This window comes from Cibotium barometz, chromosome 60 (genome assembly GCF_041138505.1).
Source record: "Cibotium barometz isolate CiBa-2024 chromosome 60, ASM4113850v1, whole genome shotgun sequence".
Lineage (NCBI taxonomy): Eukaryota > Viridiplantae > Streptophyta > Polypodiopsida > Cyatheales > Cibotiaceae > Cibotium > Cibotium barometz.
In genome coordinates, this window is record NC_141105.1 from 22,129,345 (window position 1) to 22,201,433 (window position 72,089).

General features: G+C 44.3%; 1 protein-coding gene across 5 annotated transcripts; it reads right to left on the minus strand.

Annotated features, from left to right (window-relative positions):
• Positions 1–8,626: 8,626 nt before the first annotated feature.
• On the minus strand, positions 8,627–53,494 carry LOC147605130 (D-isomer specific 2-hydroxyacid dehydrogenase family protein). Of its 5 annotated transcripts, XM_086793862.1 has the most exons (11): positions 53,455–53,481; positions 53,361–53,421; positions 53,103–53,253; positions 30,613–30,757; positions 30,276–30,403; positions 29,947–30,018; positions 29,696–29,810; positions 29,519–29,613; positions 10,040–10,081; positions 9,308–9,520; positions 8,627–9,166 (listed from the first exon to the last, which is right to left on the minus strand). In XM_086793862.1, the coding sequence occupies exons 2-11, from the start codon at positions 53,414–53,416 to the stop codon at positions 9,089–9,091; spliced, it is 1,095 nt and encodes a 364-aa protein (XP_086649988.1). In that variant the 5' UTR covers positions 53,417–53,421; positions 53,455–53,481; the 3' UTR covers positions 8,627–9,088. The 5 variants fall into 5 exon arrangements, with proteins under 5 accessions (XP_086649988.1, XP_086649987.1, XP_086649986.1 ...); XM_086793861.1 differs by having other exon boundaries at positions 53,361–53,494; XM_086793860.1 differs by having other exon boundaries at positions 53,103–53,271; positions 53,361–53,457.
• Between the last annotated feature and the right edge of the window lie 18,595 nt (positions 53,495–72,089).

A 72,089-nucleotide genomic window follows, 5' to 3' on the forward strand; every position in this document is an offset into this window, starting at 1 on the left:
TGGCTATGCAATATGGCTATTCCCTAACAGTGGTGCCATTTATGGGAAGCCCTTTTACCATAGAAAGACTGTGGGTACTAATCAAGGTCGTGCCCAACCTCACTCGGGAGCATAAAACAGCTTAAACCGAGAAGCTAATCTTCCATAACCTAGCTCACAATTGTATGGGTAAGGTGTGTTACTCACCTCGTGAACACTTATGCTCGGATTCTCGTAGGAGACGATGTTGCCGCGCGCAGCCACACTCCAAAGCTCCACTCCAACGCCGCTGCCGCACTCCAATGGAAGCTCAATACTCCTCTCACTCAATCTCCCTCTCTCACATGCATTCACACATACACAATGAGCATATAGTATCTCTAATTGGATTAGGCAAGCAAGGAAGACACACAAGAGAGCAAGAGAGTAGAGAAGAAGAGCACTCTATTAGTTGCATAAGAGAATAGAAGATGACCCTTACCTTGGCCCCTAGCCTTCACACTTTGGGTGTTCATACTTAAAATATAGGTCCATGGCTATCCAAGGCTGCCTAGGCTTGTGCAAACACTTAATCTAAGAATGCAATCTCCATAATTAATCCCGTGGCATGCCTTTCATAGACAAGCGATGATCACACATGTAAAATATACAATGTTAGCATTTTTAATGTCAACGGCCAAATGAAGTGACGGTTGCCAATGGATGGCGTCGAACGTTGGAGAGGTTTCTAATGAGGGTTAAACAATGGGTGTGAGCAACACTATGTCAAATAAGAGGTCTCTTGATACACCTACCACTACCATGATGATGATGGGGGAGAGGAATGGGCAGACCAATGATGCATCTACCCCACTACGACTACCATGAGAGGTTTGTGATGCACCTACCACTACCATAATGATAGTGGAGGGAAGAGGAATGTACAGAGCACTATGGAGTTTTGTGAGATGGTGTGGAGGATTTTTAGATAAAAATGGCAAGTGTCTAGCTAGCTAGAGGGTTGTGTGGAGGAGGGATCCTAGCTTATATAGGTTTTTCTTGGGAACATATGTATACGGGGTTGATATGTATGTTTGCAAACCATTCTTAGGAATGTGTATACGTAGAGCGACATACCTACATTCGTAACATGGAACATATGTGTGGAGCATGGACCATACGTACTTAGAGGAGTGAATGTGTGGAGCATGGACCATACGTACTTAGAGGAGTGAATGTGCTCAAAGTGGACATGCGTGCAGAGCAAGGAATGTACATGCACAACTTTGGATAAGTGTGAGAATGTCACATGTGTATAGATTGGAATGTGCATGCGCAGATGAGAACATGTGTGTGCATCCTATATAACCAAATTTCTTAGAGGTTTTGTATGCAAAAAGGCCCTTAGTGAATATGCAGGTGCGATGGTGGGCCATGCATGTTGGAGTGCCTTAATTAGTGGTGTTTTGATCATTAGCGATCCGAGCGATGGGCCATACCATGGACTATAGTTTTTTGCCCCACACCGTGCTCCCCCACCATCCTAAGATGTACCTAGAGAGCTAATGATTAGAGAACACTTATATGATTGGTGAGGACTCTCCTTCATAAGTCTCCATTACTCATGCTTTCTTCTATCTTTACTTTTCTCCTTGCTTCATCTTGAGATATACCTAGAGAGCTAATGATAAGAGAACCACTTACATGATTAGTATTGGCTTCCCTGGGGACTCTCCCTTTACATGATTAGTATTGGCTTCCCTGGGGACTCTCCTTCACAAGTATCCATCACTCCTACTTTCTAAGATATACCACCCTGAGATATACCTAGAGAGCTAATGATTATTATTGGCATCCCTAGGGACTTTCCCTCACAAGTCTCCATCACTCCTATTTTCTAATATATATATAGAGAGCTTATGATTAGTATTGGCTTCCCTAGGGACTCTTTTCACAAGTCTCCATCACTCCTACTTTCTTCTATCTCTACTTTCCTCTTTGCGTAGCATGGATGTTAGTTGGGTTAGTTCTTGGAGAGGCCAGTTGTGTTGGGGGGTAACTTGATGCAAGGGTTGATCTGGCATGGGTGAGGATTTTGATGGAAGTTGGTTACTTACCCCTACGGCCAAGTAAAAGATCGACCTCTTTTGATGGAAGTTGGTTACTTACCCCTATGACCAAGTAAAGGATTGGCCTCTTTTGGAGGAGAAGTATGTCAAAAACTGTTTCTTATGTGTTGATAGAAGGTACATGTATTTTTTTGCTTATTTGCAAGAGAGTGGGTGCTAAAATTACATGCCATTACTTTCCACTATGGGAGTGAGTAGATTCAAACTAAGGGAGGTGAGGGTGCTACTGCTAGTGGGCTACATCCCTAAATGAGGTGCATATATTATTTTTTAATACATATAGAAAAAATTATTATTGTATTTGTAATGTGCTTAATTAAAAAATTATGCAAGATGTTATCAAATCAAAATTTAAAAAATTGACACTTTTTTGCAAAAAAGTGATTGAATGATGACAATGAGAGAAACTATGTTGCATACATTTTTTTGGTGACTATTAAAAACAAAAACTACTATCTCGTGTTGAGAGTAGGAAATGTCTTGAGATGTTATCATTACTAAGAAATGATTTTTTTATAAAGTTTTTAAAAGCCATAAAAATGGTTAATTTTTAATTAACCATCTTGTGTTGAGAGTAGGAAATGTTTTGGGATGTTATAGTCACTATCTTGTGTTGAGAGTAGGAAATGTTTTAGGATGTTATAGTTATTAAGAAATTGTTTTTTTAAATAAAAGTTTTCAAATGGGCTCAATTTCTAGCAAAATTTCATGTCACAGTACTAAACGGACCTTTTTAAGATGGTGTGGGGAGGGAGGGTTGGGGTGGGGGTCTCATGGGACTTCTTTCTTGACAACCATAAGAGAAGTGAAAAAGAAAATGTTTGATCAAAATGGTGCAACAAAGGCGATGAGCAGCTATGGATGACATCGTGGGGTTAAAGAAGTGGGGATGAATAAGTTATGGGAAGCTACAATATGGTCAAGAAGGTAAAAGGAGTAGTTGATCAATGTTTACAAGGGTTTATTCAACCCCTATGAAGCAACCTTATAGGGCATCCTTTGGTGGATGTGAGGGTATAGGGATGGTGAAAATGGAAACAAAGGATGGGCTATGAATAGGGAAATATGTGGTTATCAAGATATGAGTCCAAGAAAGAAATGGCACAATTTCTTCCTTGGAAAACCCCCACGTTTTTTTTTGCATAGTACAATCAAGGGTAGTTTGGTGGCTCTCCCACATTGGTTTGAAGCACATGGGCCACTCTTTTTGGATTCTTTAAGATCAATCATTGAAAATCATACGATATTATGATTTAACCTTACAATTCTTATGCTTAAATCTCATTAGTTCATTCACAATGGAAGAAAATGAGGTGAATCGGGGTGGGGGTTGGCTAAGTAAATTCATGCTTAATTATTAAATGGCAAGAGAAGGCGTGGCTTTCAAGGTAGGATTAGGGGCATTATAATAGCTACCAAATTCCCTTGGTTTCATGCATCTCAAAATATAGGAAGAATGGAAAGAGGGGTGGGGGGTGTGGGGGGAAGGTTTTTGGATTTCTATAGATTTATTTATCACAACTACTTCTTCACAACTCAATGCTTACCTTGCCATAAACATTGCTCTTCTAACTACTTCCATTTACGATCATTCATCTTGAGATACTTCAAGAAGATGCTTGAAATGTATAGCATAGGCTTACTTTCTTTATGGTGAGGCCACTATTATGCAGACACTATTATGAAGAGCCATTGGGAGCCTTTAAGCTTGAAGAATTTAAAGATGGGCTAGCCTTATGTGCTTACACATATAGGTAAACATTAGTATCAACCTTTTTAGAACACAACATCTTGATATGGATGGGCCAGCCATATGTGCTTACACACATAGGTAAACATTAGGATCAACCTTTTTAGAACACAAACATCCTAATATGGATGTTTATGATTTAGGGGTTGCAATTTTGGTCATCATTGTTTCCCAACATGTTTCAATTTTCCATAATACCAAATTGTGCCTTGTGCCTATTCTTTGTGTGAATGAATTATCTTGACAAGCCATTACACTAGCTTCAAAAAATTTGTTGCTTTGAGGATGACATAAATGTGGTGTTCTCTCTAGACAAAATCATTCTTTCTTTTGTGGCTCTTTCTTTTGTTGAGGATGACTTAAATGTGCTTTGTTGAGGATGACTTAAATTTGGTGGTCTCTCGAGAAAAAGTCATTCTTTCATTTGTGGCTCTTATAGACCCATCCATTTGAGAAGCTAAGATATCAAAGTTTTCCAACCCTTAATTAGAATATTGTAAAGGGTGTGCCCTTACCCTTTACTAGGGCATGCAAAAACACCTTGCTAAAATAATCCACATCTATCCCTTCACATTCATTTGTAGCATTCGTAGTTTACATGACTATTCATGGCTAGCCCATGTCTATCTTCACATGCCACTCTCTACTTAGAAGTGTATGCATACCAAATAGATCTATTTTGAGTGTTGTGTCCCCCATGTATGAGAAGTTTTCGTAAATGAGCTATCAAAGCACACAAGAAGACCCAGTTTAGACACAAAATGGTGGATCCTCGAGTTTAAAAGGTTAATGAGAGCATAGATAGGTCTTGTGTGCTACCAAATAGGCTAATATATAATTAAGAATTAATGTTTCCATGTTAGGCTGCACCAAAAGGTAAAGGAGCATAGATAGGTCTTGTGTGATACCAAATAGGAAATATATAATTAAGAATCAATATTTCCATGTTAGGATGCACCAAAAGGTAAAAGAGATCTTCTCAAGATAACTATTACTCAAGTTACAAGGCCGAAAAAAGAATCAAAATGGGACTAGGAAGTTATTCTGGAGACATAGGTTAAAATGGCTATAAGCCATCTAGAGGAAGTCAAAATGGTTTAAGGCCCAAAAAGGCATCTAGAGGAATCAAAATGGGAATAGGAAGTTGTTTTGGAGGTGTAGTTAGAATGGCTACAAGGCATCTTGAGGAAGTCAAAATGGTTCAAGACCCAAAAAAGGCAACTAGACGAGTTAAAATGGGACTTGGAAGTTGTTCTAGAGGTGTAGGAACTATAAGAAATTGTGGGCCCTAGTGACACCCTCCTAGCTAAAAAAGATGCAATTTTTTGAATGGATAATGAATGTTATCTAGAATCATTAAATGTGACGCTTTTTACAGCAAAATGATTCATAACAATAACACTATGTAAATGTAGCAAAGCGACACACATAATGCCACACTTTACTTGCAATACTATCCATGCCAAACTCTCATTTCAAATCAGTGTTTGTCTTGTCCCATATCTTTCTCCCCCTTCACTAAGATCCATCATTTTGGTTGCACTTTTGCTTGCTCCTTGAAATTCTCAAACTAATGGTGCATGAGTATAGCTTTTTATCGTGTGGGACATTCTTGAACATCAAGTTTTGAATATGCATGTATTTAACTTTTTGATCTCCTTGTGGTGTAGATTGTTACATTTGATTGTGTTTTAGGAGGAGGAGGAGGAGGAGGAGAAGATGACCATGCTTATGATAATAAATAAGAGTAGAAACTCGAATTGTAGAAAAAGAAATTTAAATAAAATAAAAACTTTGTATTAACATTCACAAGAGTGTGTGTGTGAGAGAAAGAGAGAGAACATGTGTGTGTGTGTGTGTGGAGAGAGAGAGAGAGAGAGAGAGAGAGAGAGAGAGAGAGATTTAATAATTGGGGAGGTCAATATTGCCTATTATGGGGAAGCAATAGTGGGTAGTTTTAGGACAAAGACTCCAGACTACATGTGCACTCTTAGGCAATAAGTTACAAAGTTGTTCTCTCTCTCTCTCTCTCTCTCTCTCTCTCTCTCTCTCTCTCTCTTGCATAGGCCCCTATGATTTAAGAATCCTTATTTATCTATAAGCCCTTATGCATGAGGTCTTTACAAATAAATTGTCTAGGTTGATGCAATGTCATACGACTCCATCATGACCACACACAGTATAACTAACCATCTCACCACCACCATTTGGAATGGGTGGGTCTTCACTAAGAGACTCGTCTTGTCTTTGAGAGAGGTGTCAACAGGATATTCACTTGTAGAAACAAGGCAAACACATCCCTATAACAATCTAGGGAAACATCAACTTTGAAAAGCGGATTTCAAAGTCAAACTATTTTGGAAGCCATCACCACACTCGAGGCTTGTTTAGAAGATACTGCAATGTGTGGTGGTTGTAATGACAATGAAGTGGGTCCCTAAGAGGTAGGGATACTGTGAAAAGAACTAATTGTTGCCAAGCCTTCTCACTTTGTGGTATTGCACAACAATAAGACTAGCATTTGTAGGACATGGACATAATTGTCCAATTTGGGATGATGAGGATAGGAGCTTCCAAAGACATTATATTGTAGATAAGCTTACATTAAAACTCTATGTATATCCATCTTCAATATAATCATCAAAGAAGGCGGCAAAATTTCTATATTGTAGATAAGCTCACATCAAACTTCTATGCATATCCATGTTTGACTTCTCATCAAAGAAGAAGGCAGAGGATAAGTTCACATCAAACTTCTATGCATAACCATGTGTGACCCTAAATTAGAAATGGTGCGACTCCTCAATGCTGTGCATCTTGTTGCCAGCTTCGTAAGGCATTGTGAAGCTTGTAAAATAGAGCCCTCTCTCTCTCTCTCTCTCTCTCTCTCTCTCTCTCTCTCACACACACACACACACACACACAATAAAAACATCGTTTGATACTCTGCAGCAGTCAAAAAAGTTGGGAAAAAAGATGTATGGGACCCTAGGTAACAGAGATTAATCTTACGTTGTCTTTAATTGATCTCTCTCTCTCTCTCTCTCAACCTGCACGCCAAGGAAGCCGAGGACAACTTGTAGGAGACGAAAAAAAACCTTGAGGAGCAGATCAAAACATGTCATGTCTGAACTGGAAGCGAAAGAATTCCTCGTGAAAGGGGGCCAGGGTTGCTAGATAGAGAGGGAATGCAAGCTACGAGGAACTGAGGACCCTAGGCACACCTACAATTTAATCAAAGCTCGAAGTCATATGGAGCATCATAGGCAAAAACCACACAAAGATCACCTTCATGATGAAAGGGAATCGTCTTTATATCCTCAAAGAGTCAAAAGCCCTAATGGGCATGCATCTATGTGTAGCCATGCTCACATCAGTTAGCAAAAGCCAACAGAGGTAGGATAGGAGCTTCACCAAGACACTTTTTAAGTGAATGCGGTTGACTCATGGAGAACCACTAGAATGGGGTTGCACCTGCTAGACTCACTAGGTGGGTGAGGGGCAAGGCAATGTCTGCATACATCCTACTAAAGGGACGATGATAAACCAGTGTGATCAACAAATATTTAAGTGCCTTCGGACTAATGGGAGGGGGAAGCCTAAGTATAGCTACAATTTGTCCCAAGTCAAGGGTGAGGCTTTATCTAGAGATGATATCATCAAGAAAAGTAACATTTCGCAAAGAACAAGGATAACTGGACAAGATGCTCAGCAAAGCTTCCAAGCAGGTGGAGAGGTGGGTACCTGTTAAGTTTGAGAAATCATCTATGAAAGCACGAAGAAAGCTAAAGAGGAATTCTAAAAAATATATCGGTGACTATCCATCATGGGAAAATAAATCCCAGCCAGCAAAATATGTTGGTGACTACCCTTCGGAATGTTGGTGACTATTCTTTAAAAATTCTTCTGGAATGTGACTATCCTCTGGAATGTTACGGGGGCATTACACAATCGTAATGACATTCGTTTTATAGAGGTAAGTGTTCCATTAGGTAACAAATGTGTATTGAAAGCAATCATCCAGACAGATGGCCACCTACTGTCATGCCCCAATCATGCAACGTTGTAGCCATGGTCTACCAATCAGCCCCTTTCGCCTCTGGTAGTGTGATCACAATAAAATCTGGCAAAAAAATGATGCCTTGCTATGCAGCCGGCAATATATTTGCCTTTGACTTGATGCTGCCCATCACTATGAGCCTTTGACTTGGGGTGCCCTTCAAGCTGCTCCCAGGCAATGGGAGTTAAGTTCAATAATTGATAGATAGACACACTCTTAATATGCACTCCTTGAGCAAGTTACTCCTGGCAGTGTGATTGAAGCAGGGGCGAATGTGTTGGAATTCTTTGAGGTCTTGCAAGAATGCATGGTCCACTAGTGTATGGGGAATAGGTTGATGCCTCACCTTGCTCTTCATCTGATTTTGTAACTCTGATAGCCTTCTTTTGGGCATGGGAGACCACCACAATAGTTGTCGAAAGCTCCCTTGTGAGTGAGGGTTCTAGCATGGTGGGGGACATGAAGGAAGCCGTGCGGGAGAGCCTGGAGGGGCTAGTGGCTAGCTGGGCAGGTTGGGATTTGAAGTTAATAAGAAAGAGAGAAGGAAGATGCATGCTTCCCTCAACTTCCTCTTCTTGAATTTGAAGCATAAGGAGAGGAAAAAAGGAAGACGACAATCTGCTGTGCTTCCTCTTCCCCTTGTTCTTGCTCTTCCTTCTTCACGTGCATTTGCAAACCGAGAGCAACAGAAAACATGCCTCTTTTTTCTTCACTCTTCTTCCTTCTCACATGCATTTGTAGAAGAAGAATAAGAAGAATCGCATCAAATTGACTTGGTTGATTTTAGGAAGAGAGATTAGAGTTGACAGCTATCACACCGGGAATTTGACCTAAAATATAAGGAATTACTCTCTCAGAAAAAGAGAGATCATAGCCAAGGAATTTGAGAGCTCTCATAGGTGAAATCCAGCCATTTTTAAGGAGCTGATTGGATTCAAGCCAATCCCTTTAAAAGCTGGACCAGCAGTTGAGGGAGACAACCAGTACCTTTATTTTCAACACGTATAAAGGTACATATCATAGTAGGCAAAATAATCAGGATAGCCTTGATGTTGGTTAGGCATTTGAATGTCATGTGGTGCAGATGTGTAAGCTGCCTCCAAACAATTGGTGAAGAAGCCAATAATGCAAGGTAATGGAGTCTGGACATACTTTTGAATTGATGAAAGTTCAAGGGAGGGTCTTTTTTCCTCAATTTACAAACTCAATCCCTTCGATCGAGGTAACCTCTGCACCTGCTTGTATCTGGAGAGTGGCATTGGCTATCACCTGCAGCAAAAGGCATCCACTCAGCTTTTCCAAGCTTGCCAAAGACATGATGCAAGAGTGCACACAAAACATGCGCAGAAACCCCTGACAAGCTCCTATGGAAAAAAATTCTCTTGTGCTGGTCTGTGGCAGAGGAATCACCTTGGCCATGTTTCTGTATGACATCTCTGTTACACCAGCAATATGAGGTGTTATTATGACATTGGAGTGCTGCAGTATTGGATCGGTTGGATCAAAGGGCTCGAACCAGGCAACATCAATGCCCAAACCTCCCAAGTGATTTGACTCCAGCGAAGTCTTGACAGCCTTGTAGTCTAGTAGACCTCCCCGAGCAACGTTCACTAGAAATGCACCCTGCAAAAGAGCAAAACCGAGTGTTATAAAACTCAAAGAGCTTTCGCCAGGTAGAGGTGAGAAGAAATCTGTGTCAAGGATGCCAATTTGGAGAAAAGCTACAAGAAACCACATCTTGAGATCACCTTTCCATATAATTATTGATAAAACGCCTCACATAGAGCGCACAAGTTTTTAAGGCCCGATGACCCCCTACCTTAAAGGTACATCTCAACTTAAATACCAGCCAAGCTATGGTTTGTTATGTGTCAAGTCAAGTCAGAAGGTAAGAACCACACAAACATGAACATACTACACCTTAGGTGATTCACTTTGTTTAATTATAAGATGCCATGACCCATTGAAAAAATCCATTTCCACACCCTCTTATACACTGAGACCCTCAAATTACTACCCATGCTAACCACCATATGCACAGGTTTTACATGTACAAAATCCTTAGTGTATAGGCCATATGCACCCACTTGCTACACCCTTCGTTTGTAAGCCATACATCTGACACAAAGAGTATGTTCTCACCTTCTTGAGAGCAGCCAAAAATTCACTGTTTATCATGCCCGCCTGACAAGAATGAAACACAGAAAGATAAGATACTTTTTTTTTTAAATATGGATTTTCATAATGTAAACAAACCTCTCATTTCTGATATGCTTTAAAGAAAATTCATGCACAGAAAAAGCAGCAGGTCTTCTTGTTTCTTTTTTGGCCTGCCTTTGTGAAAGTAGGTCTAAACACTGTAATATATATGCTTGGAGAATGCGTTTTCTTGCTGCCTGCACCCTTCCCCCCCCCTTCACCCCTCTTCTTCTCTACCCTGTCCCCTCGCCGCCTGCCTGCAGCCCTGTTTTCCTTCTGTGCATCCCCCCTCCATCCCCCGCATTGCCCCCCTCTCCCCCCCCGCGGCTCCTGCTGCGCCCCCCCCCCCCCCCCCAAAAGCGCCCCTCCCCCCCCGCCACCTCCCCTTTTTTGCCTGCGCCGCCCTTCCCCCTTCCTCTTTCCACCAGCGACCCCCCCCCCCCCCCCTTTCTCTCTCTCTTTTCCCCCTCCTCCCGCCCCCTTCCCTCCTCCGTAGCCTCTCCTCCGTTTCTGTCTTCTTCCGGCAGCTTTCTCAGTTCTCGGGCATTCTCCATTCGGCAAGTCTCGGCCTTTTCTGGTCTTCGCCCTCAGGAGGACTCCATGGCAGCCGCTCCGTCAACCCTGACTGAGGCCGCCGTTGCTTGCTTATCTTTCTCTGAAGCGGACCTTCAGCTCCTTGTTGCTGCAACTGTTGCATCATTAGAGGCCTCCACTCTGGTATGCAAGATTGTCGGTAGCCGCCCTACGCAAGGACAACTAAGAGATCTTTTGCAGGCTAGCCTCCACGGCGGGCCCGTCTTTGCACGGTAGCAGCACGGCTTCGACCCCATGTCCGACCCACTGGCCGGCGTGTCGGGCTTCCCAGTGACAGTCTGCTTCCCACGTCTCAAGAAGGAATACCTTCCTCTTCTCCCAGTGATTGGTGCAGCCATTGGGAGTGATGGAATCCTCCCCCACTGCCGCCTCGTCTCTCACACGGGCGGCCGGGATTCCATCCCTTCGCATTTGTATTGCCTTGCCGGAGACAGTGCCTCATGTCATATCTAACCCATGCCTTCGGGACGACCCCATCATTCAGCGAGTGGAGTACTCAGGCCTTTCGGGCCAATGTTTCATTTGCAGGCAAATGGACCACCTCGTCAAAGCTTGCCCTTGGTGCCAGTCCAGGAGACAACCTCCGGTGCCCCCCCCCCCCCTCCCCCCCGCCCCCCGCGGGTCCCCGTTCAAATCCTCACCAAGGGGTAGAGAGAGAGGTAGGCTCTCAAGCAGCTAAGCACCAAGACCCGACCACGGACAACCCTGTTCCCGGAGAGTGACGGACCGTTCGCCCTCGCTAAGGCCGTCAGCCGTCTACCGCCGCCGCACGCACCAGGCTGGCAGAGTACAGGAGGATTCAATTCTGTCAGAGAACCGTTTCGAGCATTTATCACAGCACCCCCCATCAATGATGGGCCCCCTCCAGTCACTATGAGGATCCCTCCAGCACCTCCGGTTTGGAGGCTGCATCCCTGCTAAGATCCCTCCTCCGGTTCTCATTTTCCAGTGAGGCCAGATGGCCCCATTGAACCCCCGATGAGCCCCTCCCAGCAGCCTCCCTCTCCAATGGATCACTCCCAGCCTCTCACTTCCCCTTCCCCTTCCCCTTCCTCTCCGCCTCCCCACCCCCCTCTGCCTCCTCCACCCCCCCCCCCTCCTCCTCCGTCCTTGCCTACGACTCTTCCCGCAACAGTCCCCTCTGCCCCGTCCTCTTCCCTTGAGCCGCACTTCCCCCTCCCTCCGCCTCTCCAGAGCACTCCAGTCGCCCTCCAGTAGCGGAGGCAACCGGCGAGCTTCATCCGCCACTCGATTCTCAAAGCCAGTAGAGATGACCGCTTCTGTCATGTGCACAGTGTGTATCTACCGTGTGCTACACGCACGCAAGACTAGTTTCGAGGCTTGGGGAAGCTTGGAGCTAGGCAGGCTGATTGACGAGCTGAGTTAGGGATATACTAACGGGCGGGCACCCAAGTATGGACGGGCGGGCGCCCAAGTTTGGACGCCCGATGACCGGCCAAGAGCCTATAAAAGGGTGGCCAAGGTTAGTTATTGTATTATAGAGAGTCTCGCGAGTTTGTGAGAGCTCTATGGTTTTGGAGCCTGGATCTAGTGCAGACGTGCACCTGCTTTGCGCAGCCGAGGCCGGCAGCAGTCTCGAGGCCCGCGAGGGCAGCTTCGTGGCGGTATGGGACGTCGCGAGGAGGAGATTGGTCGGTACGTCATCCTAGTTAGCTCAGCTCGTGGCTCGGTGGGGACAGCCAAGACTGTGGGCTTGCCCACGGCTATCATGGTTGGGAGGTGAGTCAGGCCTGCACCCCCCTTGTTGTTTGTTTGTTCGTTGTTTGCAGGATTCGAGTTTCGAACCAAGATCGATCACGAGGAGATCCGTGGGGATATGACAGTGGTATCAGAGCATACCTCGTGAACGAGCAAGTCGGTAGGTAGAGAAAAAGAGGTCGAAGAAAGGTATGTGTTAAAAAGCTTGCTGTTTTTTCTATGCATACTGCAGATTTCAGATTCAGTATGTGTTTTTTTTCTTCATCAAAGAGACCCATGTTGATGGGGATGGTAGTCTAAGTAGGGTCATTTGCTTTGCAAAGAAGAGAGATTCGTGTGTGCAGTCCCATGAACTTAAAGAGAGAAAACAGAAAAAGCATCTTCGTTGTTTTTTGTTCGAACGAGAGAGAGAGCAAGAGAAAGCGAGCCAGGCGCACGCTGCAGAGCTGATCGTGTGGAGTTGCTGGTCGTAAACTGCTTAACGTGTAGGCAAAGGCGGCAGCTACAGGCGGCCAGGCGCCTAAGGGCTATGTAGCCAGGCGGGCTTAGGCCTGCGTAGCCAGGCGGCTAGGGCCTGCCAAGCCAGGCGGCCAGGCCTGCGTAGCCAGCCAGGCAGCGCCCAGGCCAGGCCAAGCGGGCGCCCAGGCCCAGCGAGGCAGGCGCCTAGGCCTTCGTCGCCTTGTGGCCACGCCTACGCGGGCTTGCGCAGGCGCAAGCCGGTGCGAAGGAACCGGCAGACACACAGGTGGCGACAGCAACCGTCCGGCGAGGTGGCAATGGCGCTATTCCCGACGGGACTGAAAAAAAAAAAAGCAAAAGCAAACGCCCAATTCGACACGGCATTTTGTTTTTCTTGGTTTTTATTAAACTTTTTTACAAAAGTTGAGGGTCCCTAAGGTTTAATGTGTTTTTTTTCTTTTTTTTTTAAGAAAACAGAACTTATATATATATATATATATTGCAAAAAAAAAACACACAAAGGCAAAAGCCAAGCATAGCTTTTGGGGGCTTTTAGTTTTTTTGGACAACCTTTATAAACCCCCTCAAGTGGGCTTCTTGCCACACATCTCTCAAGTTTTCAAGCTCTCAAGTTCACTCGCACTTTTGTTGTGCAAAGATCGAATTTTCTCTCCACGTACCCTCTTCACGATGTCGACCCAAGAATCAGAGTTGGAGCCCCTTGTGGAACGCGAAGGCTTGCTGGCTACGGAAGGTACCGATGCCAATCTTTTTGACGATTTTGTGTCAAGATCAGATTTCCAAGAGTTCAAAGTAGCTCTCGAAGCTTCTTCGACGGAACGTCAGGCACAAATCGCAGCCCAGATGCAAGCTTTGCAAAACTCCATTGCTCTATTGACCACTACCCTCTCTACTTTCTCGGGTATGGATACCTTGGCTTCAGCTTTAGGCCCCAACATTACTCTGGAACCGTTCGGGGGCGAGCAAAAGCAGCAAACCAAGGTTTCATCCATATGATGACGGAAAGAAGATCCAGTTAGCAGCAGGTTTCCTGTCCGGCAAAGCTTTGCTTTGGTGGAAGGAATTCAACCCTAAGCCAACGACTTGGACACAATTCGAAGACGTTTTCAAGAAAGAATTCCTCAAGAAAAGAACCGCCTTTCGGACTAGGTATGGCCATTACGAGTTTCTCGTATTACCTTTTGGGTTAACCAATGCTCCAGCCACTTTCCAGCAAATGATGAACGATCTTTTTCGTGAACATTTGGGAAAATTTATGGTGGTGTTCCTGGATGATATTTTGATATATAGTCGTACTCTTGAGGATCATGTCAGACACCTCACGATTGTCTTATATATTTTAAGACAAAATCGACTATATGCTAAGTTAAATAAATGTGAGTTCTTTATGACCGACATCATTTACTAGGGACACAAGATCACTAGAGATGGATTGAGCATTGACTATGACCGAGTTCAGAAGGTTTTGGACTGGCCTATATCGCGAACAGTGAAACAACTTCGTTCTTTTCTCGGTTTTGTTGTTTTTCTTCGGAAATCTGTACGGGAGTACTCTCAGCTCACACTATCGATGACCGACTTATTGAAAGGTCGAGGACGTAGGTCAAATCAGCCTATCACTTGGAATAACGATTTGGATATGGCCTTCAGACTTTTGAAAGATAAAGTCAAGGAAGCACCTATCTTAGCATTGCCTGATCCTAGTCGGCCTTATGTTCTTGAAACTAATGCCAGTGACTATGCTATCGGGACTGCTTTATTTCAAGATGGTAGACCAGTTGCTTTTGAAAGTAAAAAGCTAGACGACACTCAATCTCGTTGGCCAACCCTTGAGAAGAAGCTTAATGCTATGATTCATGCTCTCAAGGTTTGGAGACATTATTTATATGGCTCCAAGTTTGTGGTATTGACTGATCATCAATCGGCAGTTTATCGAGCAATTGTTTAGACTGTACGGGTTACCGCAGGACATAGTCAGTGATAGGGACTCTAAGTTTACAAGTGATTTTTGGAAACTTGTTTTTGAGAAGTTGGAAACAACTTTGAATTTGAGTTCCTCGTATCATCCTCAATCTGATGGCCAGACTGAAAGAGTGAATCAGATTTTGGAGGATATGCTTCGAGCATATGTATCCAAAACACAGAGTTCATGGGAGGATTATCTTCCTATGTTAGAATTTGCATATAACAGTACTAAGCATACGAGTACAGGGTTTAGTCCTTTCATGCTTATGTATGGTTTTCAACCTAGATCACCTGTTACAGTAGGATTCTCAGGACTTCAGCATGATGTAGCACGTAATTTTTTGCAAGATATGCAAGAAATGTTACAAGTTGCGAAGGAATCTATTAGAAGTGCTCAAGACCGAGCCAAGTTTTATTCTAATAGACATCGTTCACCTAGAGAGTTCTCTGAAGGAACGATGGTGTATTTGCGAGTTCCAAAATATTCCGAGACTTTACGGACAAGTTGATCTCCGAAATTATCCCCTAGATACTGTGGACCATTTCGTGTTACACGACGGATTGGTTCACTTGCATATGAATTGGATTTGCCTTCTCATGTGAAAGTTCATCCTGTATTTCATGTCAGTAGACTTAAGGAAGTACTGGGTGGAGCAGATCAGTTAGTTACTCCTCAAGAAATTATAGATGTCCAAGACATGACATTTGTTCCGCACGAACCTGAAAAGATTCTTGGATTTCGTGAAAAAAGATTGCGTAACACGCTTATCACGGAATACAAGATCAAGTGGCAGGATCATGTTGAGGAGGACGCTACATGGGAGACATTGACTACTCTTCAGAGAGATTACCCTGGCTTTTTAGTGAGCTCAGGAGTGAGCTCTTAGAGGAAGGGGAGTATGTCATGTGCACAGTGTGTATCTACCGTGTGCTACACGCACGCAAGACTAGTTTCGAGGCTTGGGGAAGCTTGGAGCTAGGCACGCTGATCGACGAGCTGAGTTAGGGATATACTAACGGGCGGGCACCCAAGTATGGACGGGCGAGCGCCCAAGTGTGGACGCCCGATGACCGGCCAAGAGCCTATAATGTTGGGTTTTATGCTGTGTATGCACCCAGAGGAGTGCTAGTGATCATCAGTAGATTACTGGGGCACTTTTTACTTCAGTTAGTGGAGGCCCCCATTTTAGGTCAGTTTCACTTATATGCAGTTTATAAGTGTTTTGGTCCACCCGGGCCCCGGCACATTTATGGCCGGACATGTGAACACTTATCTTTTAGGGTCACTATCATGTGGCTATTGTACTTGACTTTTCTTATTCATTGAAGCATACTGGAAGTCGTGTTCACTCCTCTCTCTTGGTTTCCATGCCTGATTGCCTTCTGTAAACCCTAACCCTAATCCTTGAGTGCCTTCAATTGGTATCAGAGCATTGAAGCTCTACATTGCTGCTGCCCGTACAGCATACGTACACCTTGTCTGCGCCGACTTCAGTATACCTTGTCTGCGCCGGCTTCAACATCTGCTGCCCGTACACCCATTGTGCGCCGCCTTCAGCTACAGCTGTGCGCCTGCTGCCCGTACACACCATTGTGCGCCGCCATCAGCTACACGTGCGCATTAGCTGCCCATACGTACAGTCAAGCGCCGCCTACAACCTCAGTACCTGGTCGCCTTCAGTCGGGTACTGTACCTGCATCGCCTTCAGTTACTGTACCTGCCCGTACAGTCAAGCGCAGCCACCATCACCTGTGCGCCTGCTGCAACAGGCGACTTGCTTCCGTACAGTCAGCGCCTGTACCTGATAAGCACATCTGAACCTGCAGCTGACGTGTAACTGGTCGCCCTACTCCGTACAGTGCACAGTACAGCACACGACCGCAATAGTACAGTCAAGGTATCTGCACAGTACAGCCGACCAGATTCTGCCACGTCAACATTCGACTGCAGTTAAGCCTACTGCTCAGCACAGAAGTGGTAAGCATTACATATTTTGAATATTGGGCATTTTTATTTTCTCTGTGAAAATATACAGGCACAACAGGCAGATTTTCTATCAAAGAAATATACAGGTTTCTTGCACAGTTTGGGTGCAGCAAATTTGGGCATTTTTGGGGCATTTTGGCATTGTGTACGCCATTTGCTGCTCTACTCAGTCATTGGTGCATTGAGCTGCACATTCAGAGGATTGAGAGTGCAGGCAGATTTGGGTGAACTGTATTCAGTGGAGTACAGTTATTATCAGGGTTTCTGTTATTGGGTTTTTTGGTAAACAGGTACAACATTGCGCGTAAAGCATAATGGCAAATCAACAGCAAAGTGATGTATTCACATATTTGTCTAAGGAAGACAAATTGGATGGCACGAACTACTCCTTGTGGAGTTTTATGCTGAAAAATGTGCTTGTGGCAAAAGGTCTTTGGGATTTTGTTAGTGGTGATGAACCACGTCCAGGTCCATTGGCTCCAGAGACTCCTCCCCAAGGGGGTGCTCGTGGACGAGGACAACAGGTACAGGCTCCAGGACAGCCATTGCCTGTTCAGAGAACAAATGCTCAAAAGACATGGGATGCCAGGGATGCACAAGCTTTGTCACTCATTGCATTGTCAGTACAGAGGTCCATTATACCTCATATTCGTTCAGCTGGCTCTTCACAGAATGCATGGGTGACTTTGGAGCAGATGTATGCTGCTCGTAATGAGGCTAGGATCTCATTTTTGAAAAGAGAACTGGAAAATCAGAAGATGAATGAAGGAGATGATATGTCTAGCCACTTAAACAAGCTGTAGGATTTGAGAGAGCAACTCATCAATGTGGATGAGATTATTCCTGAGACACAGCTTGTGTCCACCATCTTGCACTCTTTGCCAAGATCTTACTTGGCTTTCCATACCTCTTTGAACCTCAGCATGAGGAATGCTGTTGAACCCCTCAAGTATCAGGAACTTGTTGCTCTCTTACTCCAAGAGGAGCAAATGAGGAAGAATATGAATATGAACACAAATGCTGAACAAGCATTTACTACAGGTCAAAAGGGGAAAGGAAAAACTCAGCCAAAGAGTGCAAATCAAAATTCTGGTGATGGTGGTTCTTCACAGGATACCAAGAAAGGTGATGGACAGCCCAAGAAGAAGGGCAAATGTCATTACTGTAAGAAGCCAGGTCACTACATCACGGAATGTAGGAAGAGGATTGCCAAAGAGAAGGCAAAGGAAGCTGGGATGTCAGTTAATGATGCTTCTAAAGCTCCTCCAGAGACTGCTTCTTTTGTTGAGGACAGGGATTACTGTTTTTATACATGCAGCTATGATGCCTCTTGGTCTTCACAGGCACTCAGTTTGACAGAGCATGCATGTACTTGGTATTTTGATAGTGGTGCCTCAAAGCATATCACATCTCGCAGGGATTTGTTTAGTCATGTTGGCCCTGCCCCTGTTGGCAAAACTGTTCAGTGTGCCAACAATGCTTCATATCCAGTTCGTGGCATTGGCGAGATTCAGCTCACAGCCATTGATGGCTCCATTCTCCGCCTTACAGATGCCTTATATGTACCAGGGATAAAGAAGAATTTGTTGTCCATTTCTTCTTTAGCACATTGTGGAATGCAGGTCCACTTTGATGATGATAAATGCATGGTCAGAGACAAAGCTAATGCCTTGACCTTGATACTTTCTGGTACATTATGTCATGGACTTTATCAGTTGGATGCATTTCAGCCAGTGGATCAGTCTGCTTATCATGCATTCACTCTTACTCCAGCTATGGTTGATGCGGAGTTATGGCATGCTCGCATGGGGCATGTAAATTTTGGGAGTCTTATGCTTATGCAGCGACATAATATGTTTACAGATCTACCTCTCATGGAGAAGCCTCCAGATCATATTTGTGAAGGATGTATTTTGGGAAAAATGCATAGGTTTTCCTTCCCACGTGATCAGGCTCTAAGAGCAACTGCAAAGTTGCAACTTATACACAGTGATCTTTGTGGTCCCATGCAGACGAAGTCATTAGGTGGTTGCTTTTATTTTGCAACATTTATTGATGACTTCTCTCGTATATGCTGGGTCTATCCTTTGACACAGAAATCACAGGTATATGATGCATTTTTTGCCTTTGTAGCACTTGCTGAGACAGAGTCAGGATGCAAGGTGAAGACTCTCCGTTCTGACCGAGGGGGGGAATATATGTCACATGTGCTGAATTCCTTTCTTGGGAGTAGAGGTATAAAACATCAGTATACTACTCCTTACACTCCACAGCAGAATGGGGTTGCAGAAAGGAAGAATCGGTCACTCATGGAGATGGCCAGATGTATGCTAAAGGCAAAAAGACTACCACATATCTTTTGGGTGGAAGCAGTAATGTGTGCTTGTCATATTTTGAATCGATGTCCCACAAAGGCATTGGTTTCTATTACTCCTTTTGAGGCTTGGCATGGCCGCAAGCCTTCTGTATCGCATTTTCGTATCTTTGGGTGTCTTGCATATGCACACATACCCAAAGAGTTGAGGAGGAAGCTGGATGATAAAGCCACAAAATGCATTTTTGTTGGGTATAGCCGTGAGAGCAAGGGCTACAGGTTATATGACCCACTATCCAGGAAGATATTCATCAGTCGGGATGTGATTTTTGATGAAAAATCAGAAATATCCATGGCTGGTTATGAGGCAAATCAGGCTGAAAACGATGTGTTTGAAGGTCTATTACCCATGGAGTTTCATTCCACAGTTGGTGATCCAACTCATGAGGGTACTGGACAGCCAGCAAATAATGTAGGTGGTGCAGAAATTCAGCAGCCAAATGAGCCAGAAGCTGAACCAAATATGGGACAGCAGGCACCACAGGTCAGACATATACCTAGATGGTATTTGAGGACATTACAGGACAGCCATTTAGAGGGTCCTCTTGCTGGTCGTACTCGTAGGGAGACAAGGACCAATGAGCATGCACACATCATGGATTTGAATCTGGTTATGGCAGCCAGTTTACAGGATGATGATGAGCCTGATTCATTTGTGGATGCACGAGATAATGTGCATTGGAACAAAGCCATGCAGGATGAGCTTGATTCTATTAAAAAGAATCAAACATGGGATTTAGTTGATCTGCCCAAAGGCAAGAAAGCAATTGGTACTAAATGGGTCTATAAGTTGAAAAGACATGCAGATGGATCCATTGACAGGTACAAAGCCCGTCTAGTTGCAAAGGGCTATGCACAGAAGAAGGGCATTGATTATGAGGAGACATTTGCTCCTACATCCCGTATGTCGACACTTAGGTGTGTCATTGCATTGGCTGCACATCGTGGTTGGGTTGTTCACCAGTTGGACATAAAGACTGCATTCCTACATGGGGACCTCGAGGAGGAAGTTTATGTATTTCAGCCCATGGGATTTGCAGAACATGGTCATGAGGGGAAAGTATGCAGGCTGAAAAAGGCCTTGTATGGTTTGAAACAAGCTCCACGAGCTTGGTATGCAAAAATAGATGCTTTTCTACTCACTCAGGGATTTGCGAACAGTCCATCAGAGGCCACTCTGTATGTAAAGAAGAGACAGATCTGCTGGTCATCAGTCTTTATGTGGATGATCTCTTGCTCATGGGATCAAATGATGACAAAATTGCAGCTTTTAAGGAGATACTGCAACAAACATTTGACATGTCTGACTTGGGCCTTGTACATTACTATTTGGGCATACAGTTTGTGCAGGATAACAGAGGCATTGGGTTGTTGCAATCACGTTATGTTGCTAAACTTCTGGAGAAGTTTAAATTTCAGGATTGCAAGCCTATTAGTACTCCTATGGAGCCTGGGATGAAACTGTCACTACAAGATGACAGTGTTTCCTTTGATGCCACTACATATGCTCAGGCTGTTGGGTGCCTCATTTACTTGTGTAATACAAGGCCAGATATTCAGTATGCAGTCTCTCAGCTGAGCAGATTCATGCACAGCCCACGGTTGTCACATTGGCAAGCTGTGAAGCGTGTATTCCGTTATTTGCAGGGTACCTCGACTCTTGGTTTGCTTTATCCTGAGGGGGGTGACATGCAGTTACATGCTTACAGTGATTCAAATTGGGCTGGTGACTTTGATACCAGACATTCCACTAGTGGAAATTGTTTCTTCCTTGGCGCTTCATGCATTTCTTGGCTAAGCAAGAAACAGACCACAGTGGCCACTTCGTCTTGTGAGGCAGAGTACAGAGCAGCCTACACTACTACTGTTGAGTGTGTTTGGCTGCGTCGTCTCATGACTGATATGGATATTTCAGTGGAGGAGCCTACACCTATCTATACTGATAGTCAGAGTGCCATTGCTGTGGCCAGGAATCCTGTGTTTCATGCTCGCACGAAACACATTGAGATTCACTATCATTTTGTTCGGGAGAGACTCCAGGCAGGAGATATCAGTCTGATCTACTGTCCTACAGATCAGAATGTGGCAGACATCTTCACCAAGGCATTACCACGTCCGAAATTTGAAGCATTCCGCAATGCTTTGAATTTGTTTCCTTTTGGTGGATGATGTACAGTGATCACATATCACTCCAAGGGGGTTTGTTGGGTTTTATGCTGTGTATGCACCCAGAGGAGTGCTAGTGATCATCAGTAGATTACTAGGGCACTTTTTACTTCAGTTAGTGGAGGTTTTTTCCCCCATTTTAGGTCAGTTTCACTTATATGCAGTTTATAAGTGTTTTGGTCCACCCGGGCCCCGGCACATTTATGGCCGGACATGTGAACACTTATCTTTTAGGGTCACTATCATGTGGCTATTGTACTTGACTTTTCTTATTCATTGAAGCATACTGGAAGTCGTGTTCACTCCTCTCTCTTGGTTTCCACGCCTGATTGCCTTCTGTAAACCCTAACCCTAATCCTTGAGTGCCTTCATATAAAAGGGTGGCCAAGGTTAGTTATTGTATTATAGAGAGTCTCGCGAGTTTGTGAGAGCTCTATGGTTTTGGAGCCTGGATCTAGTGCAGACGTGCACCTGCTTTGCGCAGCCGAGGCCGGCAGCAGTCTCGAGGCCCGCGAGGGCAGCTTCGTGGCGGTATGGGACGTCGCGAGGAGGAGATTGGTCGGTACCTCATCCTAGTTAGCTCAGCTCGTGGCTCGGTGGGGACAGCCAAGACTGTGGGCTTGCCCACGACTGTCATGGTTGGGAGGTGAGTCAGGCCTGCACCCCCCTTGTTGTTTGTTTGTTCGTTGTTCGCAGGATTCGAGTTTCGAACCAAGATCGATCACGAGGAGATCCGTGGGGATATGACAGCTTCCCTGGTGAGGGCTCTCCTGCCAGAGTCCCCAAGTAGGCCCCCCAGGATCTTGGGGCTACCTGTGATTTACAGTTTCTTCTGATGTCTTCCAACAAAAGGGGGACATATCTTTGAGAAGACAGTAGCTTCCATTCGGATGTCTGGTGTTTCATCACTCCAGACCTTCTACGCAAGAGATTGGCGCGACGATCTTCTCCATCCCTTCAGTGCAGCCCTGGAGACGGAGTGGGACTTGGAGAGTAGGTGGCTGCCGCCATCCAAGGGCAGGCAGTAGAGATCTCACACCATCTTCATGATCTTCGCATCACTAACGTGCTCACCCACCTCTGGCCCTTGGCTAGGATGGAGCGTGGAGGCTCAAGCGATCTTCTCCATCCCTTCAGTGCAGCCCCGGAGACGGAGTGGGACTTGGAGAGTAGGTGGCTGTTGCCATCCAAGGGCAGGCAGTAGAGATCTCACACCATCTTCATGATCTTCGCATCACTGACGTGCTCACCCACCTCTGGCCCTTGGCTAGGATGGAGCTTGGAGGCTCAGGCCATAGAGACCAAGACGGGGAGGTGGTGGCTTCCAGCCTAGAGGTGCTGCTCTGTGTTCCTTCATATCTCAATCGCAGTACCCCTCCTCCCTTCTTAGAGATACCTCCATTGTGATCGATGGAGTTCGGAGTATGCCTACTCTCGTGCTCGGACAGAGTAGCGACGCATGGAGGACATGATCGGCGCCCACTTAGCACGCCTTCGTCCCAGGACTGATTGTGATTATTCCTCATCTAAACCCACACCAAAGACTCTTCTAGTGGAGGGCAATTCCGATAGTTCTGCCTCCCACAGAGATTGATATGTGGATAGCCTCATGGAACATACAAGGTTTAGGGGGGCCTCAGTGCTTTCAGAGGCGAGGCGTCCTCAGAGGAGCTTCAAAGAACTACATTTGGGGGAACCATCGACATTCTTTTCTTCCAGGAGCACCACCTTTCCGAGGGGCGTACCCGCCATTGCAGGAAGATTATACCAGGCAGGAGCCACACTTTTTGGTCTCCCTCTTTCGGCCCAGCAGCAGGGACACAAGGAGAAGTTTGTATTTCTATCAATGAGCAGCTCTTGCCAGCAGGCTCAGGTGTCATAGTCTCTGGGCAAGTACAATGGGTTACCGTTATGGTTGGAGAGGACTGCATGAGCTTTCTCAATGTTTATGCCCCGAACGTTGCGGCAGGTAGAGCCATCTTCTAGAGCACTGTCCGTCAGGCCCTTCCTCAGGCTGACTTTTGGTGCATGGGTGGAGACTTTAACATGATTGAGGCAGCAAAGAATAGACTTGGAGGAGGCACAACTAGAGTCTCAGGTGCAGAGTACTCTCCATGGGAAGAGTTGATCATAGAACTTAGGGGACAAGACCCTTGGCATCTCCCAGAGTTTGGGCGCAGCCCCGAGAGCCTATGCTTCTCGCGGTTTGATATAGGAGGAGCACTGGCCCCAACCTCTCTCGACTTGACAGGTTTTATATGGATGAGTGGGCTTGCGGCCATGGGGGCATGATCAGCATCTTGGTGGGGACTACTTTTTATGATCAAGCTCCGGTTATTCTGTCCGTAGAAGACCCTGGAGGCAAGACACGAACACGAGCACTAGGATTCCGGACAGCCTTATACAGGACCCCGAGATCTACACACACGATAGAGCAAGTATGGGAGGGGCTGGATTTTATTCCAAGCTTTGCTGCGTGCACCTGGGATGCAGGCCTTGATGACATCAGCAGATTTTTGTAGGAGGCAGCTCAAAGCAGATTGGAGGGATTTCGTGACCAAGACGAGAGCCTGACGAGGGGTCTTGCTTCTCTCTAGCGCCTTCAAGAGAGTTCCCTCGACAGCCCGTGGATTGAGAGTCAGCTTGCTACCGCCCGTACGGAGATCAGATCTATCGAGGAGAGGAGGGTGTAGTACAAGTAATCATGCTAGAGCTTCCTTTTGGACCCAGGCCAGCGATAGAGTCACGATAGAGCCATGGACTTTTTTGAGATAGCGGGCCCTCACAGGCAAAGAGATGGTATTCGCAGGTTGCGTGGCCAAGATGGAGCTATTGTTTCTACCCCCCCCACATGTGAGAGCCATTGCCACTAATTTTTTATGATCTCTCTTCACGGGTGCCCCATTATCCTCACAAGTGATGGACGCGCGTGAGAGGGTCTAGCGGCACACAAGAGCGGTGGTTTCCCCCGCTCTCCGGTCCTTCTTATTGACTCCCTTCACTACAGAGGAGCTAGCGGAGGCATTGACGGCTCTTCCTAGGGACAAATGCCCGAGGGCGGACGGCTTCCAGTTTCTTTCTTTCTTTCTTTGCCATTGGGGCCTCATAGAAGGCGGCCTTTAGTAGCCTTCAATGAGATTATGTCCACAGGTGCCATGCCAGAGAGGCTTTCAAAGGGTTTGATATACTTGATTCCTAAGGAAGGTGGTGACAGATTGGAGATCCGACAGTGGAGACCCATCACTCTTCTTGGGACCGCCTACAAGGCCTTGGCCAAGGCCATCAGCCCAAGACTTCAGCCTTTCCTCCCTGATTTGATCCATGACACTCAAACAGGTTTTGTTCAGGATCGGAGCATTCTGGACAACATCTTCACCTTCTGGTAGGCGACAGCTTCGGCCAGGATGCGATAGCAGGACCTCATAATGCTACTCCTAGACTTTGACAAAGCTTATGATAAGGTTGATTGGAGCTTTCTAGAGGGCACGATGAGCCGGATGGGGTTCCCAATGGAGTGGATCTGTGGTGTTTCAAGACTTTACTCAACCTCTCACAGTCAGGTTCTCATTCACGGAACCCAAGGCGACAGATTCTCCCTTTCCCGCTGGGCCTGGCAAGGCTGTCCTCTGGCACCTTTTCCTATTCGTCGCCGAGGCCATGAGAAGTTTTCTCTCAGCTCAGGAGACTGGGCTCCAAGGATTGTATCTCCCCCTCCATACTCAAGAGGAGCTACTTAACTCAAAGTTTGCAGATGACAGTGCAGCTTACCTTTCAAGAGATGCTGAGAATCTCCAGAGATTCATTGAGGTGATCGAGATCTTTTGTCGCGCGTCAGGAGCGCAGATCAACTAGCACAAGTCGTGTGGTTTCTGGGTAGGCTCTGCACCCACCCCGACTTGGCGTCCAGTCGAGGCTTTCCAATGGATCCCGAGGGACACTCCAGTCCGCTATCTTGGATGCAAGGTGGGCATCGACATCTCTCTGAAGCAGCGGCTCGCCCCTCTTCTTTTGAGCGTTCTGAAAAAGCTTTTCTATTAGAGTTCTACAAGACTCTCCTTCACTGGTTGAGTGGTGGTGGCGAACCAAGTCCTTCTTGCCACCATGTGGTACATTACTTCTTGTTGGGCCTTCTCCCAAGCATGCATTGGCCAAGGACAACAGTTGATTTGGAACTTCTTGTGGGCCGGCAATGACGGGAGGCCTCTGCCCGACCAAGGTGGCATGAAGAGTGATCATTCAACCACAACGTAGAAGGGGCCTAGGCATCATTGACCCCGCCGCGCCTTGCTAGGCAAGCTGATTGTTAGAGAACTTCTTCCCTGTGGTGAGCCTTGGAAGGACTTCCTCTTGGCCCGGATTTCAGCCCGTACCCCGAGCCTAGGGGACCCTTGGCCACCGAGTATCATATGGATCTTCACAGAGATGCGGGCCCACGGATTTAGCCCAGCTTTTGAGGACAGATTTGCAGCAAGCTTACTCCGAGCTTGGGATCACCTCAGGTCGGCCCTTAGGGAGCTAGCTCCGATAGCCTCAGAGAAGTGTATGTCACAGCCACTGATCTGGAACCCCCTGATCCGTTTACCCAGTGGCCATATGTTGGAGGCCCGACCTCATGTATCATGGGGCGCATCGAGCATAGGACCTACTAGGTCCCTTGGAGATTGGCTTGCACACATGCAGTTTCCCCCGGAGGTTCAAAAGAGAGACATGGCAGGGATTCGGGGTAGAAACAGGCTCAGCCTCGACGTCAACTCTACTATTCCTCAGCAATGGCTGAAACCTATCCTAGACCCCCCCCCACCCCACACCACCCCCCCCCCCCCCCCGCGCGCGCGCGGTGGCTTGGCATAATATTCTATTGGCAATCCATGGAGTGGATGAGGGTTCTGGTTTGCTCACTTTTTCTATTGGTCCCCATGGGCAGATTAGAGAGATCTGAGCCCCCCTTGGAGGATTTCAATGGCTGCAACCTACAAAGGGTCAGGGTGAATGCATTCCAGGCACATGAGTGGCACATAGACCCCCCCGCCGGCGAAGTTGGCCAAGGAGAGACTCTGGCGGCTATGGATTTGGGAGAGCCGACCTTTGATGCGTCTCCAGTGGGACCCAAGAGAGTGGACTTGGCATGATCCTACTAATCGGGATGAGACTTTGGATGCCCCCTTTTTTGCATACACTGCACGACTAGGCCGTAGGATTCAGATGCCAGAGATTGATGGCACCCTGGCAGCAGCAGTACATTGGCAGTCACAGAGCCTCTCACATCATTTTCTCTCGTTTTCAACCTTGAAAGATCACCCTCTTTCTTTGGCTGATGGCACACAGGAGCTTGGAGGTAGGCACATGGTTGGCCATAGGAGGTCGACCAGTAGCTTGCCCGAGGTGTGACCACTCTCAGGAGTCTCAGTGAAACTGTCTTTGGGATTTCCTGAAGGCTCAGCAGGTTTGGCAGCAGATTCTCCACATCTTCACCTCGATCCATATCATTACATGGGGCACTGTCGCTTGGGCCACAGAGGCTGAGGTTGTCAAGGCTTATGAGGGGATGGTGGGGGGCTAGTCCTTCAAGTCTCTCACCTCCGCATTTCGGCAGTACCAGTCATAGCCCCATCTACTAACCACTTGAGACTGGGCTCATGTCGGAGATGGGAGATTTGCAATAGCATTGCAGCCTAGCACAGATAGAGAGCTAGATGCAGCGAAGCCATCGAGGGTACCCACACTCCGCCTGTGGAGTCCATCAAGAGCATTTGGCTCGACATCATCCATACCCTCCACGCTCAATGGGAGAAATTGCAGGGAGGTTCTCACCACATGCGGAAGCGGCAGGAAGCTTTCTTGAGGATCTGGCGGCTTGGCCCCTTTCTCACCGCTAGAGGTTGTGATTCCACTTGGCATTGCAAACCACCTGTGTGGTTATTCCCCCCTCCCTTGTATGAGATAGCCTGCTCCTCACAGAGCGGCCAATCGGAGGAGAAGTGCATCTTTCTCCACCTCTTGATTATTTGTATCCTGCCCCGTACATGGAGGCAAGTTTGTATCTAGCCCTTTGAGGTTGTATCTAGCCCTTTGTGGTTGTTTTTTATTAACTAATAGAAGCATCTTTTTCTTAGGAAAAAAAAATATCTGCGTAGAGAACCGCTTTAAAAAATAGTGGGAGAATTATTTAGGGTTCAAAACATATATACAAGCTTATCTTTGTAGGGATAAAACTATTAGGGATAATTTTAAAAAAAATTATTCACATCAAAATAATTAAAAATTTCACATTGAGATATTTGAGCCATTTTTTAGTTAATACATTATTATTGAATGATTAAAATGTTGTATATTTTATTGATTAATCTATATGTAAACAAATAAAAGGAAAAATCTGTATCATAAAATTTCAATTATTAACGAGTCCATGTAGATAATAAATCAAACAATTGCATACATAAAATATTTTAAAAACTAATCTTATCCATGCATCCTTAGTCCATGTCGTTAGTGCAGTAGTGTCACCCACTTGTGTTTGTGAGAAACCCTAACCATGTATACGGAATCTTATATCAAGAATCTTGAAGATAAATATAACTTAGACATGTTGTCTGACCTAGCGCGACAGCCTTCATGACTAGACATGAGTTCTTATTCCGGAGGAACCCATGAATGCACATGCTTCCATCCCTAAGTATGATTGGCCATGGACATACTTCCATCCCTAAGTGGGGAAGTGTAATTGCACATACTTTATAAAGCATGATGAACTATGCATTCTTATCTTTATGGTGGAGAGTATAGATGGATACACGGTGTATTGAATGGATGGTATTCACCTTAGGCACATGCACATTAAGTTGCTTGATGAAGTTGCATCGAATGCTGTTTTGGGAATGCGTGAATACGTATGCATTCATCCTTAAGCATCAAATGTCTGCATGTTACTGGTTGTTGATCTAGCTACTTGTATTTTGCATGAGGTTAAGTATTCTTATCACCAAACAACTTTCAATTTCAACAAATTTTAAAGATATACCAACTTTTAGGATCAAAATCTAATTTAAGGGCTTTCCTTTCATCTTTTGGAAAAACGGAGGTCGTAATCAGAATCATAATGGTTAAAAATCCCCATGGCAAAGAAAAAAAAAACTAATGATGTGGCAACGAATCTGCTCGCCCATGCCAACTGAGTAACTTTCCCTTTAGCCTAACATGCAAACTCATTTTACAAGTTTAGTTACTAGCATCTCTTTCTATTTCTTGAAGTTACTTGTGAAGAACCATGACTTTCTATTTTAAAAAAGAACATCTCTTTCTATTTTGAGGAGAGAACTATTAAGAAAGTTTCTCACGCACACTGATCTCTTTCTATTTTCAAAAGGGAGGTGCACTTTCAGAAACCATCTCTTTCTATTTTCAAGAGAAAGATGCACTTTTAGACTATCTCTTTCTATTTTTGAAAAGGGGGAAAGAACTTCACTATAAAAAGATTCTAGCTATCCTCACTATACACATGTGAGAGGAGAGGCGAGAACTTCATCATAATTTTGTGAGAGAGAGAGAGAGAAACAAAAATTAGAGCTTGAGAGCAAGAAGATAAGGAGTCTAAAGCTACTCTATCAAGTGTGGAGATTCTTTTGCAAAAGTAAAGACCATCACTACATGGCGGTGTTGCCCAAGGAGCCCTTGAAGAAAGCTAGCTGAATTCTTCTTCGAAGGACTACACTCTTGTGTGCATCCAAAACACAGGAGAAGACAACCAGTTGTGTGACCCATTGGAAGGCCATTGGGGTGGCACACAAACGGGTGAGTTTCTCCAACTCTTGTGCGTGTATGGTAAAAGCCATCACATACAAATTAGGAGATTCCAAATCATTTGTTTTCAATCTTGTTTCATGGTGATACCATGCTGAATTTGATTAGCCAATACACGACGTAAAAATTATGGAAGAATAATCTATATTCCTGTGAAGGGGCCCAGCCGTTCCGGGTCTATGATGTGTCGGCTTCCTCTCTTCCATTCTTCTCTCTCTCAAGTGATTGCTGAAAATTCTGAGTGGTTTGCTTCAAAATTCAGCAGTGATTAAAGTTGGCTAAGTGTGATTAGCAGTGAATAGTTTGTTATGCAACTGTCGTGAGTTTCAAATCTACTTACAGTCTCAGGTGTGAGCGAGCAGCATGTTACTACTACATCTGCTCTACTAGCAAAGTTGAGGAGTTGCTCATTGATTCCTTTTTCATCCACAAGATCTGTGCCACCAACGCCAAAGGCTGATCAATTCGTGCAGATTGATCAGACACAAAGCCATGCAATGCAGCTTAACTGTTATACCATTTGTAGCATGGGCGAGATTCCACAAGCGCTTGGTTGCAAGAATATGGACCCCAAAAGGTCTCAGTCGAAGGGCAAGCTCTCTACCGATGTTACCAAACCCTATTATCAACACCTGTAAGCCGAATTCATCAGCACTTAAGCTTTTATGGCTTTAGCATGGCTGCTTCAACATAAACATTGCATGCCTTAACAAGTCTTTTTCTGTCTCTTTGTTACTGTCGGTTGAGATCTAAGGCCCGAGAGCTTACAGTTTTCCCAAAAAGGCTTTGGCCAATAGGCACACCCAGCTGCATTTGCCAAACAGATTTTTCCATTCCTTTCTGCAAAAAGGACCATAAAAATATAGATAGGCTTTAAAACAATTGGATAAATTCTATTTTCAGCCACCATCCGTATTCACTTTACATAAAGCAAAATGTTTGAATTGAGCACACACTAATCCCTACAGCAGGATCACTTCTAAGAATTCCCTCATATCACACAGAAGATAGGTCTAATTTCACAATTCTGTGTGTGTGTGTGCTTGTGCACATGCGCATGCGCATGCATGTGTGTGTTTATGAAGCTATACAATTACCTGATTTCGAAGAAGCGCAAGAATGAGATATATAGCATGTTCTGCACAGGATAAAGCATTCCCGCTTGTATCACCTGGTATCCTTGCTACCTTGATTCCTGCTTCGGTGGCTGATTCAATGTCCACACCTGCAATGATGCAACAACAAGAATCCACACCAACTTAGTACTGCTCACTACCATGAATTCATAAATTTTCTTAACAACGCAAAGTCTATGCACAAAGTTCCTAATAGTGTCCATCAAAAAGGTACTTCTCTCTACCCTGAATTCATAAATTTTCTTAACACAGCAAAATCTATGAACAAAGTTCCTAATAGTGTACAAAGCCTTGTTACCTTCAAGTCCTACACCAAATTGAATAAGAAGTTTTAGTCGCTTCGCGCAAGCAATTATACTTGAGTCAATACGCATCATGCGTACCACACACAGATCATAATTTTCTATCTTGTGAGGAATCTCTTCATGAGCCAAAGCATCCACCTGTCAGAATCCAAAATGGCGTTGAGCAAACAAGAGAGGGACATGGCGTAGCAACTTGAGTTTCGCATAAAATGCAACACATAAGCAACTGGTAAAGATTTCTAGAAACAAGTGCATGCTATAGAGTAATAAACTTATCTTTAAAAAGATGCACTGGTGTTGGCAGGCCCTTGCCCAAGTACCTATCCTACTGAGATGCCCACAAGGAGGCATGAGTTCGAACCCGACACCTAAAATATCATATATAACCCACTACAAAAAAATATGTATAGGTGTTTGCACTAATATAACAGACTAGCAGAAGCTTGCAAATTGCCCGCGGTAGAGAAAGCACTACTCATCGAAATGTGCTCTCATCTCAAGAAGAAAAAGGCCCAGAAATCTCTGGTCTGTGTATTGTCCAAAACGCTTTCAAAAAAGGCAATGGTATCTTCCTTGAATCTTTGTTTTTAAGATTCTGCTAATCAGTTGATTATGTTGCTCCTCTCCAAGCTCGATCCACAAAGGGCAACGAGATTCCAGAGCCTGCCCATAGGCAAAATATGACCGGGTGTCCATCAGCTGCAGCAAGTGATGATTGAACCCGAGACCCCATGCTCAAGAGTCAAGAGGTCAATCACTTACCAACTTGCCTACATGCCGTGGATGCATCTCCTTGAATCTCATAGTAGAGAGCCGACATAAAAAGGTAATACTCCTTTGACAACATTTTCCCAACCTCATATAGCTTGCAACGACCACAAGCAGCCCATGACTGTGGATCTCCAAACAAACCTGTTTCAGATCTTAGACAGATCATGGTTTGACCATGACAATCCTCATAGCATGTGACGTGTGTGACACATACCGCTTATACACAGGCTGTGGACAGCATCCAGGAAACATGAACAGGACAGGTGAGGCACTGTCATGTGGCAGAACGCCATAAATGCTGTCATGGACAAATATAATAGGCCGACAGCATCTTATGCCGGCCAACCAGCACCTGAGGTGCATCTATATATATATATATGCAGAGGAATTCATCATTTTCCATCTGCATTCCTCAGCTTACAGAGCATCTCTCCACACTACATGCTAGTCAAGGAGATCTTAGACAGTGTGTGGGCTGTGGGCTGAGAACTGACATCTTCATTTTCAGTCATCTTTTGTACTTGAAGAACAGATCTACCACTTATTTCTTGTTCATAATACAGAACAATAGATTAGGACTCGTGTGTGTACTACATGTGTGATTCCGCCACACCCTTTTCTATCTCTGAAAACCCTAGCACATAGGCAAGAGTGTTCTATTATTGGAATCAAAGCCTGTGGAAAAGTTAAAACTCAAACAAACTGAACGAAGTTCAGAAAGCAGTAGACGCTGGCCATGGACAAATATAACAGGCCAACATTTTATGCTGGCCGACCAGCACCTGAGGTGCATATATATATGTGCATAGGAATTCGTCATTTTCCATCTGCACCCCTCATTTCCAGGTTGAGCACACATTCATTGAATCATTTCACAGGCTCGAACAGAGGAAGTTTCCGGCAAGGTCTATGAGGGAGAGTCTTCCCAGTTGCCGTTTGCACTAGGTGCAAAATCTTTGGCCTCAGTGGCAGTTGCTTCAATTTCGGGGCTAGTATGGAAGGGACTCCTCCCAAGGATCACCTAATACACGAGCATAAACAATATTAGTAAAAACAAAGAAGGGTGCAGGCAAGCTCACCACCCAACTATAGGTTCGCGTCCGCAAACCTCCCCCGAGCCAAGGGCTAAAGTTCCACTCCCATGAGTCCATGCCAGTCAACCCTGGCGTACCATACCACCAGTGCCTGCCCATAGGGGCCCTCCACAAGATTACCTGTGATCCGCTGTGTCCATGGCAAGAGTAAGCCTCTTGGTCCACGTCCACACCACAATGAATCAATAATAACCAAGACTCACTTATATAGTGCTTATTGCTGCTATAAATATCAGCCCAATCATAAATAGCCAATAACCTTGGATTTATTGAATCTAAACCATAGCCACCTGAATCCACCTGTTTTCCCTAATCCCACAACTCCCCTAACCTTGTTGGATTAGTCCCTAACCCCAAGGGTTAGTGCTAGGTACGTAACATAGTACAAGAGGACTCTTCTCACCTGCCATTCGCATTGGGTGGAGTTTCTTCACTGTCTGGTATCATGGTGGCACCACAAGAGGATATATCACCAAATTTGTCTTCACCTTGAGAAGATATACCTGTGGGTATTTCTTCACCGTGCACAGATTTCTTGGAGACTATATCAACATTGTAAATCCAGCATGGTGAGAGGAAATAGAGAAAGAAACTATATAGAATCGGGTGCTCCCATAGGGAAGTCACCATTTGGCCACTCAATTGGTCCACCAGTGCTTTCTCATTATGTATGTACATTGGACTGCAGTCCATGGCACTTGCATATACCGGGGGATTGATGTGTTAGAAGTCATCTCCTGTCTATACATATACACCAGGGCCTCTGTTGTGGGTGTGCCTGCCCAGATTAGGTGTTTTCTCATTTTTCCCCTGTCTCCATATTTTTTCCCCATTTTTCCCTATTTTTCCATGGTGTGGGAGGCTGCCCTGTGCTGGCAGGATCTGGCCGACTACTGGCTGCTGGCCGACTGGTGCAGGCCGACTCCACACGTGTGCATGCTGTCCATTTGGGGCTGGCCGACTAGGGCAAATGCTGGTCGGGTGACTTCCCGGCTGCCTCTTCTATAGGCCGATTGCATATATGGGGCCATATAAAATGGCCCCATGTCAATGCCACGGTCCGTTCATTCGTCTTCCTCAACTGCACACCGCAGGTAATCAATCATATAAAGCATATGATGCTGGCCAGAGGTATATGATGGCAGCATTTGGCTTCTCTTTATAACAGGGTATCGCCCATGAAGAGGATTTCCTTGGAAGCACAGATGCGGGTTATGAACCCTGCAAAGTCATCGACGATGCGGGAGCACATTAACAAGCTGCAGGCTCTTCAACACGAAGTTCTTCAGGCTGGGAAGGAGATATCATCAGAGGATATGGCCATCACATTTGCCCTCTCAATACTCAGCTTTCTACTCTTCTTTGATTACCAGTGGCAGGCTCAGTACCATTACATGGGAGGAGCTTGTGCCCATGGTCTTGGACCAAGAGGAAAGATTCACGAACCCTCTACAAGGCGGAGGTTCGGAGGCCTTAACTAGCCAACAGTCGAAAGGCCGGAATAACAACGAGGGAAAAGGAAAGGCTTCATCGGAGAAGTCTTCTGAGAGGAAGCCTGACACAAACCCAAAGAAACTGAAGGCCGAGAGGTCCTACAATGATTGTGGTGAGAAAGGCCACTATTGGAGGAAGTGTCCTAAGCGGACTGGGAAGAGTGTTGATTCTTCAGCTTCAGCTGCAAAGACTCCTTCCTGCCTTTGTGCAGTTAGAGATGATGGACTCAGATGCTTCATCTTCTTCGAGCGAGGAGGTAGTTGGCTTCACCGCAAAGGATACTCGGGAGTGGATTCTTGACAGTGGTGTTTCCAGGCACATGACTCCTTCTCGTGACTTCTTTTTGGATCTGAAATGGCAATCAAGTCGCATTTTCATTGGCGACAACTCCACAATTCCAATACACAGTGAGGGCCGGATGGAGATCATTCCCGACGGCAAGGGGGTAAGGCTTAAGCATTCCTCTCATGTTCTTTACGTCCCAGCACTAGGTTTTCATCTATTGTCAGTGCATGAGGTTTGCAAGACTGGCTTTCGGGTGGAATTTGAGGAGCATTCAGTTGCTCTAAGGGACCGCGAGACTGGCCAGGTTGTTTGGGAAGGCGACGTGGAGAATGGTATCTACAAACTCTCCGCACTTTCCTCATTGACAGGTTCTCAGGTTGGTGACTTGTGGCATTTTCGGTTTGGCCACTTAAATGTGGATGCGTTGGCTTTCCGGGACCAGATGGTGGTTGGCTTGCCAGACGTTGGCAGCACGCAAGGACGTTGCAGTTCTTGCATACGTGGTAAGCAGCATAGGGAATCCTTTCCGAAGCAGGCTTCCAGGCGGGCTTCGAAACCGTTGGAGTTGGTTCACACTGACTTATGTGGACCTATGCAGACACCATCCTTGGGAGAATCTCTATATTTCATGCTGCTTGTTGATGATTGTTCTAGTCTCTAGATTCACATGGGTCTATTTTCTTTCTCAGAAGGACCAAGCTTTTGCTCGGTTCAAGGATTGGCATGTGATGGTGGAGAAAAAGTCTGGATTGCAGGTAAAGACTCTCAGGGCTGACAAAGGAGGTAAATCCTCTTCAAATGCTTTCGTCAGATTTTGTGCAGATCATGGCATCAAGAGGGAACTAGCCAATACAGGTTCGCCTTCAGAGAATGGAGTGGTAGAACACAAGAACAGGACTGTGGTGGAGATGGCGAGGACGATGCTTGAGCATCGTGATCTTCCTCGTCTGCTGTGGGGAGAGGCTGTGGCTACGGTTGTCCATATCCTCAACCATTCTCCGACGACTTTAGTACCTAATATGACTCCCTTTGAGGCATACTTTGGCAAGAAACCTGATGTCTCCCACTTCCGTGTGTTTGGGAGCGATGTGTATGTACATATTCCGAAGAAGCAAAGGGGGAAGCTCGACTCCAAGTCCCATAAGCTTATATTTGCGGGATATAACTCTCTTTCCAAGGGATACACATTGTTTGATCCAAAGAGGAATGAGATTGTTGTCAGCAAGGATGTGGTCTTTGATGAGCATGTTCTGATTTCCACTGTTGATGAGCCGCTACTTCTTGGAGACCCAGAGGATTCTGATGATGATTCCCAATCCATTGTTCCTGGACAACCACAGTCAGTTCACGAGGTTGAGCCCGCAGCTAGAGTTAAGCCCCCGCAGCAGCAAGAGGCTCCGCGTTCTGTTCGAGTACCCAGGTGGTTAGTAGACACCCTTCGGGAGTCAGGTGTCACGGAGCTTCTCTCCGAACGGACCACAGAGGACGGACCTCGAAGATCGCACAGAGTCCGAGACAAAAGTCATTCATCGGAGCTTCTACCGGTAAACTATGCTTTGATGTCTCTTATCATGCGGGACAAAGAGCCCACTTCCGTCAAGGAAGCCCTTGCACAGGATACTTGGAGGAAATCCATACAAGTGGAACTGGATGCCATCGAGAAGAACAACACTTGGGAGTTGGTTCCGAGGCCGTCAAAACAGTCAGTCATTGGTGTCAAATGGGTCTTTAAGACCAAATATGCGTCAGATGGGTCGGTGGACAAACACAAAGCCAGGCTTGTGGCTAAGGGTTATGCTCAGCGGCCAGGCATCGACTATGAGGATACCTTTGCGCAAAGATACAAGCCATGCAAGAATGGCCAGAGCTGAAATCAGTCCATGAAGTGAGGAGCTTCCTTGGTTTATGTGCTTACTATAGGAGGTTCGTCAAGCATTTTGCTTTCATTGCCGCTCCGTTACATGAGTTAACGAAGAAGAAAGCAATCTTTAAATGGACACAAGAAGAGAGAGATGCCTTTCAAAAGTTGAAGAGTGCAATCATCTCGGGACCGGTACTCATTATTCCGGATTTGCAAAAACCTTTTGTGGTGGAATGTGATGCATGTGGGGACTGCATAGAGGCTGTTTTGAACCAAGAAGGACATGCCATTGCCTATGAGAGCAAACGCTTGCAACATGCAGAGCTTCACTTATTACAGGTTTATGAGAAGGAGTTGTTGGCTGTAATTCATGCCCTTACTATTTGGAAACACTATCTTTAGGGGCTGATTTTATGGTCAAAACTCATCATCAAAGTTTGAGATACTTTTTGACTCAAAGTAAGCTCTCAGAGAAGCATATGAGATGGGCAAATTTCCTCTCAATGTTTCATTTTCAGATTTTACACACTCCAGGGAAAAAGAATGTGGTGGCAGATGCCTTATCTAGACGACCACAGGTTCATGCTATTACAGTTGCATACCATGAGGACTTCTCGGATATGCGTAATACTCATCATCTGGATGAGGATTTTGCACATGTATGGGCTGATATGCAAGAGGGTATTGCTGTCCCATCTTATGTCATAAGAGATGGATATCTCATGATGCAAAATCGTATGTGTGTGGTAAAGAACCTTCGCCATAAGGTTATGGATGAGTGCCATGCTCCTCCATATGCAGGTCATAGAGGCATTTTGGCCACAGCACAACCTTTGGAGAGGTATTTCTTTTGGCCAGATATTCGCAAGGATATTGAAGCATATGTACGTGAATGTATGGTATGTCAAAAGGTCAAGTTTGACCGACATAAAGCACCTGGATTGCTTCAGCCTTTGCCTATACCAAATGAACCATGGGAAAGCATTGCTATGGATTTCATTATGGATTTGCCAAGGACGCCACAGGGAAATGATGCTATTTGGACCATCATTGACAAGTTTAGCAAGCAGGCACATTTCATTCCCGTGCACAAGACAATAAAGCCAGATCATATGGCTAGGATGTTTTTGGCACAGATATTCAAACACCATGGCATGCCTAAATCTATTGTGGGGGATAGAGATCCTAGAACCACAAGCTTATTTTGGCGCGCATTGTTTGACAATATGGGTACAAAGCTAAACTTCTCATCAGCTTACCATCCACAGACAGATGGGCAAAGTGAAATAGCAAATTCAGCCGTCCTCGACTTGCTGAAATCTTATGTATCCGACCGCAAATCGGATTGGGAGAAGTATTTACCACTTGTGGAGTTTGCCTACAACAATACGGTACATACTTCTACGGGCAAGGCGCCCTTTGAGATTATCTATGGCAAGGTGGTACTACCACCCATCCTTCGTACAAAGGATGAGATTTTTAAGCAGATGAGTATGTCAGAGACTTGGATACTGCATTTGCACAGGTACGGACAGCCATAGAGAGGTCTCAAACCAAGAATAAAAAGGCAGCTGATAAGCATAGAAGGGATGTACAATTCAAACAAGGTGATTGGGTCTTGCTGAAATTTGAAAAGGCACGCCTTCGGAAGAGGCCAGGGAAAGAGGGAAAGCACCCTAAACTTTCCAACAGGTACTATGGACCTTTTCAGATCTTGGAGAAGATCAATGATGTTGCATTTCGACTTGTACTCCCAGATCATTGGAACATGCATAATGCTTTTCATGTGAGCCTATTGAGGCATTACGTGGGACCGACACCGTTTGAGCCGGTTTTGGAAGACCCACCCGAGGTGGATGAGCTGGAAGAGATTCTTCAACCTGAACAGATTGTTTTTCACAAGGAACGAAAGCTGGCGGGAGGCAAACTTGTTCGTAGGTACCTTGTGAAGTTCAAGAATTATTCAGCTTTGGATGCGAAATGGATGGATGAGGCCTACTTCGAGGATTACCCAGATCTTTTGAAGGCCTATCTAGAGGCTTTTCAGTTGCGGTCAATTGATTAGAACCCGGGGGGAATGTCGGACATGCGGATGCGTGTCAGGCCTAGAAACATGCGGATGCATGTATGTATTATACCTGGGCATGTGTATGGATCATATGAGTGGATGCATATGAGTCTAAGGACATGGCAGGACATTTGTGGACTTTCGAGCGGTGCCCGTGTGGATTCCGGCCATGCACACATGGTGTGTTATGATGGCAGGCGGAATATTTTCAAGTACAAGAATGATGATAGGTGGTTCTCCAAGTTTACATGTGCACAATGCATAAATGATGCATGCCATAACTTTATTTTACTTTGTGTGACATTGTCTTGCTGCCTGGACAATGCTTGTTATTTTGGCTTGTGAAGTCCGAGGGACCACGGACGCCCGGGCACCTTGTGGACACGTGTGTGCACTCCTGTTTGGGCCTAAAACTGTGGGCTTATGGGTTTTGCAGGTGGTAAGTGCGTCCACACTCAATTTACAGCTTACTTCACTTACTACTAAGGTTTATTGGTTTGCAGGTCCACACTCATTAATAAGTGGCCGGACAACTTATAATGCGTTCGCATTTGGCTGGACCAAAATTAATGAAGTCCGGACAGCTTATGGCCATTTCCCATTTGGTTGGACCTAAACTTATAGAAACATGACAAATGGAGCACTATGGGCTGTCACCTACCTGGACACCTTATGGGGACACATGTTAGCCAGCATGTGTACCCACCAGGCCCCTGAGGTGGCACCTGAAAAAGGCGCCTCCCTCAAGAGGCTCTTTAGGGCTGTTTTACTCATTATTCAACATATTGGATGTTGGGAATAAAGTCCCAGTTTCGCCTCCGGACCTTGATCATCGCGTAGCTCTTTTCGAGAGCTTCGCGGCCATATATTTACTTGTACATTTGGCCCCCATTTGGGCCTTGTAACGGCATTCTTTGTATTTGGTCCGCCGGGCGCCCCATAAGTTGGGCGCCCGCCCATACCCTTGTATTACTATAAATACGAGGTCTCCCTTGAGCCTCAATAAGACATTCAAGATATTCTTGAGCATTGTGTGAGTTCTCTCTCTCTCTCTCTCACTCTCACTCTTCTCTATCTCCTCTGCACTTCCTTGGCTAAGGCTCTTGTGTTTGAGTCATTCTCCTCCAACAACTGGTATCAGAGCTATGGAGGGAAGCTGTATGCAGAAGCTATGGAGTTAGAGGTGTCTTCCACCACTTGACTACGGGATCGTCTGCGTTTTTCGCGTCAAACACCTCCCTTTTTATCATCAAGATGGTGCGTTTTTCTTTCTAGAGTGCTGCGTTTTTTTTTCTCTCCCTCTGCTGCCCCCTTGTGCTGCGTTTCTTCTATCCCTTGCTGCCCCTTGTACTGCGTTTTTTTTTGCTCTCCATTGCTGCGTTTCTGTGCTGCGTTTTTGGTGCTGCGCTGCTGTAAACAGCAGCGTTTCTGTGGTCTTGTTCTCTGCCTGCTGTACGGCTGCCATCAGCAGCAGCTAGGGCTGCAGCCAGCAGCCCCACGACTACCAGCAGCAGCTAGGGCTGCAGCCAGCAGCCCCACGACCACCAGCAGCAGCCAACGCTGCAGCCAGCAGCCCCAAGGCCACCAGCAAACAGTCCGGGCTGCAGCCAGCAGTCCCACGGCCACTAGCAGCAGCCGTCTCTGCCTCCAGCAGACAAGATCTTCGAGCAACACCAAAGACAGCAACTTTCTGCCCCTCGGCGAGTTTACATCGACATCCGGTGATTCTCTTCCACCGTCACCTTCACTTGAAGTTGTTTCATCAATCTACGAGCATCCTACAGTCAACCCATATCTGGTACATAACATCTTGCTATTACTTACTTTCTGAAGTGTCAGTTTGATAAGTCATGGCGTCTACAAGTGATCTTAAGGGTCTACTAGAGATTAAGAAGTTTGCAGGCACTGGGTTTGATCTTTGGAAGGTGAGGATTCAGAATATCCTCTATCTGCGGGAATGTGATACTGCACTTGAGCAGTTCAAACCCGCTGCTATGACAGATGATGAATGGGGAATCCTGAACAGAAAGGCCGTTGCCTATCTCCAGATGGCTGTTGCTGATGAGGTTCTTGTAGACCTCAAAGGGCTGACAACAGCCTATGCCGTCTGGGAGAAGCTGAGAAGCACCTATGAGATCACCACGCCAGTGAACCAGGTACATCTCATCAGGAAACTCATGAATATGCAACTTGATGATTCTAAGAATGCAGTAGAGCATATTACTACTTTCACAGGGGTGCTTAATCAGATGCAGGATTCTGGATTGCCTGCTTTTGATGATAAGTTGAAAGCTATCTTTTTGCTCACTACTTTGCCTGACTCTTGGGAAACACTTGTGGTGTCACTTGGGACAAATCCCAACCTAACTTTTGATGGAGTCAGGGGTGCTATTCTCAATGAAGATATCCGGAGGAAGACCTCAGAGACTAGCGGTTCTGCAAATGTCTCACGAGGGAGGACGACCAAGCGGGGAAATACTACTACCAATTCAAAGGGTAGAAGCAAGAGCAAGGGCCAGCAGTCTGATGTTACATGCTACCAGTGTGGTCGTAAAGGCCACAAGAAGCCAGATTGCAAATTTTACAAGATGGAGCAAGACCGGAAGAAGAAATCCAGTCATTCAAATGACAAAAAGAAGGAAAAAGAGAGTAATTCCAGCAAAGCAGAAGAGTTCGAAAAGGACAAGAGCAAGGCCAATGTGGCCTCTGGTGTTGTCATAGAGGAACTGTCTGACTCAGATGATGTGCTATGTGTTTTTTCTGCACTTGATGTTCATAACTTGCATGTCACAGAACCAGATGTTATTCATGCCTTGATGTATGAATCTGATGTGCTTTCACAGACTTGGATTATTGACACAGGTGCCTCTTTTCATGTAACTCCTATCAAGGAGTGTTTTGCAACTTTCACTGCAGGCTCCCGAGGAAAGGTGTTCTTGGGGAATGATCATGCTTGCAATATTGAAGGTATGGGCACCGTGAATTTGACTTTGCAGGATGGTAGTGAGTTTGTGCTGCCAAATGTGAGGTATGTGCCTGGTTTGAAAACCAGTCTCCTATCTGTGGGCCAGCTTGATGCCTTGGGATACACGGCCATATTTGGAAATGGCACATGGAAATTGACCAAAGGCACAAGGCTGATTACAAAAGGATGCAAGAAAGGAACATTATATAGCCTTCATGGTCAGGCTTTGTCTGGTAAGTTTATTGCTTTTGCAGAGGTACGCTCCCACATGGAGCTTTGGCATAAGAGACTTGGCCACATGAGCCATAAGGGTCTCTCCATTTTGTCCTCTTTGAACAAGTTTGATGCAAAAGGAAGCAAGCTTGATTTTTGTAATGATTGCTTGTATGGGAAACAGAATAGGAGTTCTTACTCCTCTCGTGCCTCTCGCAAGGCTGAAAAGTTGGACTTGGTCCACTCTGACATATGCAGCATGCCCATTAAATCTAAAGGTGGTTCAAAGTACTTTGTGTCTTTTGTGGATGATCACTCACGAAAAGTATGGATCACTTTGTTGAAATCTAAGGATGATGCTTTTGCTGCATTTCAAAAGTTTTATGCATTTGTTCATACTCAAACAGGAGTGAAGATTAAATGCTTACGCACTGACAATGGGGGTGAGTTTGTTAGTACTAAATTTCAGAAATTTTGTGATGATAATGGCATTAAGAGGGAACTTACACCCCCCTATAGTCCCTCTTCAAATGGTGTGGCTGAAAGGTATAATCGTACACTGTGTGAAAGAATTCGATGCATGCTGTCCACAGCTAATCTCTCTCAGGATTTTTGGGGAGAAGCCTTGAAAACTGCAGTTCATGTTTGCAATCGATCTCCACACACAGCTTTGAAAGGTGGAATCCCTGAGGAGGTTTGGTCTGGCAAACCGTCCTCATATGCCCACTTACGCATCTTTGGTTGTGATGCATATGTGCATATCCGCAAGGAAGACCGGAACAAGCTTGATGCTAAGTCCGAGAAGGGCACCTTCGTTGGCTACGGTGATGAAGGTGAGATGGGCTACCGTGTGTGGTTGCCATCAACCAACAAAGTGGTTCGCAGCCGGGATGTTGTATTTTATGAGGCAAAGCTGCTCCGTAATGTTTGTGCCTCTCATGGTGATCAGAAAAAGGTCAAATTTCAGCAAGGGCAGCCACCCATTGATGCTGAAAATGAGCCCCAGGATGCTTCACAAAGGGCTGAAGATAATGAGTCCGTGATATTTGAGCCAGAAGAGGTTGGACAGCCGCTTCATGCTCCTGGAGGTGTAGGGCAGCAACCCCTATATGCTGAAAATCAGGCTGTTCGTGAAAACCCGCAGCCTTTTGATGCTGAAATTATGATTCCTCCCGATATTGACCCCCAACCAGCCAATGATCATTGGGTACGGAGGTCTACTCGCTTTCGGAGGGAACCTCAGCGTTTTGATCCCTCTTTGCAACATGTTTTGCTTACAGATGAGGGTGAGCCTCTTACTTTCAAAGAGGCTAAGTCTTGTGAACTCCGAAACAAGTGGGAGCATGCTATGCAGGAGGAGATTAAGTCTCTACATGCAAATGACACTTGGGACTTGGTTGAGTTGCCCAAAGGAAGGAAGGCTATTCCTAACAAGTGGGTGTACAAAGTCAAGACAGTCGACGGCCAGCCTAAGTATAAAGCCCGCCTTGTTGCTAAGGGCTATGCTCAGAAGGAAGGGATTGATTTTCAGGAGGTCTTCTCTCCTGTGGTCAAAATGACCACCCTTCGTGTTTTGTTTGCTCTCACTGCTGTTTTGGATTTAGAACTGTATCAGATGGATGTAAAGACAGCTTTCTTACATGGTGATTTAGATGAAGAGCTGTATATGAAGCAGCCTGAAGGCTTTGTCATTCCTGGCAAAGAACATCTGGTTTGTAAGCTAAAGCGTAGTCTCTATGGGCTGAAACAAGCCCCGAGGCAGTGGTACAAAAAGTTTGATGCTTTCATGCTTAACCAAAAGTTTAATCGTAGCCATGCAGATCATTGCTTGTATACTAAAACTGATGCAGATGGCAGCCCAGTGATACTTGTGCTGTATGTTGATGACATGCTTCTTGCAGGGAAGAATAAGAGCATTTTGGAAGCTCTTAAGGACCAGCTGAAGTCAGCTTTTGCTATGAAGGACTTGGGTTCAGCTGAACATATTTTGGGTCTTCGGATTAGACGGGACAGAGCACAGAAGTTGCTTTTCCTCTCACAGGAGAAGTATATCCAGAAAGTCCTTGATAGATTTAACATGGCTGATTCTAAGCCTTTGGGTGCTCCATTGCAGCCCTATGTTAAACTATCCAAGGATGATTGCCCAAAAGATGATGATGCAGCCAGTACTATGCGCGGGATCCCTTATGCTTCTGCTTGTGGATCTCTTATGTATGCTATGGTTGCTACACGGCCAGACATTGCTCATTCAGTGGGAGTAGTCAGTCGTTTTATGTCCAACCCTGGCAAAGCACATTGGGATGCTATAAAGTCTATTTTGAGGTACTTGAAGGGGACACAGAAGAAATGCCTTATGTATGGTACAGGTCCACTTGAGGTGCAGGGTTATTGTGATTCAGACATGGCAGGTGATTCTGATACCCGCAAGTCTACTAGTGGGTACATCTATACTCTTGCAGGTGGTGCTGTTTCTTGGTGCTCTAGACTCCAGAGGATAGTAGCACTTTCTACTACTGAGGCCGAGTACATCTCCGTCACAGAGGCTTCTAAGGAGGCCATTTGGTTAGCACGCCTTGTCACGGAGTTTGGATTGCCAGAGAGGGCTCCGGTCCTTGGTTGTGATAGCCAGAGTGCCATATACCTGGCTAAGAATGCCATGTTTCATGCTCGTACCAAACACATTGATGTACGGTACCACTTCATCAGACAGGTGCTAGATGATGGTTTGGTCAGTTTGGTCAAGATTGGCACTCATGAGAACCCTGCAGATGCTCTCACCAAAAGTTTGCCAAAAGCACAGCTTGATATGTGTCTACAGCGGGTGGGAGTTACATAGCTTAGAGGAGCTTCACTGGCCCTTTAAGTGGGAGGTTGTTGGGAATAAAGTCCCAGTTTCGCCTCCGGACCTTGATCATCGCGTAGCTCTTTTCGAGAGCTTCGCGGCCATATATTTACTTGTACATTTGGCCCCCATTTGGGCCTTGTAACGGCATTCTTTGTATTTGGTCCGCCGGGCGCCCCATAAGTTGGGCGCCCGCCCATACCCTTGTATTACTATAAATACGAGGTCTCCCTTGAGCCTCAATAAGACATTCAAGATATTCTTGAGCATTGTGTGAGTTCTCTCTCTCTCTCTCACTCTCACTCTTCTCTATCTCCTCTGCACTTCCTTGGCTAAGGCTCTTGTGTTTGAGTCATTCTCCTCCAACATTGGAGAGCTGGTTGGAGCTTTGGGAGTTGCTACAGGGCTGGTTGCTTGCTTCCCGGACTCACACAAGCTTGGATAACGATCCCCACACTCTTCTAAAGGGCTGGTTGGTAAATTTCAGACCTGCAATTTCTGGTTATTGCGAGTTTTGGGCTGGTTACAGGTGTCCAAAGTCAACTTGGACAGTACAGGAATGCTCTAGGGACCTCCACAAGGCTGTAGGACCCTTTTCAGATGGATTTCTCGCAACAGAAAGTTGCTGTTTTGGACTGGTTATTGCACAAAACAGGCCGGACAGCAATGGAATATGTGAGCATGGATGTGTCTCAAGGATTCCTGGTATAGCAGGTGCTTAGGGCAAGCATTGGGGACACTTGCTCGCGGAGAACACAGGTTTCTGGATCAGTTTCTCGCGTGGAAACAGGGCCTAAAGATCCATTTACATCTTGTGCAGGGCGGAGTACCTGTGAGGATTGTGATACTCTTGTGCAGGGCGGATGTACCTGTGAAGAGGTTTGTGCAGGGCGGATGTACCTGTGTGTAGGGCGGATGTACCTACAGATTCTCTTGTTTGAAATGTATTCATTCATAATGTATTTGGAAGAATCAGGTGCAAGCTGGTGGTGAATCCCCAGGCACCTGTAATCTTATACTTTGCAGACTCTTTTGGTAATGTAACCTAAAGGGGGGGGGGGGGGGGGGGTGTCAGCCTATCATCGGCCCCTTTATGTGGTGTACTGTCATTTTCAGCTTTGTGGTTGTAATGCTCAAGTGTTAAGTGCTCAGAATCTTGTTCACATTTATACGATTCCAATACACGCGTCCGCTTCCCGTTACACCCCGCATTTGCTTCAAATGTATTTGGATGCTTTTCAGTTGCGGACAACTGTTTAGAAGCCGGGGGGGATGTCACCATTTGGCCATCCAATTGGCCCACCCATGCTTTCTCATTATGTATGTACATCGGACTGGCGTCCATGGCAATTGCATATGCTAGGGATTGATGCCACTCAAGTGCTACTGTGGACTTGACTTTCCGCTAGGACTTGTACCTGTGTGTACATGCCTAGAGGATTGGTGTTCCATTGGGTTTGGAACCTCGTGTACTTGCCTGGAGCACGTCTATTTTGATATAGTTTCATGAACGAGGATTGTCCATACCAATGTTGCATTACAAAGCATCTTAATGTGCTTGCTTGCAATTGAAATTGCATGCTGTTTTCATGCTTGCCTAACCAATGTGTAGTTTCGGGTAGGGGGACGCCCGCCCATGAACCATGTGTGAAACTGTTTGCTGGCATAGTTATGTGGCATGTGACAGGTGGTAAGTATTGGTCATAAACCTAGCCTTAGGAATTAGCACTAATTTATAAGCAAGTGTGTACACACTTCATTAAGTTTTGGGCCACCAAAATTAACTTATAAGTTATGACCAGCCTTGTGTTCGCACACAACATTTATGTCCCGAGGTGGACAAAACCCAATGGCCACCGGCCAGAGCTTATCCCCTTTGTACAAAGGGAACAAATAGCCATGTGACAGGTGGTAAGTATTGGTCATAAACCTAGCCTTAGGAATTAGCACTAATTTATAAGCAAGTGTGTACACACTTCATTAAGTTTTGGGCCACCAAAATTAACTTATAAGTTATGACCAGCCTTGTGTTCGCACACAACACTGATGTCCCGAGGTGGACAAAACCCAATGGCCACCGCCCAGAGCTTATCCCCTTTGTACAAAGGGAACAAACAGCCATGTGTCCCAAGGTGGACAAAACCCAATGGCCACCGCCCAGAGCTTACTCTCTTTGTACAAAGGGAACAAACAGCCATGTGTCCGTTCTAGCTTACACCACAAAACACTTGTCCTCTCTACTTGACACTTACAACTCACCAGATCTCTCTTCCCTCTCTCTCTAGAAGTAGGCGCCCCCTTCGTGAGGCCTCTTTGGCTGTATTTTTGGCACTTTCTCCTTCCCAACTCCATATCCAAGCTTGCTAGTGTGTTTTCCAAGCTTCCAAGAGTGTCTCCAGGTGGTGTTCACTCTTCCACACACTCCCAATGACTGAAATTCAGTAAACCCTGTGTAGTGTTCTCTTGTCCTACGTGCTCTTTTGCAGACTATTGCTACCATGTGTTGGTGGAACAATAGAGAGCAGATGGTAGGGAACATGGGCACTTGAGAGGGTAGTGTGAGTTGCAAGGAAGCAAAGGGACACTAGAGTGTGCTGAATAGAGAGTGCAAGAGAGAGAGAGAGAGAGATATGGAGCAACTATGCTGAATATACTGAAGCAAAACAGTCCCAAGCAAGAGACACAAATAGTCTGCTAAGTGAGGGAGCAAAATATGTACAAGACTGAATGAAAAGTGAGAGGCTAGCCCAACCTATTTATAGGTGGGTAGTGTTGGCTGACTGGGGCTGAATATGCTGGCCGACTGGAGCAGATGAGCTGGCCGACTCGAGCAGATACCAAATAGGCTGGGAAAAATCCCAAAAAAATGTGGAAAAAAGGAGTGGCCAGCCCACATTCAAGGGCCATACAAAAGGGACCAAAAGGACACCAAAAATGGGCAGAAACTGGGGATGAATGTGCTAGCACCCCCTCTCATCACCCGATGCTGAACATACTCCGAGAAGTCGAAGAAGTCCTTTGTCAAAGACAAAAGAATGCAGCAACAACAGGTACCAGGAAAGCTCCACAAGCAATCTCCACAGCAACTCAGCTACAAAAGCAACAGAACAAGCTGCCAAGTACATTGTTCCTCTAGAAGAAAACAACCAAGTAGGTTGCGTCGTGCTGCTCCAAATATTGGTGCCAAACCCAAATGTAAACACAGTGTCACACGAATTCCTAGACACCGTAGCTCCAAGAAGATAATACCCTCAAAAGAAATAGAGTGCATCTGCTCCAACTCTGTACCAAGAGTAGCCAAATGCTGTACAATAGCACCCTCGTCGGAGGTCGGCATCGCCAGATGTAAGAACTCAATTGCCCCCTCTGAAAACTGATGTCGGGACTCCACAAGCCCAACCAAATCTAAATCCCAATCCTTCAAACCTTGGAAGTACCATTGTGCCCCAGGCACGGTCACCTCTGAAAACTGATGTCGGGACTCCACAAGCCCAACCAAATCTAAATCCCAATCCTTCAAACCTTGGAAGTACCATTGTGCCCCAGGCACGGTCACGGACACACCTGACCACAATCCAGAATCCTCACACAAAGTAAGGGAAATAGAAACATTCATAGTAGTGGTAATTGAAGTAGTAGTAGCCTCCTCAATAGCATCACACAGCGTAGAAGCAGGCTCCTCCATAGAAGGCAAAGGGACCAGCAACACATCTTGGTCACTAGTTGACGAAGAAAGAGTCGGAGGCGAAGCAAATCCCCCTCAAAAGCTATGAGCAAAGATAGCCCACTATCTTCCTCAAAAACATTACCAAAGATATCATCCTGGCAAGGAGAAGTATGCACAGAAACTGAAGGCAAGGCAAGAGGAGAAACAAACTCCTCAGATGCAAGGAGCAAAACTGGCCCACTATTCTTCGTTGTAGGAATATCTCCAAAAGAAATATCCACAAGATCAGTGGCTGTATAGCACCCAGAAGCAGAAACCATCTGTCGATCACTGGCATCACCATACAAGTCACAAAGCAACTGCCACACATAGAAAGTAGAAGCATCATCAGGAGCATAGATGAAGTGTCGAAGAACCGAATCCTGACAATTCAGGACGAGAAAGCCATAGATCTGTCCGTCAGTCTTCCTCCACCGACACACATCCTCCGCAGAGGTAAGGTCCGGCAAGCACCAATTCTTGTACGAGAGAAACTCCATCAAACCATACTCCCTGAGAATAGAAGTAACCTGCAACTTCCATGACTGAAAGTTACCACCATCCAACTTGTCTACCTCATCAAGGAAATAACAAGAAAGTGATACAAGAGCCAAATCTGAAGCTCTCATCATTGATCCAACCAATAGGACCAAACCTCATAAGATAAAACTGTCCAAATCAGAAAATGCTGATATAGGGCCCTTCCTCCCACCAAAACGCAGCCCTAAGAGGCCGGACAGCACCCGAAAATCCTCCTGTAGCAAAAAAACGCAGAAGCTTCTGTCGATTGTACCTCCAACTTGAGGTCACCAGAAGAGGGAAGCAAAAAATGCAGATTTGATATAGAGAGAAAAGGCAGCCAAACAGGCCTTGGGAACATGCTGTAAGAGGGTGCAAGAGGGAAAGGCAACAACAAGGATAGTAGCTTGGGCTCTCCTCAAGAAAACAAAACGCACAATCTCTGAAGAAGAAGTGTCCACCACAAGTACCAAGGGTGCCACCAGAGCCCAAAACACCACAAACCCCCTCTACAAAAGGGAATGACCACCGGAGAGGAAAACGCAGCCAGAAAAGAGCTGCTGTCCTGAAAAAACAGGCCGCCTATGTCCAAACTCCACGTGGAATGAAACACTGATTAGAAAATTACCGGACGGCTGCAAGCGATGAAGCCGATCTGAAGAGGAAGTGACCAGCAGATGCTGTCCAGAAAACGCAGCAACAAAGAGGCTGCAAATCTGAGAAAAACGCGGAGGAGAGGGTGCTGAAAATAGGGCTGAATCTGGGGTAGCAGAGGAGTCGCTGAACCGGGAGCGATGATACCATGAAAGAGTGCATAGAGCGGAAGCAAAGGGGCACTAGAGTGTGCTGAATAGACAGTGCCAGAGAGAGAGAGAGAGATATGGAGCAACTATGCTGAATATACTGAAGCAAAACAGTCCCAAGCAAGAGACACAGATAGTCTGCTAAGTGAGGAGCAAAATATGTACAATATTGAATGAAAAGTGAGAGGCTAGCCCCACCTATTTATAGGTGGGTAGTGCTGGCCGACTGGGGCTGAATATGCTGGCCGACTGGAGCTGATGACCTGGTTGACTGGTAAAATACCAAATAGGCTGGGAAAAATCCCATAAAAATATGGAAAAAAGGGGTGGCCAGCCCACAATCAAGGGCCATACAAAAGGGACCAAAAGGACACCAGAAATGGGCAGAAACTGGGGATGAATGTGCTAACAAAGTCTACACCAACAACCACATTGTTTGCAATCCTGTATTCATATGCATTGGTATGGAAATCTAGTCAAAAATGCCCACGACACTATGTTCTTGATTCTCCCAAGTTCAATATACTTTATTTGAGGGAGGGACCGGCCATTCCGTCTCATTGTGCGTCTCTTGTCAATTCAACAAATTACTTCTTGTATTGAGCATGTTGTCCATTAAATCTTGATGTATTTAAGTGTATTGATTAGCGTTGTGTTCAACCAAGTTACAGCCCGACTCAGATCGTGATGCCTTGAAGGCCGAGCGAACCTATAACCATTGTGGCCAAAAGGATCACTATTGGAGGAAATGTCCTCAGCGGAGCACCGAGAAAGGTGCAGATTCCTCAGCTGCCCGCAAAGACTCCAACTTCTGTGCACTTGGAGATTATGGACACCAGATCTGCATCTTCTTCAAGCAAGGAGGCGGTTAGTCTCATCGTTGCAAGGTGGTACCAAATGTTATGTACTGTACGGATCCGTACGTACTGTACGTTGTTTGGCACGGAAAAAATTTTAAGGTACGTAAAAATACGTACCATTGGTAAAAATACATAAAATCTCAGAAATTTCAGCCACCTACATAAAATTTCAGTCCATGTCCACATTGACATATAAAACTTTCGAAATAGAGACACAACAAGGTCACAAACCTACTAATTCAAAAGTGAGAAATTAGAATCACAAGTCATCGATCATACTTAATAAGTTAATCATACTTAATACTTAATACTTATTACTTAAGACAAGTCACATTGTCACAAGTGAGTAAGGCTCAAAGAGAGAGAGAGAGTTATGTTGCTGCCTTGGGGGCCTGAGCAAGGGTGGGTGAGTTATATTGCTAGCCGTACTGGGCGTCAGTGGCGAACAGAGAGGGCGGCTACGCACAAAGGCGCGAAGCGAACAGGGGCGGTGAGGGCAGAGGCGACGAACTGAGGCGGCGGTGAGCAGGGGCGGCCTAGGGAGAAGGCGGCGGCGACAGTAGCGAAGAGAGAGAGAGTGCGACTGTAGAGGGGAGAGAGCATGGCGGCTAGCCCTTACCGGAAGGTTGAGGTCGTACAGCCTCCAGACGCAAGACGTAGACACAAGACGCAAGCACGCCGCCCAAAAAAAAACCACAACAACAACAACGTACGGATCGATCCGTACGTACGGATCCCCGTACCGTACGGATGTACGGTACGGATTGGATCCGTACGTACGTTTTGATCCTACCTTGCATCGTTGGGGATACTCGAGAGTGGATTCTCGATAGTGGTGCTTCTAGACACATGACTCCTTCCCGAAAGTTGTTACAAGACCTTTAGAAGCAAACAGTTCATATCTTTATTGGTGACAAGTCCACTATCCCGATTCACAGTGAGGACAGATTGGAGATTGTCCCTGATGGCACAGGGGGGAAGCATTCCTTCCAGTTCTTTATGTTCCATCTCTTTGTTTTCATCTTTTGTCAGTGCATGAGGTTTGCAAGATTGGCATGCGGGTTGGAGTTTGATGAGAATTCAATTGCTATCCGGGACAAAGCAACAGGCCAGGTTGTTTGGGAAGGCAGAGTGGAGAATGGGATTTATAAACTCTTAGCACTCTCTTCTCTTACAGGTACTCAACTCGGTGATTTGTGGCATTTCTGTTTTGGCCACTTGAATGTGGACGCGCTACGACAGGCTTTCTGGGACCAAATGGTGGATGGCTTGCCAGATGTTGGCAGCAGGCAGGGACATTGCAATTCTTGCATTCGTGGGAAGCAACATAAGGAGTCTTTTCCAAAGCAGGTACCAAGCGGGCTTCAAAACCACTAGAGTTAGTTCACGCTGACTCGTGTGGGCCTATGCAGACCCCATCCTTGGGAGGAGCCTTGTATTTAATGCTGATTGTGGATGATTGTAGCAAGTTCACATGGGTGTATTTTCTGCCACATAAGGACCAAGCCTTTGCTCGATTCAAGGACTGGGATGCTTTGGTGGAAAAGGAGTCTGGATTGCAGGTTAAGACTGATTGCGCTAACAAAGGATGGGAGTTCTCTTCTAATTATTTTGTGTGGTTTTGTGTGGAGCATGGCATCAAGCGGGAGCTGGCCAATACAGGGTCGCCTTCAAAGAATGGAGTGGTTGAGCAAAAGAACCCGACTGTGGTGGAGATAGCGAGGACGATGTTGGAGCATCGAGACCTTCCTCGTCCACTTTGGGGAGAGGCTATGGCTTCGATTGTCCATACCCCAACCAATCTCCAACGACTACAGTGCCTAAGATGACTCCGTTTAAGGCTTATTTTGGTAGGAAACTAGATGTCTCCCATTTCCATGTTTTTGGAAGTGATACCTATGTTCACATTCCGCAGAAGCAAAGGGGAAAGCTTGACTCCAAGTCCCAAAAGCTTGTTTTTGTGGGATATAACTCTCTTTCCAAAGGCTACATGTTATATGACTCAAAGCAAAATGAGGTTGTTGTCAGCAGAGATGTTGTCTTTCATGAGCATGTTCCAGCCCCTTGCATACAATGTAGAAATTGGTAGCCTTTTGTGAGTAAGGAAAGTGGGCACACGGGCCACGGGCACCCATTCGGGGACTATGATGTCCTAAATTTAGCCCCATTGGAATTGAGACCGTCTTTGGTAATCAGGGTGCCAAACCTCAACCATGGCTCCCTTCCCGCTGTGGAATTTTAAATGCGGTGCCTAGGAGGTGTAGGGCTCTTCTAACAAGATCCTTGGTCAACCTCCCTTAAATTGTCTGTATTGTGGTAGGACTCAATGTAGTGCAGGGTGAGAGGGAGATCCAAGTCCCATGGTGATTGGTTGTGGAAGGCTGTGAGGCTGACCTTGTCCAGAGGGGCATATGGAAATCTACATCCATCTTACCTGCAAGTTTAAGTGTTATGTCAATGACTAGCAAGGTAAATGGAAGTACTTTTTTCCTTTAGTTCAAGCACTTCTAAATCATTCGTTTTCTTCTTATATTGGCAGACCTTACATAAAGCAGCATATAGAACGTCTTTCCAATCCTTGTTGGCTTAGATGATATTTCATACCAGGTGTTTAAATCTCTATGGGGGGGAGTTGGAGTCTGTGAAGGACCCTTTGGCTGGAGCCTGGAGTGCAAGAGGATAATGAGCCATGGTAGCATGTCTTACAATCTTACAAAAGACTTTGCCACTAAGAGAGGCATCAAATCACCTTGCTCTATAGAAACTGTGTTTTTCAGGTTGATGTGAAAGTGTGCAGACTTGGCTTCATAAACGCACATGAATCATTTGTTGTTGCAAGTCTGCCGGGTGAGATTGAAACCTGCTAGGTGAACACGGTGGGCTCGCTGGTGTCTGAAACAAAATAGTGCATATACTCTTCTTCTTTTTTTAAGTAGAAAGGCTAATTATCAATTTTATTATGCTAAGCACAAGAGGGAGGAGTGCGCACACAGTAAAGGTACCTCGATGTTGGGATGGGATAGCAGGCATTCTTGAGTATAGTCGAAAGAGGAAGGAAACTGGAGGCCACAGAAGAGCACACGGGTACATCTCTGCTTGGCTAAATCAGCTGTTGTTGTTGTAGAGAAAGCTCTTTCCATGCTGCTGCTTCTTCTGTCAGAAACTGTAAAGCTAAGACAAAGATATTGTTGAAATCGAGCACTGACTTGTGAATTTTTTTCTTCCCCTTTCACTATAGGTAGCTACAATCCTGGACTTACCTGAAACTGCCAACGAGCTGCAGGCTGCAGCGTAGAACTCTTGTACGCACAGACATAACACCTAACATGCGTTAAATAATTATTAACATAACACTAGCTCCCCTAATAATTATTAACTGCCAATGTTTTTTTCAACCCTTAAAATTAAAGGCAATGCTAAAACCTAACTGGGATTTAGACCTAAAAATCTCTAAAAACATACTAATTTCAGGATTTATAACTAAAACTTGTAAATTTAAAGACAATGTCTAATTTCAATCGAGATTTCAGCCTTGAAAATTACACTACAAACTGGGTTATGTGAGCATTGTTTCCTCCTAGTGATTAATATGTATTGCCCTAAGGTTTTAACCTTCCGGCCCTAAGGTCAAAGCAAAAGGAAACGTAGCCAGCCCAAGCGAAAAAAAAAACCAAAGCGCAACGCAATGCAGGGAAAAAAAAAGGCGAAATGCAACGCAGCCCTCTATCTCTCTAGCGTTGTTCTGCCTTTTAGTAGCATTTTGAGGCAGTTATCAAGAATCTGGTGATGTCTTCCAAATTTGAATTTTTTTTTCCACGCCAAATTCAAAAAAAAATCCAAGCCCCACACAATCTAATTTTTCCTAATGTAAGGTTTACATTGTAAGGTTCTATTCTCTCAACTAATTAATGTGAAAGAGAATTTGGGTACCATATTCAGCTTACGTTTCTCATTTGAGAGATTCTCACTTAGAAGCCTCTCTTTGACACCTTTCCTAATGTATGTTTGCATGCGGGTGGGCACGTTGGTCCCCTAATGTATGTTTGCATGCGGGTGGGCACATTGGTCCCCATCCCACAAATACATAAGTCATCATCATCGACAATCTTGTGGTGACAATAGTAAGTCATCGCTACATCATCCAAACGTCTCCACCTTATCATCGGCGATTTTGTGGTGACAACAATAAGTCATCACTACATCGTCCGAGCATCTCCACCTCTCATCATCAACGATCCCCTGGTGACCACAATAGCCCCTCAAGCTCGATGCTCTACATATCAGGGATGGTGGCTATTGCTATGAACATCAAAAATCACGACTCGATTTTGCAACAATGAGTTACTAACAGGGTCATTCTGCAGCTTGCCCACCACTATCTTCAAAAGTGGCCAATGTTTTGGAAGGGTGGTACACCCTTGTGGTACTTAAGTTTGTGTATGGTGTAAAAAGTAGAGTGAAGCCCCCACACGCCCATAGGCTAGACTTATAAACATATTCGGGGTGGGGGGGGGGAAGCACAGGTGTCCCTCTTATATATGCATTAATTATTAGGACTAGCTTTATTAAAACTCTAGCACTAATATTAAATATATTATAATAATAAGGATGAATAAAATGTCATATCTATTTAGTTCAAGAAAATCATTGTATCAAAATTTACTTGTATAGTCACCTACAAGAATTTTAAGAATAGTTATCGGCGGGAACAAGGTAGATGCTACTCAGATCCTTGAATGTAGAAAGCCCTATATAAAATAGCTATAAAATATTATAATAATATATCATAGTATTATATAACTAATTTTTAATAAAATATTATCATTATTATTAAATCATTATAAAGTTTAGATTATTAAATTATCATATTAGCTATCTTAATATTATATATTAACTTTATGAATATACATTTTTATTATTATAAAAATATATATTATTTTATTAAATACGAAGGGAGAGAGAGAGAGAGTGTGTGTGTGTGTGTTTAGTTAAGAATATTTCATAGTTTATTTATAAAGCTCAATTTTGTAATCTAAAATAAATATAGGGTAGTACGGTTTTGCAAGGGCACATAGGCGGTAGTGCTACCATGGAGAGACCAAATTTCAACCTTCGGGAGGCTCAGCTTGAATAGATCCTTTGTTGGGTAGATATCCATGGTCTCCTAGTTGAATTGAGTGTCCTCACAACGCATGGAATTTTTCCTGGTCTCAAGAAGGCCTTGGAAGTACAGAGAGGTGGTTAGTTTTTTTATCAATCTGGTGTATAGGGCATGCTTCATGGTTGACCTCACAAGGGAGAGGTGTCATGAATTGGAAATCTCTCACCTTGAAACAAGAGGGGAGGTGGTGGTGAAGGTTTTGTACAAAAACCTTCTAGCCTCTTTGCTGGCGGGCTAGAACACATGGTGAAAGATTGCCCCCATAGGTAGAAAGAAGCCCAAGCTGTTCGTGTAGCCAACCAATTTGCAAAGAAGTATGACACCACCCTAGCAACAAATCAAAGAGACAACCAAACTCTTATTGATTTTCATGAGGACTTGAGAAGCAGCCTATTAAGAATGCATCACAAAAAGCTCCTCACTTTTATCTTTGGCTTACTTACTTGAAGATGCATACTTCCCTTGTTAGAACTTCCCACTTTTTTTAAAAATAGCATTCCTTTGCTTTGCCACAACAATAACACTCTATGCCATAATAATAGTAGTCCATGCTATTTCCACTCTAATTTCTTTACCATCCACCTCGGCCCTCTTTGGCTCCCCCTACCTCTAGAACGGCATCTTCCACCTATTTTTGCATTAGATGTTTGCTGACCATGATTTCTATTTCCAAAACAGCATGCACTGTGGCCTCTAGATGAAGATCTACCTCTACTTAGCACCACCTCCACGTTGTGAATTTGTTGGTTCCTCTCCGAACACTAAGAACTTGTTAAAGTGAGTTGGTCGAACTATTACTTGTACCCGCACCTTTGCCCACCTAGGCGATGTAGGAATGGAAGACATATTGGTGGAGGCCATGGCTCCCTTCTCATGGTGGTGATGGGTTATGCAAGGCCAGTTTGGGGGGTGCTTGCTCTATGTGTCTCTCTCTCCTTTGCTCACCCGTAGCATGACATAGCCTCTCTGCCCGATTAACAGATCAGTGCTCCCTCTCTCTCTCTCTCTCTCTCTCTCTCTCTCTCTCTCTCTCTCTCTCTCTCTCTCTCTCTCTCTCTCTCTCTCTCTCTCTCTCCGTTGCTCTACCGCACAGCACGACGTAGCCTCTCTCTTTCATCATTGTTAATGGCAACACAGGTGCCTCTCCATCTTTGATCGGTGGTGGCGGCTCAGATGGTAGCACAACAGCAACACACCTTTGCATCTCTGTGAGCGTAGTAGAGGAGGCACAGCTTTGTACCTCAGCGGCGGCGACGGGGCGACAAGGGGCCTACATGGCTAGGGTGAGCCCCCTCGGCCACGTGCAAAGGTCATGTGTGCACACTCTTTGCAAATTTTTTGAAAAATAATAATAGGATTTTTGAATAATAATAATAATACAAGTTTTAAAATATAATTAGAATGCCTTAGTAGTCTTATACGCCTGTACAAGTGCACGAGTGTAACATGAAGTGATCAAACGAACATGAATCTGTAAACATAGCTTGAAGTGATCGAACAAACATGAATCTGTAAACATACTTGGAAAGGGTGCTAGAGGCATCTCCGCTATCGATGAACTGCATGCCTACGCTTATGAATGATGGTTGGAGATCTTGAAGTGCCTTGCAAAAAGGATAATTACAAATTGGTTTAGCACATCTGAATCTCAGTTACACATCGTTATTCAAGTCATATGAATTTGTGCTTGTTTGTGCGAGTGAAAAAAGAAAACCATACATAGAGTTTGGTGGGGAGTTGGCACAATCTTCCCTAAAAATACATGAGGGAATGTGCCCTTTCTCGATTTTCCAAATAGCACACTCTCGATATCAAAAGTGGACCAAAGATACACCTTTAGTGTTGCCATAGCTACACTTAATTAGGAGCTCCTTTATTTTTTCACCAAGCATACCACGATACTGTTCTTTAGACACACTGACACCGTTTTGCATCGATCTTGCCATTACTATTAGCATCTTCTCATTGCAACGTGTTACTTCTAGTTTTGGCTTCTAGTTCCTCTTCAAAGTTCTCTGATTTCAAACCTTTTCGCGCCTCCATTTGCTATGACTCTTACAAACACCTGTAGCCCCCCTGGTTAACGCCACCAATTGGTTTTGTTGTCGCAAACGCGAGCTCTTACCCAAAAAATCTCTGCCTACGCTCGACGTGGGGAGAGAGAAGAAAACACACGACATTTGACCTGCGCTAGCCATGCTTATGGAGAGAGAAAAAAACAATCGACGTTTGAGCCACGCTAGGAGAGAGAGGGGTTGCATACTGTGTCCCGTGAACCCACACGTACGATCTGCGTGTTGTGTCCTATGAACTCGCATTTGCGTGAGGAGAGAAAACGACTAGAACCATGCTCGTGGAGAGCGAGCGAGAGAGAGAGAGAGAAGAGGAGAACGCTCGAGAGGAGCGAAAACGTCAGTGTGATCTACGAGGAAAGAGAAGGGAGCACCCCCGAGCCTGGTGTCGTGGCCGCCGTTGATCTCCATGCCCTGCGCTGTTGCAGAGAGGGGAGGGGGTAAGATTTTTAAAAGGAGAGGGGGAATTGAATGTATGCATGTGTGGGGGATTATATAAGCATAAATATGCTTGCATGTATCTTATTTCATGTGCACTTGAGTGTGTAGATGTGTTATGTATGATTGTGGGGGGATGTGCACACGCAAGGTGTTTCTCGTTGATTTTTCTCTCACTAGAATGGCAAGACAGCATTTTGGTGTGAGAGACCAGTCAGGCAATGCTGTGGGAACACTCGGTACTTGAGCTTCTTCTCTGGAACCAGTTTCCCTAACAAATTTTTCTTTAAATTTTTTGAACATTTTTGAGGGAGTGTGGTTTGGGATGTATGCATCATCGGAGTAGGTGGCATGCTTTTTATCTTCTTTAATTTTTCTGCTTGTTCTTCTGAGCAACCTAGATCCCTATTGTAGGTTTGCGGTGTCTTCTAATCAAAAACTTTTACCACCGGGGTCTTTCCTAGAATCTTCTTTTCCACCATTGGTATGGGCCTCCACTGGACTTGTACAGTGTTTTCATATTTTGCTGGATCATCTGAAGGTGGGCTTTGAACCTTTTCCACTTCCGGGTCTCCGGTGTCCACTTCCAGACATTGGCACTTGTAGGCGGTTGCATTCTAGGTGGAAGCATCTTCCTTCCCTCCGACGTCTGTGAGAGAACAAGTATTGTGAGCATGGGTTCTTCGGAGGAAGAGGTTTCCTAGCAAGTATGGATTTTATTATGTCTGCATTTTGCAAATATTGTGGTAATTCTATATTAGCCCTTTGCAACTTAGAGAACATCACATGTGAAGCCTCAAAGAAGGGATTATCCAGGCTGGCCCATGGAGCTGCTAAACAGTTGACCAATCAGTCTTTCAGGTGCTCATTTTCTTTGTGCAGGGCTTGGTTGGTGCAGGGCTTGGTTGGTGTCATGCAACTTACAGACCTCAACCAGTAGCTCTCCGCGCTCCTCTCTGGGTACTCCGGGCGACAGCATCTTTGTGTCTTTTGTGGCTAGCTCTGCATCGGCCTTTACTTTTGCGAGTTTTGCTTGGAGTCTTGCCATTTCTTCATTTGCTTCCCTTAGCTCTAGTTTCCATTGTAGCCTTGTCTTCTAGGTCTGTTGTTGTGCCCTTTCTGCTACTTGCCCTGCTTCCTATATTTGTGTCTAAAGAGCAGTTTTGTAATTTTCCCAATCTTCGGCCCCTTCTTTTTTGAGTTCATTTTCATTCTCCATGCATTCATTCTCCAGAGCCAGAGCTAATCTCTAGCTATTTATTGGTGACTACAATGCATGATTAAAACTAACAAATTAAGATTAATTAGTAGAGAGCTGATTTGCCTTTCTTCCTCTAAGGCTAGGAGTTCCTGTATTTTATGCTCCCAGGATTCTACAATTGGTAGCTTCTCTTGGATGGCCACTCTCAGACTGGGCACCACAAATTCCACACAGGCATTACTGTTTCCAATCCATAAACTATCTTAAATGGTATTTTCCCAATTGAGACTTTATAGGATGTGCGGAATGCCCACAGGGCAAGCATCTAGCTTATGGTCATCATTTTTGTTGGCATTTATAATTTTCTTTAGAATTTTGGTCAAAACCTTGTTGGTAGATTCTGCCCGGCCGTTGCACTGTGGGTAATAGGGTGAGGACTTCTTGTGATTGATCAGGTATCTCTCCATCAACCCTTTCATTACTTTATTCATGAAATATGTGCCCTAGTCTCACTGACTATTTCCACACCGATAACCCATGCCTAGCAATGATGTCCTTGAAGAGGAACTTTACCACCTCTTCTACGGAGTTACTCTTTATTACAGCTTTAGCGTCCGGCCACTTGGTGAAATAGTCAGTAGCCATAATGATGTACTCACACATGCTGTCTTTTGTGGGTGGCTTGATTGGTCCAACAAAATCCAATCCCCACTTCATGAATGGAGATAGCGATAGAATAGGTGAGATGGGCAATCTATCGGAATCTCCGGGTTGACCCATCTGCTAACAGACATCACACTACTTTGCTTCACTGTCGGCACCCCTCATAACAGTTGGCCACCACAAGCCTATTTGGAAAATTTTCCAAGCTATTATTTCTCCGCCCATGTGTCCTCCCGTGATACCACATTGTGCTTCTCTTAACACTCCTTGCTACTCATGATTCGGGACACATTTGCGTAGGATCTGGTCTATGCCTCTTTTATAGAGTTGCCCAATAATCATGGTGAAATTTTTGCTTCTTAGGGAAATTCTCTTTTTCCTGTCAGTAGTGTACCCTTCCCAAAAAGTCCCCTCTTCCAAAAATTGCATCATATCATAATACTAGTTTTCTTCTCCTTTGGCTGCTACTAGGCTGCTACTATTGTGAATAAGTTGGCATCTGGGAGTTGATCATCTACACCATCAAGAGCAAGTTCTCCGGAATCTAGTCTAGACAAAAAGTCTGCCATTGCATTTTCTTTTATGAGTGTATGTTGGATGGTGAACTCAAACTCTTGAAGTAGAAGCATTTATCTTGCCATTTTTCTAACCAAAAACCTTTGTTCACCAAATAAACGAGGGCTTGATGGTCCACATGGAAAATAAATTTGTTTTGAAAGAGATAGTGTTGGAACTTGTTCACAACATAGATCATTGAAAGGGCTTCACGCTTTGTTGTGCTATGGTTCCTTTCTGCCCTTGTGAGGGCTTTCCTGGGGCATAATGGATGGGCTGTATATATCCTTTTGGTTTTCCTGCATCAGTGCCCTGTGCCCACTGCTTTGTCTGACACATCTACATACACATTGAACATTAGATTCCATTATGGATTGATCATCACTAGTGCCGATGACACCATGCTCTTCAACCATTGGAATGCCTTATGACACTCTAGATTCCATTCATACTTTGCATCCTTCTTGGTGAGTGCATAAAATGGGTAAGCTACATGTGCTATATATTTTAAAAGTCTAGCATGCCACTTCACCTTACCAAGGAACCTTTCAAGTTGCTTAATGTTCTGAGGAGCAGACATTTTGGATATGGCCTCCGCCTTAGCTGGATCTATAGCCAATCCTTGGACTGGCACAATGTGTCCTAACAATGTTCTTGATTTTACTGCAAAAGCATACTTGGTCGGATTTGACTTCAGCCTTGTATCTCTGAATCTCTATAGACATAGCCTCAAATGCTAGATGTGTTTTGCCTTGTCTCTAGACACACTAAAAGCATCCATAAAAGCCTTCATGACATCTGTCAGGTAGTCATAGAAAATCTCATGCACCATTCTTTGGAAGGTAGCAGTGCATTTTTCAAGCCAAACATCATGATAGTTACGTGGAAGACACCCCATTCATTGACGATGGTGGTCTTCTCCATGTCTTCTGGATCCATTTTCACTTGGTTGTACCTGCCTGCTGCTAAACCATCCATTTTCACTTGGTTGTGCCTGCCTGCTCTGCTAAACCATCTAAAAAAGGAATACATCTCCTTTCCGGCTACCTCATCTAGCAAGGAGTCCGTGAATGGAAGTGAAAAGGGATCTGAGTTAGTTGTTGCGGCGTTTAGCTTGCGGTAGTCCACACAAATTGTGATTTTCATATTCTTTTTGGGGACCACTACAATCAAGGATATCCAGGCAGCTTTTTCCATTGGCACGATGAAACCCATCCTTAGTAATCTGTCAATTTCCTCTTTGACTTCCTTTGCATAATTTGGGTTCATTCTATACCTCTGGTGTCTAACAGGTATAGCTCCCTCTTTCAAGTGGATGCTGTGCTGGAAGAATTTAGGCTCAATGCCCTCCATGTCTTCATAAGCAAAGACATCTTAGTATTCCTTTAGCAAGGACACTAACTCTTGTTTGAGTTCTTCTTCCAGTTCTTCCAGGCTGATCTTCACATGCTTTTCTTCTTTTCCATCCCCTAGATTTACCTTGTGTAGTTTGTCTGGGCTTACTTTTGAGGCATTGTTTTTCTCGTTCTCCTTTTTCTTTTGCACCCAGTCTCGGATCTCCTGAATCTCTTCTTCTTGTTCCAGATTTCGAGGCCATTTAATTTCTTCAGAGGCTTTCTCCTGTAAGGTTTTGCTCAGTTTTAAGTCCTTTGTTTTGCGGAATTTGCTTCCTTTCTCTTCATTTGTTTGTTTGCTACTTCCGTGTTTTCACCCTTTGCTTCTGCATAATGCCCTATTATTTCATCCACATGCAACATGTATAGGGGCACCACGTCTAGGTGTTCGTGGAGTATTCTATTCTCTTCATCATCATCAAAGCCTTCTGACATGTTGAATGTTTCAGCTTGAACTGGCCTATGAGCAGGTTTTACTGATCCGCTTGTATCGGAAAGATCAACATGAACATTTTGCTTTCCCTTTTTGATAGTGATTTTGTTCCTACCATAGTCCTTCTTTACTTTGCCATGTCTCAACCAGGGCCTTCCCAATAACACCTCGTAAGACCCGGTGTGGTTTTCTATGGTAATAACCACTAAGTTTTGATGATTCCTTTAGGTACCACCATCCTGTTATCTGCCATTCTTATGTTGAACGGAATAGGCTCCCACTTGAGGCCCAATTCTAATGCAGTTTCCTCACTGATGACATTCACTCTAGATCCTCCATCTAGCACTGCCTCATTGATGAGTATGTTGTTCAGTTGAATTGTGACTTAGGTCAATTCATTATCTTTGAATGTTGGGGGTTCTTTGGCTTGCATATTGCTGTATTCCGAGGTGTTTTCTTCTACTGAATGCTTCAGTTCCTTGCTCAGTCCTTCAATGCCTGCCATCAGGATCTTGGCCTTAAATCTCGGACATAAGTCCAGCCTGAGCCGGACCTATCTATCTAGCAGCATTGACATTACATTGGTTTTGGCATTCTTATGGCTTTCTTCCAAGCATTCCTTATTGAGGTGCTCTACATGCTTGCTTTCGCTTGTTTCCAAAGGATCTGCAATGATTTCTCGTGAGCGATCCTCTTTTTGCTTACCTTGGCTTCTCTCTATTTCCTTAGTAGTTTGAATCCTCACCTTTTCCTGCTGTCCCCAGTTCACAATTGCCTTCTTGTGGGCTTTGGGTGAGTCTTGATTATCTAGTGGAGTTATTACTACATCGGATTCATTAGCCCTTGTGACTACCAAGATGTCATGAATCTCCATTTGTATGTCATCTACCTGCATCATGTTGGCACTTGGCGGATTTTCTTTGAGCTGCATCAATTATGCTTGTCTTTCTTCATCATGCTTTTTTTCCATGGCACATTTTTCTTTGGTGTGTCCAGGCTATTGACAATAGTAGCATGTGAAGGTTATTGAACCACCGGCTTGTCCTTGGCCTCTTCTTCTTGAATAATTTATGTGGCCTCTATTCCAATACCATCCCATTCCTGGGGTCTTCTTTTCGCTCCTTCCATGTTGTTCACCATGGGAGCTCTATTTTTCATGTTGTACCTCTGGTTTCATGTACTATGATTTCACATATTACAAATGGTACAAGTTGGTGGCACAATGCATTCCTTCTTGAGGTGACCTTCCTGTTTGCATTAGGAATAGAACACATTTTTGTGGAAATCTGAGCCTTTGCTCTTTTTCATTTCTTGCATCAGCTGCTTTACCTGTAACATCAATTCTCTGAGGCTTGCTTGTGCTTCCCAATTTTCTTCTTTTTGTCTTTTTTTTTCTTTACTGACTGGAGGATCTTGTGGTGAGGAGTTGCTTGAATCGACCTCTTTAGTAGTGACACTCTTCTTGGGCTTCCTCTTTTGTCTTCTTTCTCAACTTCTTTTTTCTACCATTTTGGCCAGCTCAACCAGTTCCTTAAACTCCTCTTCAGTTTTCGCTTGCTTTGTGCTGACTACTACATCGTGAATGTCCGGCTTAAGCCCTTGGACAAACCAATCAACAACAATTTGCATTGAGGGGGGTCGGGTTAGTTCCGCCACTCTCTGCCTCAAGCTTAGTAGCTTTGTTGCATAGGCTTCTACATCCATGCCCTCTTGTCGGATGCCCTCTTGTCGGAGCTCTCTCATTTGATTATAGAGTTTAGTTGTAGACTTATCTTACGGAATCTTCCCAAAAAAGCAATCTCATAACCTCTTCATAGGTATGGAAATGGTTGTCTTGATATCTTGACACCCACTCCGTGGCTCTTTCTTTGAAGGTATTCATGAAAGCATCTCTGCGAATTTCACTCAGCTCTAGCTCTTCCATATCCCGAGGTCTGGCTACTTTCCAATATTACTTCCTCACATGTAGATCTACATCTTCCCCTTTCTCTCCTGAGAATATTGGGAAAATTTTGGCTAATGATGCCATGGCTCTCTTTAACCTTTTTTGGGGGTTTTGTTATGGTTGTTCTTCTTAGTTTTGTTGCTCTACCCTTTTTGGGATGTTCAAACCTGGACTATGCACGACTTCTTGCTCTTGGCACTCCTTTTCTTGGTCTAAATTGCGCCTGAATTCTGACACTTCCTCTTGCTCGTGCAGGGTTGCAGTAGTTTTCGCACCGACTTCTTGACAGTGTGAGGCACACCCAACTGCGAGCTTCCTAGAGGATCTCTTGGAAGGCATTACTTTTCATTATCCTTGATTTCATGAACATGTGGAAGGCATGCCTGATTTTGATTGGGTTGTGTGGTGAAAGGTTCTCCGTACTGACTTTTCCAAAAAGTTCCTTCTATGTTATGGTTTCTCCGCAAACTTGTTTTGTGGACCCACAACTTTCCTTTGCCTGAAGGCGTAGAATGCTACTCAGCTGAGGTTTTCCTGCTACACTTCAATTTCCTCAACTTGAGAGTTTTCCAGCCAGAATGTTGTAGAGTTTCTTTCTCTCAGAAGTTTCCTTGTTGCTGCCTGCGGAGTTGCAGTAGCGGTCTAGTAGAGTTACGATAAGGGTTTTCCTCGACACAGTTCTCAGTAGGAAGTTTGTCCTTGCAGGTTGTTTCCCCTAGCAGAATGTTTGTGTTCCTCACAGCAAGATCGCCAGGTGTTTCTCACTAATTTTCCTCTGAGCGGAATGGCACGACAGTAGTCTGGTGTGACAAACTAGTTAGGCAATTCTTGGGAGACGTGTAGTCACCCACCAGAGTTTCTAGATATGAACACCAACTTTTATGTAGTCATGGGGACACAAAGAACACCACTCTACTCTGCAAGCTTTCACTCACATTCTCACAGTTCTCACTTTGCAACTCTCCATTGCATATCTCACTCACTCTCTCACAGATACATAGTATGTTTATTAAAACTGAGACACAACACATAGCGGAGTGTAACACAGAGATGTAATGGAATGGAAACATTTCCCTTGATTAATTTCTAGAAGTATTGTAGACTATTCCATTGCTCAACACAAGCTATCACTTCCTGAGTGCTATCTCTATAACAAGCTTCATAACACAGGCTGTCACCTATAGTTGAGAGAATACAATAACTGCACCCTTCATACATTCATTTTATTTGAGTGTATGTCTCTCTCTCTATCTCCATAGTGATCAGTTACCCTTTTGAGATGAGTAGTTTACATGTACCTCAAGTGCAAATAAAATTGTGTGTAATATCTTGACCAAGATGGTAGAGGCTATAATGGGAGCTAAAACTACCCTCTCTTCTATGGGTTTATGGCACTTCCAACAAGGTGGCTATTATAATTGCACACAACTTTCTAATTTATGTTTGGACTCAATGCACTCATGTCCATGAAGTATTTGGTTCCAAGCCTTTAAATTACATCTAGGATAGGAATAACCTTCAAGGGAATTCCCTCATGGAAAGACTCATTACCCTCATAGAAGGACTCCTTGCTCTTTGAATAACACAATGAGCAACTCCACTTATAGCATGGTGGTTGAAAAACGACGATGCAAGCAATGTTTTGGCAAAACCAACAAAAGAATATAAACATTAAACAAGGAGACATGATGCTCATGTATAGTGTTAAGAACAACAAACAAGGTGGCTATTATAATTGCACACAACTTTATAATTTATGTTTGGACTTGATGCACTCATGTCAATGAAGTATTTGGTTCCAAGCCTTTAAATTACATCTAGGACAGGAATAAGCTTCAAGGGAATTCCCTCATGGAAAGACTCATTACCCTCATAGAAGGACTCCTTGCTCTTGAATAACACAATGAGAAACTCCACTTATAGCATGCTGGTTGAAAAATGACGATGCAAGAAATGTTTTGGCAAAACCAACTAAAGAATATAAACATTAAACAAGGAGACATGGTGCTCATGTATAGTGTTAATAAGAACAACAAACAAAAATTCAAGAACAGAGACCTAGGTCCCTTTTATAAGGATAAATACCTTAGATAAGATTGATGGTAGGAAGATTAAAGTGATACTACGGATCTCTCACCACCTAAGATATTCTTTTCTAAGTTCACAAAAAACAAGAGGCAAAATAAAAATTAGCAAATGAAAAACACAATGTTTAACTTAAGGTAACTGGGCTTTAACCAAGGAAGCCCCAAAGAGGCCAAAGCAAAAAGTGTACAAATAACGGTATATATAAAGCCACCTCCACACCTCCAAGGTGTGGCTAAAATAGAGCCAATAGTGAAATCCACATTGAGCTGGAGTTTCCTTAAAAGGACCATGTAGCTATGTGCCCATTCCTCCCGATCAATTCAAAATTTATTTTTAAATTTTAATATCATGGGAGACTGGACTTCCTTAGGCCATCCTATCCTAAGACCTATAAATAACTACCATCACTACAGTCAATAATTGCCAAACCATGATTGTTGAATATGTAGAAGATAAATTATTCATTGAAACTAAGATTCTATGTTTTATAAGCTCTATGTCGCCATTTTAGGCATAATGAAAGAAAGCATTCTACTCAGAAAAGAGGATGGCTTGCTATCACTAATTGCACAATCAGGTAGCGGAAAGGAAATGTAACTCTTAAGCTCCCCTCCTTTGGAGATGTTACCATGTTGTTATTAATGCATAAGGACACCATGATCATCCTCATCATCAAACCTTGCCACATATTTGTCTCAAGTACTCCTCACCCCGAACAAACTCTAAACCTTGTCAAGTCAAACACCCCAATCAACTCTTTAATCTTATCCAAAACCATGTCAAGTAAAACACCCCAATCAACTCCTAATCTTATCCAAAACCATGTCAAGTCAAACACCCCAATCAACTCTTAATCTTAACCTTGCTAACAACAAAGGGGAAGGCTACAACCAAAAGTAAGAGTGTCAACAACCCCCAAAAAGAGGATGCCACTCAAAAGTGGGTGCCAAAAAGTGTCTTGTATAGCCAAGGACAATATGACTCTACTTAAAAAGTGGAGGTGGCCAAAGCCAACCAAACAACCTCAACCATAGTAGAGGTCAATTAAGGTTTCAAAGAAACCCACACAACACATCTCACTAGATTTTAAAAATGTTCTCAAAGCTCAAGGCTACAACCATCTTATAAATGGCAGATATGAAGTCAATTTGATCACTAAGGCACTCTACACCAAGTAGGGTAGGCCACCAACTGGATGAGTATGCCATAGTCAAAGAAGAGAAAAAAGTGGATTAGGTCCACCAAGACCCAACCATAGTGTTCATGTTTCATGTTGAGATAACTTTAGGTTGAATCCTCATCACCACACCAACATGGGATAGTGCATGCTGCATAACTCTTGTTAGATTTTCTTCAAAGATTTTGATTATTCTCAATTATAGTAAATCTTTCCAAGGAAACATGTCTAATAAATGGGTGCTATAAAGGGTCATGGTCATATTTAGATAGAGCTTCACCGCTGACATCTCGACATCAATCTCCAAATCATTTTAGTCACAATCTAAAGGGATTGGATGTCAGTAGCTAGAGGAAGGGGTGTTATTAGATTGGTCAACACTTTGATCAAGTCAATGTAACTCAACACAATTCAACATGGTATCAATGGTCACAACAGTAATGCCATGGATGCAAGGATTAGCTATGGGAACAATGCGTGCAAAAACTATGAGGCTTGTTAATAAAGAGGATTGAGAACATGAGAAACCTCTAACTGATGGGAAAACACACAAGATAGGTCCACGTAGTAAAAAGTATTTATTAATAAAAAACTCAAATAGATTGATTGATGGTTTACATTGACTAAATATGGGTTTCCAATGCTCAAAGATTAAAAACAATGGCATGATAGAAATCCATTTTCATTTTGGAGATTCTATAAATAGGTAAAAATGTATTAATAGACACTCATGGCATTGAGGTATGCCCAAGGATGTGCCTAGGTCTTATTTATTGAATTAGGAGATTAGATAAAAAGGAGCTTAAAGAATCTCAAAAGAAGAATATTAAATATATTTCACTTGAGAAATTTGAGAAAGAATATGAAAATATCCATTGAGAAAACTTGGATAATTCTTATTCAGAAAAAGGAATCTAGAATTCCTGCTGGGTGGGGGGAGGATCGAGGATCCAATGAGTAAACGGAAGTTTCGAATTAGTTCTCATTAATGAAGCTTAAGGAATGAATTACAATATGTACATGCTCTTTCTGAGTTTACTATTCAATTCTGATAAGGTTTATTTTTTCTTTTTAAACCTTCAACAACACTCTGATAAGTAGATTCAATGGGATCGAGAAAAAGTACCTTTAACTAGACCAAGCAATTGGCAGAAACTTAGAAAAGTCCCATCGATATCGAAAGTAGAAAACAGTACTAAAAGTGGATGTGATGTAGAGTCGAATGAATGTAAATGAATGTGACGAGATTTAAATGGATGTGGATGTGCATGTGGATGTGATGAGATGCGGATGGGAATGGGTATGATAGATGTGAATGGGTGTGATGGATGTGAATGGGTGTGATGAGATGTGAATGGGTGTGATGAGATGTGAATGGATGTGAATGTGATATGATGATATCTGAATGGATGTGGTGAGATGTGATGAGATGTGAATGGATGAGATGTGATGTGGATCTGGTTAGATATGAATAGATGAGATGTGATGTAAATGGATGTGATATAATGTGATGTAGATCTGGGTATATGTGAATGGATGTGAAGTGATGTAAATAGATGTGAACGTGATGTGATGATATGTGGATGTGATGTGGATCAGAATGAATGTAGATGGATGTGATGTGATATGAATGGATGAGATGTGATATGGATATGTTATGAGGTGGATAGATGTAATGTAATGTGATGTGGACCTAGATAGAAGTGAATGGATGAGATGTGATGTGGATGGATGTGATGTGATGTGATAAGGATAGATATGATGAGATGTGATGTGGATGTGATGTGATGTGATAAGGATAGATATGATGAGAAGTAATATGATGTGATTGGATGAGAATGGATGAAGGACGATGGGAATACAAATGACTGGATGTGGAATAAACAATATGAATTGATATAGAAGAATGTGGAATAACGAGAAATGATGTGGAATAAACAATATGAATTGATATAGAAGAATGTGGAATAACGAGAAATGATGTGGAACAATGTGGAAAGATGAGAGTTTGTTAGAAACTATATTTATAAAACCTGTTTTTAAATGACTGTTTATGTCAAGAATGCTGGGGAAGCATTTTGACCATCTTGTGAATGAGGTCATTTTGAGACCTAAGTGATAAAGTTATATTAGCAGCTGACGGAGATTCAATGGAGGACGTCTCGCGTAACAAGGTCGGCCGAGGTCTTGACCAGCCTCGGTTCGATTTAAATGGTGAGCTTTTGGTACGGTGGATGAGGGACCAAGGAAGCAGTCTATAAGTGAAGTGCTAGATGACCTGCGCAGCAGGAGCCTAGAGGGTGCTGACCATACAATGCTCGGGCTCTAGGTCACCGAAGATATCCACGTGTGCATCGGGGAAGAAAATGGAACGAGAAGTTAGAGTTGTTTTTTTGAACTCGGGCATGGATCTGGTTGATTAGCCTTGCTGGTCCTCAATGGATGAGTCCATGGCTCTTTTATATGGATCTGTTGGTTGATCTTGTTGATCTTCAATAGAGAGTCCATCTGGAATTTTCTTATGTGATTATATTCCCGGGTACTACGAGCTTTTAACTATTGAAAAGGTCCCTGAGTGAACAGGTGGTGAGCGTTCTAGTTGCCAATGATGCCATAGGTACACCGATGAAGGAATGATTGGAAATTAGAATTCAAGCTAGATATTTTGGAGGATTATGATATCAGTGATACTATGGTTTCATTAAAAGATTCTTTTAAAGACAGCTGAATCTGTGAAAAAAGCAATTTTATATCGGGTGTGTAAGTGGTGTGACTATCTTGAACTTTGCTTCTTGAAGCACCGGCTAGGGGGTCTAGGAACTCACTTCCCTGGTACCCGAGGCAAAACATAACCAAATTCCTAAATGGATCCTATCACTATAGTGGTTGGGCGGTTGGCTAACCCATGAGATTAGATGGAGTTAGGCTGGACTGATGGATCCCTAAAACGAGACTCAATTTTGTTATGTTACGATAGTTGAAGTAAAATCCCAGATATCTCTTATTCTATGGAAAAGAATCAACGGCTGTGCCTCTTGGATGAGTAAAAAAGCGTTGGTCTCTATGATCCAACTGCAAGTCTCTTCCTTGATCTAACCATGTGACTTAGAGATTCGACCAGATCAGTTTGGTTAGTTAAGACTCTTGACTATGTTAGAATAAAATATCCTGGAGGAATCGCCTATGTTTGCTAGGTGAGGAAAGTTTTTCCGGGTTCGGTTTTGGAAGAACTGAGGGTTTTGTCTCTTGTCCAGATATCCATGGGCGAGGCCCCGACGAGTGAGAGGCTTTGCCCGGTGCAAGAAGTGCTACTTCCGTTGTTAGCACCCCTGAATTTAATGCGCGGAGGAGACAGGGATCTTTCAGCTGGTATCAGATCGAATTGGCTAAAGTGGATCAACCGAGAAAGGTAAGAAATGTGAAAATTTTATGAAGTACCAGTAAAAGATTGTAATTGTATGATAAAATTCATACGAATTATTGATATTCAGTATGAAGACTCATAAATTGGAAATTGGGTCTTCAGATGAAAGTACCGTAATTGTGTGGAATCCCTGACTTGCTTGAGGCCTAGCTATGATGGTATTTACCTTATAACTCCAACGACCGTGACTACCTGTATATACCGTGGGTATATCTGTAGCTCTTTACTGACAGTATATATGAGTAAATCTAAGACCTTAAAGTTGTAAGTAAAAATGCTATCCAAAGGATGAATTCGAATGCTGTTTGATACGATTTTAGAGTTCTAGTTGAGAATTGATGCATTGATTTAGATTCTGATTGAAAGATGATGATTTCTGAATGCTGGCTGAAAGAAGATAAGTTGAACAAAGCCACAATGAGGATGAATGGAATCCCAGTGATAATGTTAGTAAGACGATTATGACCTTCAGCAGATCACTATGAGATTAGTGGATTGTGCGGACAGATTGCTGCTATTTGACCTTTGACCTAGTGGATCTAATTAAGGAATGACAAATTGAGAACTTGCATAACTGAAATTTCCGTGGGGAATGTTCAGATAGAATTTTCAGTCTGATGGACCATTATTGTGTTAAGGATATGAATGTTTTGTATGTTCTGAATGTTCTCTGATGATGAGTTCTGTATGTTCTTCTTGTCTAAGGGATCTTTATCCCAGGATTCTGTGTGGGTTGACCAAACTATAAGGAATCCTAGAATCAGTTGGATCTTAAGGTGAAAGAGTTTATCCTCCACAACTGCTGCGAGATGAGGACATCTCTCGTTTTTAAAGTGGGATAGGATGTAAGATTCCTCCCTCCAGCTTTTGAGATGTAAAGGTATAAGACCTCCCCTTGTGTTCTTGTAATTATTTCTCTCTAAAATAGAAGAAAGATCTTGTTTTACCCTATTTTGGCCTCGACGTAGATAATCCAAAACTGAAATATATCTTTGGATATAAAAACCCTCCTAATGTCTAAAATGGATTCCCCTAAATCAAAAGTTCAAAATGAACTTTCCAATGTGCATTAGAAATTAATTGAAAATGGTATAAGGGACCTTAGCCTAAGGGTCTACATTTTTAGAAATTTTTGCATTATGGTCCAATTAAGGTTCCAATGTGCCAATTAGATTTATCCGAGTGTTGGGAGGAGATAAATTCAAAGAATAAAAGAAATTACCCAAAAATGAGTAAATGCTTACATAAGATGAAGAATTGACTGAGTACAAGGTTTATTAGTTAAAAATTATGAGATATTACTAAAAAAATTATGAGATATTACTAAAAAAGTGAGATATTTTGGAGTAATGATGCATTTTTGACACCTTGGTAATTAAGGAGAGGGGGACCTTTGAGATAGGGGCCTTTTTCACATGTGTGGAAGGGTTTTTTAATT

Excerpts from the sequence above, each read along its gene's own strand:
- LOC147605130 (XM_086793860.1), bottom strand. The coding sequence starts at position 53,428 with ATGTTAGGTGTTATGTCTGTGCGTACAAGAGTTCTACGCTGCAGCCTG. Across the intron at positions 53,272-53,360 it reads CAGCTCGTTGGCAGTTTCAG|CTTTACAGTTTCTGACAGAA; the intron begins GTAAGTCCAGGA and ends TCTTTGTCTTAG. Across the intron at positions 10,082-29,518 it reads GCTCGCTCACACCTGAGACT|GCGGGCATGATAAACAGTGA; the intron begins GTAAGTAGATTT and ends CATTCTTGTCAG.